The sequence below is a fragment of the Schistocerca nitens genome, chromosome 10 (assembly GCF_023898315.1).
Source record: "Schistocerca nitens isolate TAMUIC-IGC-003100 chromosome 10, iqSchNite1.1, whole genome shotgun sequence".
NCBI classification, from domain to species: Eukaryota; Metazoa; Arthropoda; class Insecta; order Orthoptera; family Acrididae; genus Schistocerca; species Schistocerca nitens.
The window spans coordinates 15736227-15808315 of NC_064623.1; the positions used below are offsets into that span (position 1 = coordinate 15736227).

The following is a 72089-nucleotide window of genomic DNA, read 5'->3' on the forward strand; positions in this document are numbered from 1 at the left end:
GACACAGCGGCGCCACCGCCAGAAACGGAGGGCGACTGCTTCACACAACGCGCTGCGGCGCACTCTTCAAAACAGCAATTTTTTTTTTTTTTACCACGGCTCAAACTGCAACATGTGTAACAGTAGACGAAAACATTCTTCGTTTTTTCCAACTTAACAGATTTGCACATACTTTCCGACAATTGGTTACTGTGCTCACTATGGGGTGTGACCACCTCTGGCAGCAGTACAGGGCTGACAACGACAGAATATGCTGTGAATATCGTCATCAATGTCACTTTGAGGCAATAACGCCTTTTCTCCTGCGGAGCTGCTCACAAGTCTTGGACAGTGGTTGGACGATGCTGACGTGATCCAGCACATCTCCTTAGCGCATCCCAGACATGCTCTATGAGATCGAAATAGGGAGAGCGAGCAGGCGTGCAGTATCTCCATTTCCAATAAAACATCAACAGCCAGTGCTCCACGAGGTCCAGCATTATCGTCCAGCAGTACGAAGTCTGGGCGACCAGCACCTCGCAACAACCGTACATCAGGTCCCAAGACCTCGTCGCGATACCTGACATCAGATAAACCTTTCCGATCCCTCCGTACAGTTTCACGAAGAGATGTTCGTGTGATCAACATAATCCCCGCCCTCATCCTTAGCGATCCTACTCGATATCGGTCTCTTTCCACAATGTTTAGGTCTAGAAATCGTGTTCCACATTCCCTGAAGATGCGGATCCGTCGAAAACCACTCTCCAGACCAAATCTGGTCTCATCTGTGAAAACAACATTGGCCCACTGTTCGACAGTCCATGTAGAATGTTGACGACTCCACTATAGACGTTCTCTTCTGTGAAGACGCGTCACAGGTAGACATACAGCAGGTCTCCCACAATAAGGCCGCTCTGCCCGTGCCTTCACTACACTACACTGCCTCATCTACATCTACATCTACATACATACTCCGCAATCCACCATACGGTACGTGGCGGAGGGTAGCTCGTACCACAATTAGCATCTTCTCTCCTTGTTCCACTCCCCAAACAGAACGAGGGAAAAATTACCGCCTACATGCCTCTGTACGAGCCCTAATCTCTCTTATCTTATCTTTGTGGTCTTTCCGCGAAATATAAGTTGGCGGCAGTAAAACTGAACTGCAGTCAGCCTCAAATGCTGGTTCTCTAAATTTCCTCAGTAGCGATTCACGAAAACAACGCTTCCTTTCCTCTAGAGACTCCCACCCGTGTTCCTGAAGCATTTCCGTAACACTCGCGTGATGATCAAACCTACCAGTAACAAATCTAGCAGGCTGCCTCCGAATTGCTTCTATGTCCTCCCTCAATCCGATAGGGATCCCAAACGCTCGAGCAGTACTCAAGAATAGGTCGCATTAGTGTTTTATAAGCGGTCTCCTTTACAGATGAACCACATCTTCCCAAAATTCTAACAATGAACCGAAGACGACTATCCGCCTTCCCCACAACTGCCATTACATGCTTGTCCCACTTCATATCGCTCTGCAATGTTACGCCCAAATATTTAATCGGCGCGACTGTGTCAAGCGCTACACTACTAATGGAGTATTCAAACATTACGGGATTCTTTTTCCTACTCATCTGCATTAATTTATATTTATCTATATCTAGAGTTAGCTGCCATTCTTTACACCAATCACAAATCCTGTCCAAGTCATCTTGTATCCTCCTACAGTCACTCAACGACGACACCTTCCCGTACACCACAGCATCATCAGAAAAACAGCCGCACATTGCTATCCACCCTATCCAAAAGATTATTTATGTAGATAGAAAACAACAGCGGACCTACCACACTTCCCTGGGGCACTCCAGATGAACACTCACCATCGAGGACAACGTACTGGGTTCTATTACTTAAGAAGTCTTCGAGCCATCACGTATTTGGGAACCGATCCAATATGCTCGTAGCTTAGTTAGGAGTCTGCAGTGGGGCACCAATTCAAACGCTTTCGGGAAGTCAAGGAATATGGCATCTGTCTGATACCCTTCATCTATGGTTCGCAAGATATCATGTGAAAAAAGGGCGAGTTGCGTTTCGCAGGAGCGATGCTTTCTAAAGCCGTGCTGATGCATGGACAGTAACTTCTCTGTCTCAAGGAAATTCATTATATTCGAACTGAGAATATGTTCGAGAATCCTGCAACAAACCCATGTTAAGGATATTGGTCTGTAATTTTGAGGATCCGTCCTTCTGCCCTTCTTATATACGGGCGTCACCTGCGCTTTTTTCTAGTCGCTCGGGACTTTACGTTGGGCAAGGGATTCGCGATAACTGCAAGCTAAGTAAGGAGCCAATGCAGTAGAGTACTCTCTGTAAAACCGAATTGGGATGCCATCAGGACCTGGCGATTTATTTATTTTCAACCCATTCAGCTGCTTCAAAACCCCAGGGATGTCTATCGCTATGTCCTCCATACGAGAATCTGTACGAGACTGAAACGGCGGTATGTTTGTACGATCCTCCTGCGTGAAAGATTTCTCAAATGCTAAATTTAAAATTTCAGCTTTCGTTTTGCTGTCTTCCGCTGCCAGGCCAGACTGATCAGTGAATGACTGGATGGAAAGCCTTCGACCTGCTTACCGATTTTACGTAAGACCAGAATTTCCTTGGGTTTTCAGCAAGATCTTTTGCTAAGGTATGACGGTGGTAGTGGTTGTATGCTTCGTGCATCGCTCTTTTTACAGCAGCACGAATCTCTACTAACTTTTGCCTGTCCTCATTCTCCCGATGTTTCTTGTACCGCGAGTGCAACTGCCTTTGCTTCCTGAGCATTCTCCGAAATGCGCTGTTAAACCACGGTGGGTCTTTTCCGTCCGTAACCCACTTTCTCGGCACATACTTCTCCAATGCGTGATTTACAATGTGTTTAAAATTTGCCCATAATTCTTCCACACAACACGATACAGCACGTCCAGTGTACGCTGCAAAGTCAGATGCCAGTTGCCGTGCAGTAGTTAGGCGGCACCGTCGTGCCCTTACAACCAAATAACAGTTCTTTCTTTCTGATGTCACACGTGGTTGGCCCTGTTCTGGTCTTCATGATACAGCTACGGTCCCTACAAACTGTAGCCACATCCGACAAACAACAGAACGATTCACGTTAAGCCATGGGGCCCACATGAGTTTGAGACTGTCCTGCTTCCATTCTTCCTATGGCCACTGTAGAGTCTCGCAGGCGTCTTCTCTGTGCCATACTGCACGACTGGCTGTGTACACAGCGACTGTGGACGTGGGACTACCCGAGAAACACCACTCCGTTTCATAGGTGCCCTGACGTCACCGTTGGTGTGGTTGTCCGTGCAGAAAGGGATCGTGCGGACATCCGATGACAGTTTGTATGATTACATCGTGAATTAGACACAGAACGGGGAAATAGCGGTTGTTGTTGTTGTGGTCTTCAGTCCTGAGACGGGTTTGTTGCAGCTCTCCATGCTACTCTGTCCTGTGCAAGCTTCTTCATCTCCCAGTACCTATTACATTCTACATCCTTCTGAATCTGCTTAGTGTATTCATCTCTTGGTCTCCCCCTACGGTTTTCACCTTCCACGCTGCCCTCCAATACTAAATTGGTGATCCCTTGATGCCTAGGAACATGTCCTACCAACCGATCCCTTCTTCTAGTCAAGTTGTGCCACAACCTCCTCTTCTCCCCAATTCTATTCAATACCTCCTCATTAGTTATGTGATCTACCTATCTAATCTTCAGCATTCTTCTGTAGCACCACATTTCGAAAGCTTCTCTTCTTGTCTAAACTATTTATCGTCCATGTTTCACTTCCATAATGGCTACACTCCATACAAATACTTTCAGAAACAACTTCCTGACACTTAAATCAATACTCGATGTTAACAAATTTTTCTTCTTCAGAAACGCTTTCCTTGTCATTGCCAGTCTACATTTCATATCCCCTCTATATCGACTATCATCAGTTATTTTGCTCCCCAAATAGCAAAAATCCTTTACTACTTTAAGTGTCTCATTTCCTAATCTAATTCCCTCAGCATCACCCGACTTAATTCGACTACATTCCATGATTCTCGTTTTGCTTTTGTTTATGTTCATCTTACACCCTACTTTCAGGACACTGTCCATTCCGTTCAGCTGCTCTTCCAAGTCCTTTGCTGTCTCTGACAGAATTACAATGTCATCGGCGAACCTCAAAGATTTTATTTCTTCTCCACGGATTTTAATACCTACTCGGAACTTTTCTTTTGTTTCCTTTGTTGCTTGCTCAATATACAGATTGAATAACATCGGGGATAGGCTACAACCCTGTCTTACTCCATTCCCAACCACTGCTTCCCTTTCATACCCCTCGACTCGTATGACTGCCATCTGCTTTCTGTACAAATTGAAAATAGCCTTTCGCCGCTGCCACCTTCAGAATTTGAAAGAGAGTATTCCAGTCAATATTGTCAAACGCTTTCTCTAAGTCTACAAATGCTAGAAACGTAGGTTTGCCTTTCCTTAATCTTTCTTCTAAGGTAAGTCGTAGGGTCAGTATTGCCTCACGTGTTCCAACATTTCTACGGAATCCAAACTGGTCTTCCCCGAGGTCGGCTTCTATCAGTTTTTCCATTCGTCTGTAAAGAATTCGTGTTAGTATTTTGCAGCTGTGACTTATTAAACTGATAGTTCAGTAATTTTCACATCTGTCAACACCTGCTTTCTTTGGGATTGGAATTATTATATTCTTCTTGAAGTCTGAGGGTATTTCGCCTGTCTCATACATCTTGCTCACCAGACGGTAGAGTTTTGTCAGGACTGGCTCTCCCAAGGCCATCAGTAGTTCTAATGGAATGTTGTCTACTCCTGGGGCCTTGTTTCGGCTCAGGTCTCTCAGCGCTTTGTCAAACTCTTCACGCAGTATCATATCTCCCATTTCTTCTTCATCTACATCCGGAACCCACTTCGATACCATTCTCTCTCTGTCTCTCTCTCTCTCTCTCTCTCTTTTTGAGTCGTCACTCTCCTTGCTGGTTTGTTGCTGCCCACAACGAAATCTTCTCCTGTGCCCACATCTCCATCTGATGGTAGCATCAGCAACCCATACCCTGACTCATTTGCTCGATATATTCCAGTCTCTGTCCTCCACAACACATTTTATCCTCTACAGCTCCCTCTAGAACCTTGGAAGTTATTCTCTGATGTCTTAACAGGTCTCGTGTCATGCTGTCCCTTCTCTTTGTCAGTGTTTTCCTCATGTTCCTTTGCTCCCCGATTCTGCGCATGGCCTCGACCTCCTCATACCTTACCTTATAAGTCCACCTAATTTTCAACATTCGTCTGTAGCATCACATCTCAAACGTTTCTATTCTCTTCTGTTCTGGTTTTCCCACAGTCCATATTTCATTGCCATACAATTCTGCTCTCCAACCGTACATTCTCAGAAATTTCTTCCTCAAATCAAGGCCTATGTTTGATACTAGTAGACTTCTCTTGTCCAGGAATGCCCCTTCTTGCCAGTTCTAGTTTGGTTTTTACATCCGCCTTCCTCCGCCTGTCATGGGTTATTTCGCTGTTTAGGTGGCAGAATTCCTTAACTTAATCTACTTCGTGATCACCAATCCTGATCTTAAGTTTCTCATTGTTCTCATTTCTGGTGCTTCTCATTACTTTCGTCTTTCTTCTGTTTAACCTCATTACATATTCTGTAATCATTATACTGTTCATTCTATTCAGCAGATCGTGTAATTCTTGTCAACCTTCACTCAGGATAGAAATGTCTTCAGCGAATCTTATCGCTGTTATCCTTTCACCTTGAATTTCAATCCCACTCCTGAATGTTTCCTTTACCTCCATCATTTCATCTTCGATGTATATGTCTTACACCCTTCTTAATCGGAGCACTTTGTTCTTGGTCTTATGCTCCTGTTATTTCCTCTTGGCACTTCTACGTGTTGTATATTACCCGTGTCTCCCTTCAGCTTACCCCTATTTTGCTGCCAATGTCGAACAACATGCACATTTTACATAGACGAACGCTTCCTCCTGGTCTACAAAACGTATGGACGTGTCTTGATGTTTCTTTAGTCTTTCTTCCAGTATCTACCGCAACGTCAGAATTGCCACTCTGGTGTCTTTACCTCTCCTAAAGCCAAACTGATCCTCATCTGACACATCCTCAATTTTCTTTTCCATTCTTCTGTATGTTATTCTTGTCAACAGCTTGGATGGACTAGCTGTTAAGCCTATTGTGCGACAATTCTTGCACTTGTCGGCTCTTGCAATCTTCGGAATTGTGTGGATGATATTTCTCCAAAAGTCTGATGGTATGTCGCCAAACTCATACATTCTACACACCAACGAGAATACTCTGTTTGTTGCCATATCCTGCAATTATTTTAGAAATTCAAATGGAATTTTGTTTATTCCTTCCGTCTTAAATGGTTCAAATGGCTCTGAGCAGTATGGGACTTAACTTCTGAGGTCATCAGTCCCCTAGAACTTAGAACTGCTTAAACCTAACTAACCTAACGACATCACACATCCATGCCCGAGGCAGGATTCGAACCTGCGACCGTAGCGGTCGCGCGGTTCCAGACTGTAGCGCCTAGAACCACTCGGTCACTCTGTCCGGCCCTTCCGTCTTATTCCATCTTTCAGTACTCCAAAGCTTTCTTAAGCTCTGATTCTTATACTGGATCTCCTATCTCTTCTAAATCTACTCGTGCCTCTTCTTCTATCACATCAGAAAAAATCTTCCCCCGCAGAGAGACTTTCAATGTACTCCTTCCAGCTACGTGCTCTCTCCTCTGCATTTAACTGTGGAGTTCCCTTTGCACTGTTAATGTTACCACCCTTGCTTTTAATTTCTTCGAAGGTGGTTTTGACTTTTCTATATCGAGTCAGTCCTTACGACAGTTTTTTTTAATACATTGTGGGAGTGAACAGTGATCAATGTGTTACAAATATTTACTATCAAAAACAGTCTTGAACACAATTTATTTATTACGGTGACCGGTTTCGACCACTACTGTGGTCATCTTCAGACCAGTGAGTGAGAACCTGGTGGCAGCGATTTACCACCAGAAGGAGGTTCTTACTCATTGGTCTGAAGATGACGACAGTAGTGGTCGAAACCGGTCACCGTAATAAATAAATTGTGTTCAAGACTGTTTTTGATAGTAAAAAAAAAGCATTTTTTCTTCGATTTCTTCATAATTATGTACAGGAGATTTTCTGCCTCCCTCTCTCGTGCTCGCGCGAACTCAATGTTGTCTTATTCGGAGAACAGGGGAGGAAAAAAGAAAAGTTCCAGACTCCAGAGACCAGCGTAGTGCCGAGAGGCCTGTCAAAATTCCAGCACCGCCGGCGCGTTATCGATCTGACACTTTATGGAGAGCATCGCGGGGCGCAACCAATGGCGACGGGCTGCCATGGCCGGGATGCTGTTGCCATGGCAGCATCGATCGACTGTTGCCAGAGGCCGCTGTGGAGGGGCGCCGCTGACCACTCGCGGCCGCCCATTCCGCCAGCGGAATAAAAGAGGTTATGCGATCGCTGGGAGAATGGCCGGGCGCTGAACTGGGGCGCGCTCTGCACAGCAGCGCGGGGACACGGGTCCAGGTCTGTCACGTCACGTCTGCCCACCACTGTTTTCGCCACTCCAACCATTTACGAATACGCCGTGTAGCGGCCAGAGTCTTCACAACCTGTTCATCGTCGTTGCCAACGTCTTACCCGTATAAGAAGATGTGAGCAGGAGTGTTTTTGTTACTGTTTTATATGCGTCTACCAAGGAGAAGGACAGGTAATACCGAAAAGTGGATTCTGTCCGACAGGAGCTATTCCTGAAGTACACTGACTGGAACATAAACGAAAGTTGGTAGGAGTGTTTCTGCATCTGAACGGTGATGTCTCGTCAAATTTCGCACCAGTCGCACAAGAGTGCTATAAACACACACTGTGACGGTCTTGAACCTTTGAGATTTGACACGGTGAGTTGACGTTAGTCGAGAATGCCTTTAAGGCGACAAAGACGCCACTGTCAACACGCCAAAGACTTCGAACGAGGTCGTGCAACAGGGCTACGAGAAGCTGGATATTCCTTCTGTACTGAACATGACTGCTGGCAACTGCGGTCACCAAAATGTACAGTCGCGAGAAGACCAGCCGCTTGGTGCCATCGAGAGGAAACAACACCGTGCTCGGCATGTGGCTCCGGCGCATCATACTGCCTCTGCAGTACCAGTCAGCACCACAGTGACACACAGGTATCTTTTACAAATCGGTTACTTCGAGGATAGCTTCGAGCAAGATACTGTCCCGTGCATTCCACTGATCCTAAACACCGCCAATTGTGACTTGAGTAATGTCAAGCGAGGCATGTGTATAGTATCCGCAACAGCACTTTTTTATGGAGTGGGGTTGTTTGCCTCACGCCCGATCCCCGACTTGGAGGACCTGGATTTTTTTTAGGGTTTCCTGTGGTGTGCGTACTGTAAGACCTTCGGTACACACACCATCAGATTATTTGACTTGTCGCTCTATGCGAGTGTCAGCAATATGCCTCGTGGTCTTATCGTGGCGTGTTTATCTTCTGCCATTAGGTCAGATGATAGAAATGCCACTTGCATGCTTAGAGTAGCAGATTGACGGTGACCAATTTTAAACAGAACTTCATTAATTTTCTCACACATTTATTAAAATAATGACAAGCATAAAATTACTTAACTTGATTCCGGATGTTATTTACAACTGACAATCTGAAGTTGCTTTGGTCTTGGTACGTTAATCTTATTCTCACATATCTGTGATACTTGACAAAAGTGTCTATACATTTATCTTCATGGCTATGTACAGGAATATGATAATCTTATTAGGCGCAGACTGAAACTTGACTACAGACTAATGCAGACTGGTACAGACTGGTGCAGACAAATGCAGACTGATTGATCGGAGGTCTGTACACTCGTTATAATACCTCGTGCGTTCATGTATCACTGCGTGAGTGTTATCCGCGAGGAGAAGAGGTTCTACATTAGCAGCAATCTCATTGGCTGCGTTACATATTAATACGCGGATCGGCGGAAGCAGAATTTGGTCCGTCTCTAAGGCAGCGCCATCTCGTAGTGCGGAGACGGACGAGCGCTGCGCCTGCGCCTGCACGCTCTAGTGGGAAAGTTGTGTACGCGCTGACTGCGCGGAACTATGTACACAACATTCCCCTAGGAGTGTTGGCTTCCCTACGCCTATAGAGCCCCCCCCCCCTGCCCTACGTTACGACCATATTAAGACCTATAGTAATATATGGATCAGAAGGCTCGGTACTGACATTAAAAGAGGAGAACTTGTTACTGAGATGGAAAAGAAAGATACTGAGAAGGATTTTTGGAGCAGTGAGAGAGGAAGATGGCTGGAGAGTAAGGACAAATGTAGAACTACAAACACTTTTTTGGACAGATGGACATTGTAGTTAAAATTAAGCAGGGAAGAATAAGATGGGCAAGACATGTACAGAGAATGCCAGAAACTCGGAGTGTCAAAGTTTAAATGGGAAAACCTGACAGGAGAAGGAGAAGAGGCAGACCCAGGAAAAGGTGGCTGAACGATATGGAAGAAGATCTAAAGGCGATGGGAATAAGAAAGTGAAGAAAAAAGGCGATGGATAGAGAAGAATGGAGGCAGGTTATAGAGGAGGCCAAGGTTCTTCAAGGACTGTAGAGCCATCCAAGAAGAAGAAGAAGAAATGGTGTCAAGTGAGAGTTCATTGAAGATCTGTTGTGTTACCTGATGAAAGTTGGAGCTGCCCTGGTGCCAATGATGGCAGTGTTTTGGTTAGTGGTGCGTTAAGCCTCTCTGCAGGCTACACGCACTGGAGGTACACGAGGAACCATAGTCTGCGGTTGGATTTCGTATGACTGCAGCAGTGCTCTCGCGGTTATTCCACGCACACTGACTGCAAATTTGTACGTCACTCTGGTGATTCATGAACAGGGGATGTTCTCCAACAGGATAACGCTCTCCCACATACCTTTGTTGTAACACAGAGTGTCGACGAGTTGCCTAGGTCTGCGCGATCACAAAATCTCTCTATAATCGAACACATGTGGGACATTATAGGTTGACAACCCCAGCGTGATCCACAAGTAGCATGAACCGTCCCCGTGCTAATCGACCAAGTACAACAGTCATGAAACTCCAACCCCCAAACTGACATTCGGCACCTGCACAACGCAAAGCACGTATGTTCGCATGCTTACAGTCGACACTCTGACGATAACAGGAGTTATTAATGTAGCAGCATTTCACATTTCCAATGGCTTATAACGCTTACACTAACCTGTGATCTTGCAATGGTAATCATGTAAATGTACACTACTGGCCATTAAAATTGCTACACCAAGAAGAAATGCAGATGATAAACGGCTATTCATTGGACAAATATATTATACTAGAACTAACATATAATTACATTTTCACGCAATTTGGGTGCATAGATCCTGAGAACTCAGTACCCAGAACAACCACCTCTGGCCTTGATACGCCTGGGCACTGAGTCAAACAGAGCTTGGATGGCGTGTGCAGGTACAGCTGCCCATGCAGCTTCAACACGATACCACAGTTCATCAAGAGTAGTGACTGGCATATTGCGACGAGCCAGTTGCTCGGCCACCATTGACCAGATGTTTTCAATTGGTGAGAGATCTGGAGAATGTGCTGGCCAGGGCAGCAGTCGAACATTTTCTGTATCCAGAAAGGCCCGTACAGGACCTTCAACGTGCGGTCGTGCGCTATCCTGCTGAAATGTAGGGTTTCGCAGGGATCAAATGAATGGTAGAGTCACGGGTCGTAACACACTGTACAAAGTGCCGTCAATGCGAACAAGAGGTGACCGAGACGTGTAACCAATGGCACCCCATACCATCACGACGGGTTATACGCCAGTATGGCGATGACGAATACACGCTTCCAATGTGCGTTCACCGCGATGTCACCTAACGCGGATGCGACCATCGTGATGCTGTAAACAGAACCTGGATTCATCCGAAAAAATGACGTTTTGCCATTCGTGCACCCAAGTTCTTCGTTGAGTACACCATCGCAGGCGCTCCTGTCTGTGATAACAGCGTCAAGTGTAACCGCAGCCATGGTCTGCGAGCTGATAGTCCATGCTGCTGCAAACGTCGTCGAAGTGTTAGTGCAGATGGTTGTTGTCTTGCTCACGTCCCCATCTGTTGACTCAGGGATCGAGACGTGGCTGCTCGATCCTTTACAGGCCATGCGGATAAGATGCCTGTCATCTCGACTGCTAGTGATACAAGGCCGTAGGGATCCAGCACGGCGTTCCGTATTACCCTCCTGAACCCAACGATTCCTTATTCTGCTAACAGTCATTGGACCTCGACCAACGCGAGCAGCAATGTCGCGACACGATAAACCGCAATCGCGATAGGCTACAATCGGACATTTATCAAAGTCGGAAACGTGATGGTACGCATTTCTCCTCCTTACACGACGCATCACAACAACGTTTCACCAGGCAACGCCGGTCAACTGCTGTTGATTATGAGAAATCGGTTGGGAACTTTCCTCATGTCAGCACGTTGTAGGTGTCGCCACCGGGGCCAATCTCGTGTGAATGCTCTGAAAAGGTAATCATTTGCATATCACAGCAGCCTCTTCCTGTCGGTTAAATTTCGCGTCTGTAGCACGTCATCTTCGTGGTGTAGGAATTTTAATGGCCAGTAGTGTATTAACTAGAGAAATTGTATACCCGAAATTTCATTGCACTAATTATTTTTTGGTGTTGCGATTTTTTTTCGCGGGTGTATAGCGTTTGGCCACGATATTCAGCGTCAGTGTAGAGTGATCTATGGAGGAACAAGAGCGCGTGGTGTGGTGTGGAACCCTAGCACATGAAGTCATCGGTCCGTATTATGTCACATGTATTCTGCCAGGTGCGATGACTCGAGCTCTATCGTCGACCTCGAAAACTCCAGTCTAGGTACTTAAGCCGTCGGCACGCGGACCGTGCTGTCGAACGTCAACGCTGAGCGTGTTAAGATGAACGTGCTGATAAAATGACGCGACTTGTGCACACGGTACGTGGGCCCCAACGTGGTACACGCGATCACAACGCACTCCAGCGGCAGTTGCGGGATGTTTCTAGTTCATAAATCACACTGTTTACTAAACGGGAGGGGCATAAAATTCCCACGTTAGCTCTGTTGAAACTCACATTTCCTTGATGGTCCACGAAAAGGAAAGTACCATCTCCAATCAGAAAGGACACAGGCTTATAAAAGTTCCATTACAAACAGTGTGATACAAATCTGGAATACTTCTCCACCTAAGATAAGCATTATTTCATCATTTGCATATTTTAGTAAAACCCCAAGGTCAGTCTTACTTGATCACTGTTCCTACCCAGCAGCAGAATCTTTGCAACATGTGAATTACGAAGCGTAAAAGAAAAAGGAGAAAAATATCTTTATACAAGTAGCGCAAGCTGTCCTGTAGATAAGCCAATCGAACAAAGTCACTCATCAAAAAAAGGTGAACTTATATTTACATAACATCAAATATTATAGTACATACTTATATCAAATTAATAATAAAGTATCAGCACCTAATAAAAACGCGAATGTCAGGAAAAAAACTTTATACCATCGAGACGCGAACCATGGTCCTAACAGGCAAATTGGTGAACATCGCTGACGCTACGCACTACGCTAAACCAACAACATCCTACTTTCAGCCAATCATAGCATCTTACCACTTGCTGAAAACCTTAATCGTAGATATGTTACTAACTGAAATTTAATTATAACAAATTGTGGGTCAACAGAAAGGTCCGATCTTACTCGTCGGCTTTGACCCGTGACGTAAGCGTGTTGTGGTGTGTGACGTCATTACGGCGCGGAAAACCTAATACATGGTTTGATGTACTCTTGTTTAAAGAACATGTATACGTAATATGAAGCAATTTGATGAACATATTGATCTGTAGCGTAGCCCACTTGAGGTTAGGTTGGGAGTTTTTTTTTTTGGAATGCGGCCGCCTATGATTCAAAAATATTGATTTGACACTAATGAAGCCTGTGGGGGGATGGGGGGGCACTGCAGACTCCCCCCACCGCATAACGACATATTTAGTTTCTCCCCACCCAAAAACCCCCAATTTCCCACGCTTGTCCCGTTACAGTCATTAGGCTTTTTGTGAAACTTGTGTATTTCAGTGTTTACAATACGTATTCCATGTTTTTATATCCGCCATATTGGAATTGTTGTTTATGGTCGTTTCCGCGGTATTTGTGACGTCATGGGTCAAAGCCGACGGGTAAGATCGGACGCTTCTGTATTTCCCAAATTGTACCAAGAACGATGGGTTTTGGGTGGATCTTCAGTGAGTCGCTGCCTTCAAATGGCATACTCTAATAATACGCAAGTTACAATAATTCTTTTGCCACGAATATGATGTTTCTCATTATTTTATTGTAACGAATCACACAGTTAACAACTGGTTTCCCAGTGATGCTCAAATTGCTGGTGCTCAGAAACGGCATACGTAAGTATAGGCTTGAAATGAATGCCAATATGGCGCCTCACAACTCTTTACTGAAGGGAGACGTGCGTGTGACGTAGGTGGCGTTGTGCCATCTCATTGGTCAACGCTCAGACATGCTAGTCATTGTTCAGCACGTTCGGAAAGCCTCCCGAACGTACTATTCCACGGTATGACGTCGGAAACTCGGCACGCTCCACGCTCAACGTTCTGATGCACGGTCCGTGTGCCGACGGCTTGAATGATGTTGATGCAGCGCGCTGGTCACCTAGCCCATTCTGCATGTGGTGTTGTGCAAGAAGTGAACGATACATTCCGTGGAAGATGTTTACGATCCTGTGGTCGCCCGATTTAACACCAGCAGATTTATTTTCGTAGGGATATCTAAGGAATCGTGTTTATATCACCGAACCCATAATCCCAGATGACTCCAAACAGAGCGTCGAAGAAGTTTGTCGCTTCGTGAGAGCAACTGTGCATCTCTTCACCCGTATTTTAGAAGCAGCACTAACTAGCATATCATGAAAATGGACACGCGTTCGTGCACCTCAGTTAAATGAACATTCCGCTACCCATCTTATCACAGCCAATTCCGTACAGCCATGTCCTCCGCTAAAACTCTGAACTTTCTAGGTCTCTAGCTAAAATTGATAGCTCCGTCATTTTAACTGATTTGATTGGATTAAATACGTCAGCTACGTGGAAGAAGAGAATTATTTTCTGTTTAAAAAATAAGGGACGGTAACTGCAAAATAAATAAACTATGTTGATTAATCCCGAGAAAGAGTAACGTTTCTTACGTTTATCTGTCTGAGCAAATATTTCTTCCATTTACTGTTTTGTAAGTTACCGAGAAAAATACCTTATCTCAAATAGATTCTACTGTATATTAAACATTGCAAACATTATTACCGATATTTCTACTCCATATTGTTATTATACGAAATATACATCATTAAAATAGCCAAAAAATTCACTTTTATGGCTCTGTACCCCGATCGGTAAAAACGGAATCCTTATAGAATCACTTTCTTTTTTGTCCATCGGTTTTTTTGTCCGTCTTTCTGTCCGACTGTTAACAGCCCGCTTTCTGAGGAACGGTAGAAGCACCAAGTCGAAATTTAGGGCACATAATCATTCTACGGTCTCTTGTTCGTTTAAAAAAATTACCCTTTTCAGCCAATGCAGTCAAAAGATACGGACATTTACAGATATGTTGCCGGCCGGGGTGGCCGAGCGGTTCTAGGCGCTACAGTCTGGAACCGCGCGACCGCTACGGTCGCAGGTTCGAATCCTGCCTCGGGCATGAATGTGTGTTAGTTACGTTTAAGTAGTTCTAAGTTGTAGGGGACTGATGACCTCAGAAGTTAAGTCCCATAGTGCTCAGAGCCATTTGAACCATTTGAACAGATATGTTACGTATTTTCATACTTCGACATTAACTCATCAGTTACAAAAATAGACACAGTTTCACGTCACGTTGTGTTTGTTTTGTAGTTTGCATGTTTCTCAAGGTAACTGCTGTAGCACACCAGTTATTAGTTTGACATTAACTGCAGATTTTTCTTACGACAACACTTTACTGATTTACGATGAAACTGTGTGTTCACTGCTGCCTCTTTTTTTTCTATTTGTTTGCATCAGTATTGCTGGCCTGCCGAAGTAAATGATGCAAACCTAACGATTGTTCATTTCCGCTGTGTGTCTATCATTATATGTGTGTGTTTGTGTGTTTAAGTGTTCGTTCCTGTGTATGAGCGCATGCGTTTTATTTACGTCGGAGACATGGTTATGCTAAGACATTAAGATTTCCTTGACAGATATTAGATCCACATTCATATTTCAGAAGCTTCCTCCCTGACCACTTACAGTCTCACCTACCTTCAAAATGTCTGAGCATAATAAGTAAAAAAGGAACAATTCATGCACACATAAACATAAATAAACACCTAAACACTCACTCACACACACACACACACACACACACACACACACACGCACACGCACAGAAAGAGAGAGAGAGAGAGAGGAAGGGAGGGAGGGATAGAGAGTCACAGAGAGAGAAAACAGAAATGAGCAAATCGTTAGGTTTGGATAATTTACTTCGTTAGGTCGGCAACACCGACGTAAACAAATAAAAAACGAGGCACCAAGTGATCACACAGTTTTATCATAAGTCACTTAATATGTTTCCTGTCTCCTCCAACTAAGCATCAAGTACGCAGTTATGTACAATCTCTGTTTCAGTCGCAACGTGAACCTCAGGAAATTAATTGTATTGTCATTAAGATCTCGTCTTCCACGCATAATCGTCCGCCCGCATCTCGTGGTCGTGCGGTAGCGTTCTCGCTTCCCACGCCCGGGTTCCCGGGTTCGATTCCCGGCGGGGTCAGGGATTTTCTCTGCCTCGTGATGGCTGGGTGTTGCGTGATGTCCTTAGGTTAGTTAGGTTTAAGTAGTTCTAAGTTCTAGGGGACTGATGACCTAAGATGTTAAGCCCCATAGTGCTCAGAGCCATTTGAACCATAATCGTCCTAGCTAGCCACACAAGCCGCTGCAGTACTTGGCCCGTGTGGAGACGCGGTGCAACCCAGACTTAGCAGACGTGAGAGAGAGAGAGAGATAAACAGAGAGACCGTGTGTGTGTGTGTGTGTGTGTGTGTCTGCAGAGGCGCTCGCGAACGTGTTCAAGCGACTCACACATGGCGGATGGTCTTAAGGAGTGAGCGACGAGGTGACGGTCGAAAAACCTCTAAAATTTTTTTATTGCCGAATTCGAATGTATATACATTGAAGAATTATTCCCCAAAATGTTTTGCGCTAGCTATAAAACGTGACACTCTGTGAGCGTTTGAAGCCGAGCGCGCATAACACAAAACGCCATTTCCACGAGTCTTCACCCCTATTTATACCGATTTGAGAAAACCTGATTTGCTGGAGCATTGTTTGGGGCGGTTTCACTCAAAATATGAACGAGAGTTTGAGTAATCTCATTTGGAGATGCGTTCCAAAAATAACATCCAGCTGAAGCGAAATTGTCAACACGGCTTCATATTTGCCCAGTAGGCCGTACTGCATTAATGCCTGTGGCAGACGCCCTTCGAATCTAAATCGGCGACGAAATACGACGACTCTATAAAGAGAGGGAGGGACGCCAGGGGCGCTGTGCTCAGCGGCGGCCTTGAAGACGAAAATGGGGGCTTTATCAGGTCAAAGTAGCAGAAAGCGGCCGCCAACTAGCCGGGGCGGTAGTTATTATGGAACAGGCATCGATGATATCCCGTAAGTTTCAACCTTTGTCCCTTTCTTTATATGGTAAATACTTTTCAAACTTTAACACATTGACTGCCGCGTGAGTTAAATATAACTCACAGGAAGTGTTCTCTTCGGACCACGTGTAGTAAATACAACTCACAGACATTTTTCCATTTAAAGTTCCGTGGTGCAGTTGTAACTCACAGGAGCGTGCTGTGACTCTGTGTTATAGTAGGTTAAGGCTCCAGTAACAAATCATGTACGTGAACTACGGTCGTCAAGAGCTCAAGAGTAGTTATTGACATTTGAATTCGTGACTTATATATAACTCTCATGGCTCAGTTGTATTGGACTTTTCTTCTTTTTACGATTTATTTATTATTTAGTTTGACATATTACTTACACAGTAGATTGCAAATCACATAGTTTTATTTACATTCTTCAACTGTAATTGCAACAACAATGAAACTGAAAACTTTGGTGTCATTCCACTTTGTTTCTCTAACACCTGTACGCACTGTTCAAAAATGGCTCTGAACACTATGGGACTTAACTACTGAGGTCATCAGTCCCCTACAACTTAGAACTACTTAAACCTAACTAACCTAAGGACATCACACACATCCATGCCCGAGGCAGGATTCGAACCTGCGACCGTAGCGGTCACGCGGTTCCCAACTGACGCGCTTAGAACCGCACGGCCACACCGGCCGGCTGTATGCACTGTGCTTTATGAAAAAACACTCTACGCGAAAATATGAGTCACAGGTCTTACATTTCGATGCAGTTTGTTTGCATTTCTTGACAGCTTGGTCTCGTTCAAATTCATTCATTTTTTTGTAGCACACTGTACACATACGTCTGGCTGTGCTCCCATGTACAAATTAGTTTGTTGAGTCAGATATTCTAAAATTTCATCAGTTACAAAATATTTGAAGACATCGTATGGTCTCTTGCCTTTGAGAGTTAGTGCAACAGAAGCATTTACACCAGAACTGGAATGAATAAATGTAAAGTTTTTCATATTTTTATACGTAACTGGCCCCCAGACAATCTCATTAGAATTTTTTCTAAGCGTGTCATCTTCATCCTCAGAACTTTCTGATGTTACACTTGCTTCAGTTGAACCTGAATCAACTGCAGTAGTTACGGCACTAACACGGTTAGAGGTGCATTGTTGCCTGGTTTTTTACAGCTGTGAAGTCTGGTTCTTTGACTGAATGTGGACATGAACCTCTTCTTCCTACCTTCACTGATGTGATTTTATCATCAGAACTTCCGGTTTCGCTTCTGGTCTCCTCTGGTAAAAATTCGTCTGAGCTATCACCAAATAAAGACACAGAATCTCCATCACTTATGTCCATAACTTCATCTAAAAGCTGCTGTACATGCCCTTGTTCATCTTCATAACTTCTTCCAGACATTTTCTTCTGCCTCAATATCACTTTGTTACGGAGCAAAGAATATTGAATACAGACTGTACCAACAATGCAGGAAAGCAATAATGGAACTGTACACAAATAATGCTGTGGAATGAAAAACTGACAGGAGTACAAACCTAAAATTATTAGTGACATAGCAAATGACACACCTAGTACCTTTACTGGAAGCTGGTTTGAATGGGGTTGGGGTTGTTTGGGGAAGGAGACCAGACAGCGAGGTCATCGGTCTCAACGGATTAGGGAAGGATGGGGAAGGAAGTCGGCCGTGCCCTTTCAAAGGAACCATCCCAACATTTGCCTGGAATGATTTAGGGAAATCACGGAACCGTCGTCCTCCCGAATGGGTACCTTTACTCTGCGGCCGTGTGAATCACATGTAACTCACACAAAATAGTTTCAATAAAGGTACTAAAATGCCATATTTTCACTTTATTTGCACTTAACAAGTTTACGTGGAGCAAACTAAAGCAGGACTATACCATGGCAGTCAATGTGCTAAACTCGTTTGTCTCAAACCCTCTTTTTCGGCATGGCTGCCGTTGCCCACGCTACAATTTTCATCTGATTTTAATGATTTCTGGTCTCCCTTAAAGCAAACTGAATTCTCTTCAGTTCGTCCTAGCCGATTTTTTTAATGTTGATACACTCCTGGAAATGGAAAAAAGAACACATTGACACCGGTGTGTCAGACCCACCATACTTGCTCCGGACACTGCGAGAGGGCTGTACAAGCAATGATCACACGCACGGCACAGCGGACACACCAGGAACCGCGGTGTTGGCCGTCGAATGGCGCTAGCTGCGCAGCATTTGTGCACCGCCGCCGTCAGTGTCAGCCGGTTTGCCGTGGCATACGGAGCTCCATCGCAGTCTTTAACACTGGTAGCATGCCGCGACAGCGTGGACGTGAACCGTATGTGCAGTTGACGGACTTTGAGCGAGGGCGTATAGTGGGCATGCGGGAGGCCGGGTGGACGTACCGCCGAATTGCTCAACACGGGGGCGTGAGGTCTCCACAGTACATCGATGTTGTCGCCAGTGGTCGGCGGAAGGTGCACGTGCCCGTCGACCTGGAACCGGACCGCAGCGACGCACGGATGCACGCCAAGACCGTAGGATCCTACGCAGTGCCGTAGGGGACCGCACCGCCACTTCCCAGCAAATTAGGGACACTGTTGCTCCTGGGGTATCGGCGAGGACCATTCGCAACCGTCTCCATGAAGCTGGGCTACGGTCCCGCACACCGTTAGGCCGTCTTCCGCTCACGCCCCAACATCGTGCAGCCCGCCTCCAGTGGTGTCGCGACAGGCGTGAATGGAGGGACGAATGGAGACGTGTCGTCTTCAGCGATGAGAGTCGCTTCTGCCTTGGTGTCAATGATGGTCGTATGCGTGTTTGGCGCCGTGCAGGTGAGCGCCACAATCAGGACTGCATATGACCGAGGCACACAGGGCCAACACCCGGCATCATGGTGTGGGGAGCGATCTCCTACACTGGCCGTACACCACTGGTGATCGTCGAGGGGACACTGAATAGTGCACGGTACATCCAAACCGTCATCGAACCCATCGTTCTACCATTCCTAGACCGGCAAGGGAACTTGCTGTTCCAACGGGACAATGCACGTCCGCATGTATCCCGTGCCACCCAACGTGCTCTAGAAGGTGTAAGTCAACTACCCTGGCCAGCAAGATCTCCGGATCTGTGCCCCATTGAGCATGTTTGGGACTGGATGAAGCGTCGTCTCACGCGGTCTGCACGTCCGGCACGAACGCTGGTCCAACTGAGGCGCCAGGTGGAAATGGCATGGCAAGCCGTTCCACAGGACTACATCCAGCATCTCTACGATCGTCTCCATGGGAGAATAGCAGCCTGCATTGCTGCGAAAGGTGGATATACACTGTACTAGTGCCGACATTGTGCATGCTCTGTTGCCTGTGTCTATGTGCCTGTGGTTCTGTCGGTGTGATCATGTGATGTATCTGACCCCAGGAATGTGTCAATAAAGTTTCCCCTTCCTGGGACAATGAATTCACGGTGTTCTTATTTCAATTTCCAGGAGTGTAGTTAGTATTTTTTCGGCCAAAAAAGAGGGTTACAAAAAATGGCAAATTTTTGACATATTTATTCATTAGGAAATGAGACACTTAAAGTAGTAAAGGAGTTTTGCTATTTGGGGAGCAAAATAACTGATGATGGTCGAAGTAGAGAGGATATAATATGTAGACTGTCAATGGCAAGGAAAGCGTTTCTGAAGAAGAGAAATTTGTTAACATCGAGTATAGATTTAAGGGTCAGGAAGTCGTTTCTGAAAGTATTTGTATGGAGTGTAGCCATTTATGGAAGTGAAACATGGACGATGAATAATTCCAATCCCAAAGAAAGCAGGTGTTGACAGATGTGAAAATTACCGAACTATCAGTTTAATAAGTCATAGCTGCAAAATACTAACGCGAATTCTTTACAGGCGAATGGAAAAACTGGTAGAAGCCGACCTCGGCGAAGATCAATTTGAATTTCGCAGAAATGTTGGAACACATGAGGCAATACTGACCATACGACTTATCTTAGAAAACAGATTAAGGAAAGGCAAACATTTCTAGCATTTATAGACTTAGAGAAAGCTTTTGACAATGTTGACTGGAATACTCTCTTTCAAATTCTGAAGGTGGCAAGGGTATAATACAGGGAGCGAAAGGCTATTTACAATTTGTACAGAAACCAGATGGCAGTTCTAAGAGTCGAGGGATAATGAAAGGGAAGCAGTGGTTGGGAAGGGAGTGAGACAGGGTTGTAGCCTCTCCCCAATGTTATTCAATCTGTATATTGAGCAAGCAGTAAAGGCAACAAAAGAAAAATTCGGGGTAGGTATTAAAATTCATGGAGAAGAAATAAAAACTTTGAGGTTCGCCGATGACATTGTAATTCTGTCAGGGACAGCAAAGGACTTGGAAGAGCAGTTGAACGGAATAGACAGTGTCTTGAAAGGAGGATATAATATCAACATCAACAAAAGCAAAACAAGGATAATGGAATGTAGTCGAATTAAGTCGGGTGATGCTGAGGGAATTAGATTAGGAAATGAGACACTTAAAGGACATGTTCTGAGGCATCAAGGGATCACCAATTTAGTACCGGAGGGCAGCGTAGAGGGTAAAAATCGTAGAGGGAGACCAAGAGATGAATACACTAAGCAGATTCAGAAGGATGTATGTTGCAATAAGTACTGGGAGATGAAGAAGCTTGCACAGGATAGAGTAGCATGGAGAGCTGCATCAAACCAGTCTCAGGACTGAAGACAACAACAACAACAATAGTTTCACTTTTTTTTTTTTTTGCAAATCCCTACGATGAACTAAAATTACATCTGTAAGGACCAGAGTGATGTGTTAATTTCATGTTCCAAATAAATACAACTGGAGTTACGGCGACAACCGTCGATCTACCTCCTTTCAGAGCTGCCTCGGGAAAATCCCTATTACACAGTGAAAATACTAATATTTTTCAATAAAAAAATACCAATTAAAACTTCAATGTATGCTTTTATCATTACAGCAAACCTCATTTGTCTATTGCAGTCCAGTAAGGAGGGTAAAAACCCTGAATGTGAGCAGTAATTTCGCCCGTCACCTTGTCGTTCCCCCTCAACGCCCGTCTCTCTCTCTCTCCCTTGTCGATCGTTCCAGCTCCAGGGAGACGGCTCTGTGCCGCCTGTCTCTGGCTGCCCCGTGTCTGAGCTCCACTCCAGGGCGGAGGGCTTAAGTCATCTGCTGCTCCTGTCCCCTCCAGCTGCGCCCCACCACGGACAGTCTTAAGCCGTCCGCACACATACGTTGCTTTCGAACGTCAACGTTGAGCGTCGAATGTGCTGCTGGCCGCTGAGGAACGATGCGACTTCGACATGGTGGCGCAGCTAAAAATAGCGCGCCTCCCTTCTGAATGCGAATGCAATATTCCGACTTCTGAAATAGAGTGAACGGACTACAACAATAGACAGTTTTACGCAGTAATCGATTGTTAGCATTCCTCTGTCGGCATTTCAGTTTATTTCATCAGTGAAGTTAGACGTTCCTCTTGCTCGCCTGCAAAATGACTTTCTCGACAGAAGAAACAACGGAAACTGTGGATACATATGTGAAAACAGGTTCGATTAAGGAAACTCGCAAAATTTTCGGGCCCAAGTATTCGGACAGAGAACTACCAACAAAGAGGGCAGTACGGAGTATGTATCAAATTTGGTGCACCTAAGAATCAGTGCAAAATGTAAAACGGCAAAGAATTCCTTCAGTTCGCACACCAGAAGTTATTGTAGACATTCCCCGAAGAAGTAATCAAAGCTCAGAGAAGTCTACTCGTAAATTGGCCCAACAGGCGCATGTAAGCAGGAGGAGTTGCTGGCAGAAATAGGTAATCTTAATTTGAAGTCATATCGAGTGACGATTGTGCAGCACTTACAGGAGGTGGCAGTCAGAAACGTGTAGATTACGGTACCTGTCTTTTTAATAACACCAACGATGGTTTGTTACACCCTTTCGACTACGTCATGAGTAATGAAGCATGGTTTCATCTTTCCGACCATATGAATTCACAGAATACGAGGTACTGGGCGACGGAGAACCCAAACATTGTGTGTCAGCAACTACTCCATGATGAAAAAATCGGCGTTTAGCACCTAAGTCACCACTGGAACGAGTCCATGATGTCTTCGCTGAGGAACGAACTGTCAGCAAGCATTTATGGCCACCAAGTTCGCCGGACCTAACAACATGAGATTTTTTCCTGTGCGGACACTTGAAGAGCAAGCTGTATGAAATAAATCCACACACAGTACAGAAGCTGAAAGACAACATCAGCCCTCAAGTTGCCGCCATCTATATGAGAACTTTACGCCGGGTGTATGTGAATAATATGCCTAGACGCGCACAGCTGTGTATCGATGTTGCAGCGGGTCACTTTCAGAATCTTGTACAAATGTATTTTTTGCTGTATCTTTCACTGTAAATAAATGGTAAGGTCATTTCAGCTCTTCATTTCTGTAATTTCACTGCATTGCTGTTGTACTTACATGGGCTTCTCTTATCTGCACCCATAGTATTACAACATTAATGTAATTTACTAACCCTTGTTACAAAATGTACACACAGAATTTGAAACTGACTACCCCTGTAATCTGCATTTGTGAAGCCATGTTAATTCTGTGTCAAAGTTCATATAGCAGGTGATCCATTATGTGTGTGGATGTGTGTGTGTGTGTGTGTTCTACATCTCCTGTTAACCCTTAGATTAATTTCAGCCCAACTTGGTACACATAATACTTATTGCCTGGAAAGAAGTATTAGGGGGGGGGCGGTGGGGAGGGGGGTGATAAGTACTACATATCTCCAATTGGATTGCAGGTGACATATAAGGTGGAGACAGAGATTAGAGGAAGAAGGACTCAGACAAGACAGATTCACAGAGAAAGGTAGGAGAAGGAGATGGACAGACATGGACAGAGAGGTGAGGGAGGATCAGATGGATGTAGAGAGACGTGACGAGGAGATGAACAGAGAAAGGTGGGGGAGGAGAGGGACAAAGTGAGGATGGAGTAGGAAGTAGAGGGGGAAGGGCAGATGGACAGAAAGATAGGGCGAGAAGGAGCTGCAGAAAGTGAGGGCGGAGGAGGACAGACAGAGAGGGGAGCAGAGGAGATAGGCAGATACAAGACAAACAGAGAGATGGGAGAAGAAGATGGAGAGAGAGGGGAGGAGGAAATAGAGAGAGAGGGAAGGAAGAGATGGACAGAGGTGCGCGGGGGGTGGGGCGGAAGATGAACAGAGTGGCGATGGAGGGGGGAAGAGGGGATGTAGCAGGTGGAGACGTAGGAGGCAGGTGGAAGTTGAAGAAGGCTAGTTGGCAGGTGGAAAAGGATGTCAGGGTGAAGAGGGAGAGGTGTGCGAGATGAAAGAGAGAGGATGTGAGGAAGCGGGGATGAGAGAAGAGGCATGCGGAAGAGGGACAGAGTGTGATGAAGCAGATGGAGGAGGAGAGAGAAGCAGAAGAGGAAACTAGGATATCATCATCATCATCATCATCCAAAACTTTTGATTCAGCGTTCAGTCTGGAGCATAGTCCCCCTTATAAAATTACTCCATGATCTCCTATTCAGTGCTAACATTGGTGCTTTTTCTGATGTTAAACCTATTACTTCAACATCATTCTTAACCGAATCCAGGTACCTTCTCCTTGGTCTACCCCGACTCCTCCTACCCTCTACTGCTGAACCCATGAGTCTCTTGGGTAACCTTGCTTCTCCCATGCGTGTAACATGACCCCACCATCTAAGCCTGTTCGCCCTGACTGCTACATCTATAGAGATCATTCCCAGTTTTTCTTTGATTTCCTCATTGTGAACACCCTCCTGCCATTGTTCCCATCTACTAGTACCTGCAATCATCCTAGCTACTTTCATATCCGTAACCTCAACCTTATTGATAACGCAACCTGGATCCACCCAGCTTTCGCTCCCATACAACAAAGTTGGTCGAAAGATTGAACGGTGCACAGATAACTTAGTCTTGGTACTGACTTCCTTCTTGCAGAAGAGAATAGATCGTAGCTGAGCGCTCACTGCATTAGCTTTGCTACACCTCACTTCCAGTTCTTTCACTATGTTGCCATCCTGTGAGAATATGCATCCTAAGTACTCGAAACCGTCCACCTGTTCTAAGTTTGTTCCTGCTGTTTGGCACTCAATCCGTTTATATCTCTTTCCCACTGACATTACTTTTGTTTTGGAGATGCTAATCTTCATACCATAGTCCTTACATTTCTGTTCTAGCTCTGAAATATTACTTTGCAAACTTTCAATAGAATCTGCCATCACAACTAAGTCATCCGGATAGGGAAGACATTAATTTTTCTGCAGATTATTTTGATGAAACCATAGCCAACAAGTACCATAATGGAGTTAGATGATACGGCACACTTTAAAAGAATGAAGTGCAATTTACCTCTTATTTGCGTTGTTCAGTGTGTCAACCAGGTCGGGAGAATGTGCACTACAGCTAGCAAATATTTTTTGTCGGCGTTTTTCGCAACCAAAACACATTTCGCACGGCTGAATACCGTTGATAAATTCAGTATACTCTCTGGAGTCGTATGGTATAAAACGACAGAGACTCAGCCGTATACGCGTGTAATGTAAGTGACCCACGTGCACGCATGCGAAGCGACGGGTAAAAAGCTAAAAGTTCGACTGAAATCCGCGGGGCGCTTGGTTCTGGAAGCACGCCGGCTTCGGGACGCAGTTTGACGACCACTGCCCTTCGCAGTAACGTTTGACGCGACTGACTGGGTTACGTGAAGTGTCCGCGCTGTGTGACTGGGTTCCTCGCAAATGCATCAAATGCTCTGTGCAATGCGAGACGTCTTGTGCCTTCTGTAGGGGCACAACTGCCCAACACCGTGTCAGCTGCTCACGAGACTCGATGAGGTGTACCCACCGAGCTCCGCTGCAGAGTTTCGTTGCCTTTCGAGACTTCTCTTGGGAACGGGTGGACGGGTCAAGTTAAAGTTTACGTCACATAATAACAGCTACGGTCCCTTGGCGGTATAATGAAAGTTAGCTTCTCTAAGTCATTGGAATCAAAAGATACGGCCATTTATGTCAAAGATTTTGATACAAACTCACTCATCGAAATCTATAGGGTACTTCTCCTCGACGCATAATCATGAAATTTGGCAAGAAACAACGTTTCGCAGTACAAGCAAAGGGGAAAAATGAGAAAATAGTTAATTATTAATTATATCACAGGAGAAAATATTTTTTTTTGTTATTTCTTGTCCGACTTTAAACTTGAAGACGGGCCATTGTGGCCGAGCGGTTCTAGGCGCTTCAGTCCGGGACCGCGCTGCTGCTAGGTCGCAGGTTCGAATCCTGCCTCGGGCGTGGATGTGTTGGTTGGTTGGTTTTTGGGGGAGGAGACCAGACAGCGAGGTCATCGGTCTCATCGGATTAGGGACGGATGGGGAAGGAAGTCAGCCGTGCCCTTTGAAAGGAACCATCCCGGCATTTGCCTGGAGCGATTTAGGGAAATCACGGAAAACCTAAATCAGGATGGCCGGACGCGGGATTGAACCGTCGTCCTCCCGAATGCGAGTCCAGTGTGCTAACCACTGCGCCACCTCGCTCGGTGTGGATGTGTGTGATGTCCTTAGGTTAGTTAGGTTTAAGTACTTCTAAGTCTAGGGGACTGATGACCTCAGATGTTAAGTCCCATAGTGCTCACAGCCATTTGAGCCTTTTTAAAATTTTTTTAAAACTTGAAATTAAATATTTTCGCAGGTCTTGGAATCCCTGAAAAGTGGCATTTGAAGCTGACTGTGGAACGAGTCTACTGCCGCCAAGGACCACGAAGATAAGATACCGGACAATAAGGCTCATACGGAGGCATATAGACTGTCGTTTTTCCCTCGGTCAATATGCGAGTGGAACAGGAAAGGAAATATATATGAAGACAGTAACTTGTTCTCGAAAGAACAGTTACCGTTGGTGACGGTGCAGTTTTTCCCTGGAATAAATGATGACTAACTAACAACCTCAGCTGCCGACAGGTGCTGTTGATATACCTCGATGTGGACAGCTGAAAATGCGAGCCCCGACCGGGACTCGAACCCGGGATCTCCTGCTTACATGGCAGACGCTCTATCCATCTCAGCCACCGAGGACACAGATGAATAGCGCGACAATACATATGTAGAATTGTGCACGGTTGGGAATCTGAGTCTCACGGGAAGCGTGCAAGGGATAAGTCCCTGCCGTCGTGCTATTCATCTGTGTCCTCGGTGGCTGGATAGAGCGTCTGCCATGTAAGCAGGAGATCCCGGGTTCGAGTCCCGGTCGGGGCTCGCATTTTCAGCTGTCCACATCGAGGTATATCAACAACACCTGTCGGCAGCTGCGGTTGTTAGTTAGTCATCATTTATTCCAGGAAAGGAAATGACTAGTATTGACACAAGGTACCCTCCGCCACGCGCCTTGCAATGGCTTGCGGAGTATCTATGTAGATGTAGATGTAGGTGTAGATCGACATATTGCCAGTATCATTGTCGATAGTAGGTTGAAAAGGGATCACTGTCTACACACCCAACTAAGTTTGTACCGAAACCTCACTTTGCGAGTCTTACTCGGATCTGGATAATTTTTTACTTATATAAACACGTGTGATCTGTGAGGTCGATAAGTACACTACTAGCCATTAAAATTGCTACACCAAGAAGAAATGCAGATGATAAACGGGTATTCATTGGAGAAATACACTCCTGGAAATGGAAAAAAGAACACATTCACGACCCACCATACTTGCTCCGGACACTGCGAGAGGGCTGTACAAGCAATGATCACACGCACGGCACAGCGGACACACCAGGAACCGCGGTGTTGGCCGTCGAATGGCGCTAGCTGCGCAGCATTTGTGCACCGCCGCCGTCAGTGTCAGCCAGTTTGCCGTGGCATACGGAGCTCCATCGCAGTCTTTAACACTGGTAGCATGCCGCGACAGCGTGGACGTGAACCGTACGTGCAGTTGACGGACTTTGAGCGATGGCGTATAGTGGGCATGCGGGAGGCCGGGTGGACGTACCGCCGAATTGCTCAACACGTGGGGCGTGAGGTCTCCACAGTACATCGATGTTGTCGCCAGTGGTCGGCGGAAGGTGCACGTGCCCGTCGACCTGGGACCGGACCGCAGCGACGCACGGATGCACGCCAAGACCGTAGGATCCTACGCAGTGCCGTAGGGGACCGCACCGCCACTTCCCAGCAAATTAGGGACACTGTTGCTCCTGGGGTATCGGCGAGGACCATTCGCAACCGTCTCCATGAAGCTGGGCTACGGTCCCGCACACCGTTAAGCCGTCTTCCGCTCACGCCCCAACATCGTGCAGCCCGCCTCCAGTGGTGTCGCGACAGGCGTGAATGGAGGGACGAATGGAGACGTGTCGTCTTCAGCGATGAGAGTCGCTTCTGCCTTGGTGACAATGATGGTCGTATGCGTGTTTGGCGCCGTGCAGGTGAGCGCCACAATCAGGACTGCATACGACACAGGGCCAACACCCGGCATCATGGTGTGGGGAGCGATCTCCTACACTGGCCGTACACCACTGGTGATCGTCGAGGCGACACTGAATAGTGCACGGTACATCCAAACCGTCATCGAACCCATCGTTCTACCATTCCTAGACCGGCAAGGGAACTTGCTGTTCCAACAGGACAATGCACGTCCGCATGTATCCCGTGCCACCCAACGTGCTCTAGATGGTGTAAGTCAACTACCCTGGCCAGCAAGATCTCCGGATCTGTTCCCCATTGAGCATGTTTGGGACTGGATGAAGCGTCGTCTCACGCGGTCTGCACGTCCAGCACGAACGCTGGTCCAACTGAGGCGCCAGGTGGAAATGGCATGGCAAGCCGTTCCACAGGACTACATCCAGCATCTCTACGATCGTCTCCATGGGAGAATAGCAGCCTGCATTGCTGCGAAAGGTGGATATACACTGTACTAGTGCCGACACTGTGCATGCTCTGTTGCCTGTGTCTATGTGCCTGTGGTTCTGTCAGTGTGATCATGTGATGTATCTGACCCCAGGAATGTGTCAATAAAGTTTCCCCTTCCTGGGACAATGAATTCACGGTGTTCTTATTTCAATTTCCAGGAGTGTATATTATACTAGAGCTGACATGTGATTACATTTTCACGCAGTTTGGGTGCATAGATCCTGAGAAATCAGTACCCAGAACAACCACCCCTGGCCGCAATAACGGCCTTGATACGGCTGGGCATTCAGTCAAACAGAGGTTGGATGGCGCATACAGGTACAGCTGCCCATGCTGTTGCAACACGATACCACATTTCATCAAGAGTAGTGACTGGCATATTGTGTCGAGCCAGTTGCTCGGTCACCATTGACCAGACGTTTTCAATTGCTGAGAGATCTGGAGAATGTGCTGGCCAGGGCAGCAGTCCAACATTTTCTGTATCCAGAAAGGCCCGTACAGGACCTGCAACATGCAGTCGTGCATTATCCTGCTGGAATGTAGGGTTTCGCAGGGATCGAATGAAGGGTAGAGCCAGGGGTCGTAACACTTCTGAAATGTAACGTCCACTGTTCAAAGTGCCGTCAATGCGAACAAGAGGTGACCGAGACGTGTAACCAATGGCACCCCATACCATCACGCCGGGCCATACGCCAGTATGGCGATGACGAATACATGCTTTCAACCTGCGTTTACCGCGATGCCGCCAAGCACGAATGCGACCATCATGGCGCTGTAAACAGAACCTGGATTCATCCGGAAAAACGACGTTTTGCCATTCGTGCACCCAGGTTCGTCGTCGAGTACACCATCGCAGCTGCTCCTGTCTGTGATGCAGAGTCAAGGGTAACCGCAGCTATGGTCTCCGAGCTGATAGTCCGTGCTGCTGCAAACGTCGTCGAACTGTTCGTGCAGATGGTTGTTGCCTTGCAAAACGTCCCCATCTGTTGACTCAGGGATCGAGAAGTGGCTGCACGATCCGCTACAGCCATGCGGATATGATGCCTGTCATCTCGACTGCTAGTGATACGAGGCCGTTGGGATCCACCACGGCGTTCCGTATTACCCTCCTGAACGCACCGATTCCATATTCTGCTAACAGTCATTGGATCTCGACCAACGCGAGCAGCAATGTCGCGATACGATAAACCGCAATCGCGATAGGCTACCATCCGACCTTTATCAAAGTCGGAAACGTGATGGTACGCATTTCTTCTCGCTACACGAAGCATCACAACAACGATTCACCAGGCAACGTCGGTCAACTGCTATTTGTGTGTGAGAAATCGGTTGGAAACTTTCCTCATGTCAGCACGTTGTAGGTGTCGCGACCGGCGCCGACCTTGTGTGAATGGTCTGAAAAGCTAATAATTTGCATTTCACAGCATCTTCTTCCTGTCGGTTAAATTTCTAGTCTGCAGCACGTCATCTTCGTGGTGTAGCAATTTTAATGGCCAGGAATGTATAACGTAAATGGTAGATATATTTTCATTTTCAACACAGTACCGAAAGGGAATTACATGCGATAAAAATAATAAGAAATTAGCACTTCAGAAATGACGAATCCACAACAGGCAAAAAAATAGCGAGAAAATTGGCAAAAAAATAAAACCAACATTGACGGAAATTAAAATTGAATTTGCCAAAGAATAACACCTTAATTCGCCAAAAATAACACCGAAACTGAACATCAAATAAAACGATTTTTCGTGTCACCTTGACAATAACGCATAAATATCGCTTGGCCAATGGCTACGTCACATTATGCTAGCAGTCAACATTTCATTGGTAGTAGAGTAGTAGAGTTCTGTCACCAAAATTTTGATTCTTGTACGAAATGGTTCAAATGGCTCTGAGCACTATGGGACCTAACTTCTAAGGTCATCATTCCTCTAGAACTTAGAACTACTTAAACCTAACTAACCTAAGGACATCAGGCAGGATTCGAACGTGCGACCGTAGCGGTCGCGCGGTTACGGACTGTAGCGCCTAGAACCACTCGGCCAGATTCTTGTACGTTTCTAGGCAACCGACACGTAAGCAGTAGTTGTAACCTACTGGTAATGGTTAGGCAGGGGAAACCCGTATAGCCAATAAACAGTTTTGTGACCACTGACGGAAACTTCGTAGTGACCAAGGTCTGGCGCTCCAGATTCTGCACGGGCACAGTTCCTGCTGGACTACCTGCAGTCTCGTCTCGAGTGGAGTTCGCCTGGCCGCTTCGAGAGTCGCCCATTAGCGCCCCCGAAAAGATAATTGCCCCAGATGGAAAGGGCCCACCGCAATTGGGCAACGCGTCGGCGGCCCCTTCCTGGACTGACGTAACGCGCGCTGGAGGAAAGCTAACGAGCGTGGTTCCGGTGCGCTCGGCCGTGCCATCCGCGCCGTGGACTCTCCAGACAGAGGCTCCAGTGTGTGGGAGGGAGAGAGCTGCGGGCGGCCGCCGGGTGCTTGGCACCAACCGGGCTATAAAGGGGCTCTCCGGCGCTGGAGGAACACACTCCAGCACGGGCCATACTCCGCACGCTCCGCAGACCAGCTCGGCCGCTCGACCAACCCAACACCCAACCATGAACGGTCTCTTCGCACTGGTGAGTACACTTGCGTATTGCGTCCTCCTGTAGATCGAAGCACCAAATCATCTGTTGGTTGCGAGGCGGGCAGACACCAATACACCCCTCCGTGGGTCTTCTCTGGTGTCGATATTATCCAGCAATACTGGCCCGTGTTTTGATCAGAACCGAAGTGGAATCTTCCTGTACGTCCGTCAGGGACCTGAAGATGACGTAGTAAATCGCCGAAACTGGTAGTTTGGAAACTAGACGGCTGAAAGGTGTTTTAATTTGACGTCCTGTATCGAACGGCCGAGTCCCGCAACCATCTCTGAAGAGTCGGACATACAGGGTCTCATACATTGGGTTCTACAAGGTGGTTCAGCCGCCCTCGCATCTGGGTGTTATGCAACCTGCAACGCCTTCAAACAATATGCGCAAGATTTTCATATTCCCTTGCTCGCAACGCCCAAACTATTTTACTCCCACAGAATAAAATGAACGGGACCTTTTTTTGTAGCGAATTTTGTACTGGGAAACGTTTTCACTGGAAGCCACGGTTTTCAAGTCATTCGAGAGAAACGCTTTTGAAGGTCACTTTGTACGATTTCCTTCAACAATTCGAACACGACGGCCTCTAATGAAAACGCATGCTGGTATAAAATTTAACTATATAAAATGTCCCACAAAAAGGACCCAGTTATTTTTTCTGTAGGACTAATAGACAGGGCGTAGAGAGCGAGAAAATATGAAAATCTTTCGTGTTGTATTTGAAGGTGTTGCAGGGTGCATTAAAACCCAGTGGAGGAGGCAAGAGAATCCTCCACTATAAGTCTGCATCTAAACCCATGTACCGTAAATCACTGCGAAGTGCATGGCAGGGAGTACTTTTCATTGCACCGCATAACGCAATTTATCCTCATTCCATTCGCGTGCTGATCACGGGAAGTCCTGAGGGCGTCATTTCAGAAGTTCTGCACACTGTAAGATTGAAGACAATAATTATTTTCAGAATACCTGTACAGGCATTGAATGTAATCTCCATTGTTGCTTATGACAGCTTCCCAAAGTTATGACAACTTCCGTATTTCCGAATAGGGCAGCGTTACTGTTGAACTGTCTGATTACTCGCGTCACCTCACTAGAAAAAAAATGGTTCAAATGGCTCTGAGCACTATGGGACTTAACATCTATAGTCATCAGTCCCCTAGAACTTAGAACTACTTAAACCTAACTAACCTAAAGACATCACACAACACCCAGTCATCACGAGGCAGAGAAAATCCCTGACCCCGCCGGGTATCGAACCCGGGAACGCGGGCGCGGGAAGCGAGAACGCTACCGCACACCTCACTAGAAGTTTCATCAATTGTGTCAAAACGTTTTCCACTTAGTTGTTCCTTCAATTCCGGAAACAAATCAAAGTCTAGTGGACTTATATCAAGAATGTATGGCGTTTCTCTCACTGGTAGGGGAATAAGTGGTCTTGCATTAAGCTGCAAAATGAGGATGTCAGGTGCAAGCATGTGAGGCCCTCTTTGGCGAATTTTCGGGCTCAAAACATTTTGGAGAAACAGCTCGTAGCACGCACTTGCTACAGACGTCCCCTAGGGCACTGTATCAGCTAATCGCGTTCTCGCTTCCCGAGCACGGGGTCTCGGTTTCGATTCCCGGCGGGGTCAGCGATTTTCACCTGCCTCGAGATGATTGGGTGTTTGCGTTGTCCTCATCATTTCATCATCATTCCTGACAGTGGCGAGTTTGGACTGAGCAAAAGTTGGGTATTTGTACGGGCGCTGATAACTGCGCAGTTGAGCCCCCCACAAACCAAACATCATCATCATCATCATCATCATCATGATCATCATCATCATCTACATGTACATCTACATCCACACTCCGCAAGCCACCTGACGGTGTGTAGCGGAGGGTACCTTGAGTACCTCTATCGGTTCTCCCTTCTATTCCAGTCTCGTGTTGTTTGTGGAAAGAAAGATTGTCGGTATGCCTCTGCGTGGGCTCTAATCTCTCTGATTTTATCCTCACGGTCTCTTCGCGAGATATACGTAGGAGGCAGCAATATACTGCTTGACTCCTCGACGAAGGTATGTTCTCGAAACTTCAACAAAAGCCCGTACCGAGCTACTGAGCGTCTCTCCTGCAGAATCTTCCACTGGAGTTTATCTACCATCTTCGTAACGCTTTCGCGATTACTAGATGATCCTGTAACGAAGCGCGCTGCTCTCCGTTGGATCCTCTCTATCTCTTCTATCAACCCTATCTGGTACGGATCCCACACTGCTGACCAGTATTCAAGCAGTGGGGGAACAAGCGTACTGTAACCTACTCCCTTTGTTTTCGGACTGCATTTCCTTAGGATTCTTCCAATGAATCTCAGTGTGGCATCTGCTTTACCGACGATCAACTTTATATGATCACTCCATTTTAAATCACTCCTAATGCGTACTCCCAGATAATTTATGGAATCAACTGCTTCCAGTTGCTGACCTGCTATATTGTAGCTAAATGATAAGGGATCTTTCTTTCTTCGTATTCGCAGCACATTACACTTGTCTACATTGAGATTCACTTGCCATTCCCCGCACCACGCGTCAATTCGCTGCAGATCCTCCTGCATTTCAGTACAATTTTCCATTGTTACAACCTCTCGATACACCATAGCATCATCTGCAAAAAGCCTCAGTGAACTTCCGATGTCATCCACAAGGTCATTTATGTATATACCCGAAATCACTCTTACTTTGGAAGACTTCTCTCCATTGAGAATGACATGCTGCGTTCTCTTATCTAGGAACTCTTCAATCCAATTGGACTGTTAGTCCATATGCTCTTAGTTTGTTCATTATACGACTGTGGGGAACTGTATCGAACGCCTTGCGGAACTCAAGAAACACGGCATCTACCTGGGAACCCCCGTGTCTATGGCCCTCTGAGTCTCGTGGACGAATAGCGCGAGCTCGGTTTCACACGATCGCCTTTTTCGAAACCCATGCTCATTCCTACAGAGTAGATTTCTAGTCTCCAGAAAAGTCTATCAGCTAAGACTCCATTCATACACACAGAAAGATCATCATCAGTTTCACCTTCGATTGTTCGCGTGGAGAGTTGATACTTTTTCATTGTGCTGACTGAGTCTTCAGTTATGGCCCAAAAAGTTCGTACCCAGGTTTCAAGCGAAGCAAACCTTTCCAGAAACTGTCCTCCTTCTGTTTCATAACGTTGAAGCTGTTCTTCTGCGATTCTCCTGCGACCTGCTTCTTGCTCTTCACTGGGACTGTGTGGAACCCATTTGGCAGAAATTTTTCTCATTTTTAACATTTCAGTTATGATTCTCTAACCTGAAGTGACACACATCCTGCCCTTTTATGGAATTTCCTTACGCGTGTTTCGTCGATCCTGTCCCGAACTGTCATTAACAATAACCTGAGAGGCGTAGCCCGTTGCAGGCGATGGCTTTCCACTTCCTGGGTTGTCTACAGTGCTTACCCGACCTTCACGGATACAAGCAGACCACCGTGATACTGTGCTACGATCCGCTACACTGTTCGCACGCAACTCTCTCTAAGCATTCTAAATTTCCCTTGGGTTCTTTCCACGCAGCGATTCGATTTTGATGTAGGAAATCTGGTCAGTACGTGGAATACGGTTTCAGCTTTATGCTGGTTGATTTACTTGCCGCTTCCTCTGGGTTTTAATGCATACTGCAACACCTTCAAATACCACACGAAAAATTTTCACATTTTCTCGCTCTCTTCGTGCTACCTATTAGCCGTACAGAAAAAATAAATGGGACCTTTTTGTAAGAAATTTTATGCACTTAAATTTTATACCGGGATGCGTTTTGATTAGAGGCCGTAGTTGTGAAATTGAGCCGGCCGGGGTGGCCGAGCGGTTTTAGGCGCTACAGCCTGGAACCGCGCGACCGCTACGGTCACAGGTTCGAATCCTGCCTCGGGCATGGATGTGTGTGCTGTCCTTAGGTTGGTTACGTTTACGTAGTTCTAAGTTCTACAGGACTGACGACCTTAGAAGTTCCATAGTGCTCAGAGCCATTTGATTTTTGTGAAATTGAATTACTCACGACATAGCCAGGGGAACCAGCAAACACATGTACGACCATCACGCCTGAAGTCTCAATGACAATCAACACGATTTTCAACCTGACCAGGCCACCACAACGATCGTGCATGCACAGTATGCAGGACTTTTGAAATGATCCTCGAGAAAATGCCTTTTCTCCCGCTGCAGTTAGTCTAATCTTGCTTCTGCAGACCCTGTTGAATACATTCGCCACTGAAAACATTAGTCACCCTCCTAAAGTAAGGCTTTTTAGCGCTGTTAGCAAGTGGTCCTGCGACTCCCCGTTGCTGAGGTAACACATCGCAGTGGAACGGTGTGTGTATGTCCCGATCGGCTGTACGAAATGAATGCAGTAAGATTGGTTGATGAGGAGACGTGACACAGTGTTTAAGGACGTCTCCATGATCACATCGTGAGGGAAACAGCCTGATCTGTTGATGTGTCAACGTGGACCATCCATTGCGTATACAAGCAATTGTGGGCCACCATGCAATGTGTGTACAAGGTGTGTCTCCTAAGAGCCGCCAGGCGCATTTTCCCTGGTATTTCGCCGGCTTCTTTTTTTTTTTTACTGTGTGTCCCTGGAGTCAGCCGAAACAACGTCTCCCATGCGACGCCAAATGCCTGCAGAAAGCTTGGGTTTTATTGATTGGCGACTCCATGGAGTGTTCTGTGCACCACGACCAAGTATTGGATAGAATTGGAAGGAGAATCAGCATTGGTCGTATTTTTTTTTTTTGTTTAATTATCCGCAAAATCTATTTTCGGTCACTTAGCGACCGTCCTCAGTGCTAGAAGTTAAAAATTTTACATACCGATCAGAGAGTATAAAACAGAAAATCACAACTACACCTGCATAACAGTTGGTAGGGACATACCTGTAATATACAATTTAAATTTGTAGGCACTGGTGTCAACAAGCTTAGAGCGATCACAGAAACTGAATTCGCTGTTTACATGCACCTGTTCAGCAGACCTCGGTGTGACAGGGCTCTATGTGACATGTGTCACGTGAAGACTTAATGTTACTGGATTTGCAAGATATTAACACAAAATAACTCTTGTGCATTTGCAAATCATGAAGTAATTCAAATTTAAAATGTACGTAAAACACATAACAGACGAAGGGGGAAGGAAACATCTAAAATACATTGGAGTATTGTTTTTAAAAAACCAACTTACAAAACATAAAACAGATCGCAGGAGAGCTTCTGTAAAGTTTGGAAGGAAGGAGGCGAGGTACTGGCAGAAGTAAAGCTGTGCGGACGGGGCGTGAGTCGTGTTTGGGTAGCTCAGTTGGTAGAGCACTTGCCAGCGAAAGGCAAAGGTCCAGAGTTCGAGTCTCGGTCCGGCACACAGTTTTAATCTGCCAGGAAGTTTCAGATCGATAATAAGTTGTCAGAGTGCAGGACAAGTAAAAGAGAAAAAGACAAGGTTCAAATGGCTCTGAGCACTATGGGACTTAACATCTGTGGTCACAGTTCCCTAGAGCTTAGAACTATTTAAACCTAACTAACCTAAGAACATCACACACATCCATGCCCGAGGCAGGATTCGAATCTGCGACCGTAGCAGTCGCGCGGTTCCGGACTGAGCGCCTAGAACTGCTAGACCACCGCGGCCGGCAAAAGACAAGGAAAAAGAATAATATATGAATAATATGAAATGAGGTATAACACAGTTTTTTAAAAAACATGATACCCACCATCTGGCATGGGAAGTTAGATGTACAACGTTCGTAATTTACGTTAAGACTAAGGAGTCGAATATATAAAAAAATAGTAATAGTACGAAAATGCCATTACGTAATAATTAAAATGCCGTGAAACACAGTATTCATTACAAAAAATTTTGTAGGTGTGGATAAACACGTCTCGGTCACCTCTTGTTCGCATTGACGGCACTTTGAACAGTGGACGTTACATTTCAGATGTGTTACGACCCGTGGCTCCACCCTTCATTCGATCCCTGCGAAACCCTACATTTCAGCAGGATAATGCACGACCGCATGCTGCAGGTCCTGTACGGGCCTTTCTGGATACAGAAAATGTTCGACCTGCTGCCCTGGCCAGCACATTCTCCAGATCTCTCACCAATTGAAAACGTCTGGTCAATGGTGGCCGAGCAACTGGCTCGTCACAATACGCCAGTCACTAATCTTGATGAACTGTGGTGTCGTGTTGAAGCTGCATGGGCAGCTGTACCTGTACGCGCCATCCAAGCTCTGTTTGACTGAATGCCCAGGCGTATCGAGCCCGTTATTACGGCCAGAGGTGCTTGTTCTGGGTACTGGTTTCTCAGGAACTATGCACCCAAATTGCGTGAGAATGTAAACACATGTCAGTTCTAATGGTTCAAAAGGTTCTGAGCACTATGGGACTCAACTGCTGAGGTCATTAGTCCCCTAGAACTTAGAACTACTTAAACCTAACTAACCTAAGGACATCACAAATATCCATGCCCGAGGCAGGATTCGAACCTGCGACCGTAGCGGTCTTGCGGTTCCAGACTGCAGCGCCTTTAACCGCACGGCCACTTCGGCCGGCATATTTCAGTTGTAGTATAACATATTTGTCCAATGAATAGCCGTTTATCATCTGCATTTCTTCTTGCTGTAGCAATTTGAATGGCCAGTAGTGTATTTGTGGATGTCATCTAACTGTGTTTCTGGGCAGTTACGTATCACGAGAAAGTTACTTCCCTCTTTGCGTTTTGCACGCAAGTGTACTTAAGTGTTCGCGGTCATTGCGAGCTTTCCGTTCCTTGCGGACGTTGCCACTTTATGTTTCGCTGACCACGCCGACAGAGCGGAAAACGAAAGCGGAACAGAGCGGTCGGCCGCAAGAGGCCTCCCCCCCCCCCCCCCCACACCACCCTTGCCGGTCTCGCACACGCACGTCACACAAGCACGGCAGGGCGGTAATTGAGTAGGCGCGACGTACCGGGCACCCGCCGACTGCCGTCCCGCCTCGCAATAAAGCCCGCGCAGCCGCGCGCGGCGCTTCTAGAGAAAGCCGCCCAACAATGCCGCCGAATGTGCCAATTCCCTCCTCCCACACTTTCTCTGTCCGCGGCTTCCCTGGCCGTCTGACATTTGCCTGACAGTTTCCGCGCTCCGAGCACATTCGCCACTCTTGGTCTAGTGCCGAACAAGTGAACCAGACAGGAAGCCTTAAAAAAACAATACCTCGCCAGCTGGTATTTTTGCGTGCTCTTTCCAAGACGTCTGAACATGTAGGTCACGTTACTCTCTTAGAAAAACTAAAATTTTATGGAACTGATAGCTTCACGCACAGCGTGTCTGAACCATACTTAACAAAATGGTTCAAATGGCTCTGAGCACTATGGGACTTAACAGCTGTGGTCATCAGTCCCCTAGAACGTAGAACTACTTAAACCTAACTAACCTAAGGACATCACACACATCCACGCCCGAGGCAGGATTCGAACCTGCGACCGTAGCAGTCGCGCGGTTCCTAACTGAGCGCCTAGAACCGCTCGGCCACCGCGGTCGGCCATACTTAGCAAACAGAACGCAAAAGGGTTGTGCTAAATAATTCAGACAGACAGTGTCAGTAAGGTAGAAAATTTTAGTGACAGAGGAGAAAAAGGGAGTCCCACACGGTTCAGTTTTGGGGCCACGCCTGTTTGCTATGATATGACTTCTCAGTTAACAGTTTGGATTCCTTAGAAATATTGGAACACGTGAGGCAATACTGACCTTACGACTTATCTTAGAATAAGAAAAGGCAAACCTACATTTATAGCATTTATAGATTTAGAGAAAGCTTTTGACAATGTTGACTAGAATACTCTCTTTCAAATTCTCAAGGTGGCAGGGGCAAAATACAGGGAGCGAAAAGCTATTTACAATTTGTACAGAAACCAGATGGCAGTTATGAGTCGCGCGGCATGAAAGGGAAGCAGTGGCTGGGAAGGGAGTGAGACAGGGTTGTAGCCTCTCCCTGATGTTATTCAATCTGTATATTGAGCAAGCAGTAAAGGAAACAAAAGAAAAATTTGGTGTAGGTATTAAAATCCATGGAGAAGAAATAAAAACTTTGAGATTCGCCGATGACATTGTAATTCTGTCAGAGACAGCATAGGACTTGGAAGAGCAGTTGAACGGAATGGATAGCGTCTTGAAAGGAGGATATAAGATGAACATCAACAAAAGCAAAACGAGGATAAAGGAATGTAGTCGAATTAAGTCGGGTGATGCTGAGGGAATTAGATTAGGAAATGAGACACTTAAAGTAATAAAGGACTTTTGCTATTTGGGGAGCAAAATAACTGATGATGGTCGAAGTGGAGAGGATATAAAATGTAGACTGGCAATGGCAAGGAATGCGTTTCTGAAGAAGAGTAATTTGTTACCATCGAGTATAGATTTAAGTGTCAGGAGGTCGTTTCTGAAAGTATTTGTGTGGAGTGTAGCCATGTATGGAAGTGAAACATGGACGATAAATAGTTTAGACAAGAAGAGAATAGAAGCTTTCGAAATCTGGTGCTACAGAAGAATGCTGAAGATTAGATGGTAGATTACATAACTAATAAGGAGGTATTGAATAGAATTGGGGAGAAGAGGAGTTTGTGGCACAACTTGACAAGAAGAAGGGATCGGTTGGTAGGACATGTACTGAGGCATCAAGGGATCACCAATTTAGTATTGGAGGGCAGCGTGAAGGGTAAAAATCGTAGAGGGAGACCAAGAGATGAATACACTAAGCAGATTCAGAAGGATCTAGGTTGCAGTAGGTACTGGGAGATGAAGAAGCTTGCACAGGATAGAGTAGCATGGAGAGCTGCATCAAACCAGTATCGGGACTGAAGACCAAAAGAACAGCAACTGTTAACATTGAACAAGCAAAATTCGAACTTTTTACAAACGATAATGGTATTACAATAAACGCCATTGAAGAGAAACTAACACAACAATTAATAAGGGGTTTCAAATTTTTTTTGTAAAGAATTTCTAAGTTCAGTAGCACGAAAAACTAGTCCAAAGTTGCAAATTTTACTGTTTTTATTCACTCGATTATTAGTTTCGGCCAGATATCTGTATGCGCCGTAATGGTTCGTTGCACATTTTTGACATGGTTTTCACATCTTCGGAAACACCATTTTTGACTATGCTACGGTGATCTGAAAATGTATATCGGCCCGAAACTAGTCATCGAATGAAAAAAAGAGTAAAATTTGCAACTTAGGACTGGTTTTTCGTTGTGCTGATTATCAGAAGTTTCTGACTCACAGCTACCCCAGTTGTTCTCTGAAAACGGACTCTCTCAGCAATTGATGTAGCACATGGGCAGGAGCTAGTAAGTAAGGTACAATGCTCCAAAATTTTTGGGTGAACATATTGATGAAAGTTTGAACTGGAAAAAGCGTATTACTGAGCTTCAAAAACAATTAAATTCAGATGCTTTTCCTTTTGGTATAATTGCCAGTCTTGGAAACAAATATATCAACTGCCTGACATATTTTACATATTTCCGCTCAATAATGTCTTATGGAATAATTTTCTGGGGTAAATCACCACTTAGAAAGAAAGTACTGACTGCACAAATACGAGCAGTAAGAATAATATTGGTATTTACACACGGACATCATGGATCTACCTGTTAAAGGAGTTAGGCATTTTAACTATGCTTTCACAATACATATATTCGCTTGTGAAATTCCTCATAAGTAATCCACCACTATTTGAGAAGAACAGTGATGTCAATGCCTACAACTCTAAAGGGACAAATTACCTTTATTACCACTTGTTAAACATTCTGCAGAATGTCTGATAGGTAGCGAAGCAAGTATTATATCTAATTTAAAGTCACTTCTCCAGGAAAACTCCTACTATTCCTCTGGCATATTTCTGCTCAAAAACTGGTATGTGCTAAAAAAAGTAGAATTGCATGAGTATGACAAAAATAGTAATGTATTCATTAATGTCAACACTAATAATGTATGCATATCCTATAAAATGCATTGTTTGAGATCATTTCGATAAAAAAAAGGATCTTTCAAATGACCAATGGAACATGTGAGTAGCTAACTAACTAACATCTACACCTACTTCTACTGCATAATAATGTAATTATTATTTATTACATTCTCCATGTTCAGATGACATTTATGCTGCAACTGTTGTTCAGTTAATGAAACCCCATACCAGCTGTTTGATTAGAACTGTATTAAGTCCAACCGCAACTGGTTTCATTCTTTATATTTGGCCATTATCAAAATGTAAATAGATCATGTGATAAGTATGTAGATGAGAGACAATGTTTATATGAGAAACATTCAATAAGTAAAGCAATACTTTCTTTCTAAAAGTATGTTGGTTTTATTCAGGATTGTAATACACCACATTATTCCCCAGTCCTTCGCTAGGAAACCCTACTTTTGAACATAATTTCCTTGCAATGCGACAGCCTTACGCCACATTACTGGGAGGGCTTTTACGCCCCCGTGGCACCACTCTAGTGGTCTACGCCGGAGCCTAAGTCTTGATGCATCAAATACCTGTCCATCATCCACATATTGGTTCTCATGGAGTGCATCCTTCATTGAACCAAACAGAAGGAAGTCGGAAGGTGCGAGATCTGGGCTGCAGGGTGAATAAGGAAGAATAGTCCAATGAAGTTTTGTGACACCCTCCTAGCTGTGCAAAAATGTGTGAGGCTTTGCCTCTAATGAGAGCGTCCGCATGTTCCAACAATGCAGGAGTCACAGCTGTGTGCGGCTGGCTGGCACACGGGAGACTGGTCAAGTTTGTGCCACCTTCTTGCGATGATGACAGGTGCCTCCCCTAATGACTCACTGTCCTTTTGTTCACTACCATATCTCCATAAACATTCTGCAAGCGCCTTTGAGTGTCTGCAATGCTCTGGTTTCTCACCAAAACGAACTCAGTGACAGCTCTCTGGTTGGAATGCACCTTTGTTACGCCATTTTCAAGGGTACATATAGCACCACCAATTACTGGAACTTCATGAAACTATATGGGCCGAAGCAGGAATATTCCAAGACGTCCCACAACTAATTCTGCAGCTTTCCAACTCAGATTGGCCGAGAAAAAAAGTTATGCATTGCTTATTGAATGCCCCTTGTACACTGACGAACGCTTTTTCCAGATCGACAAATCCTATGATAGTTTCTTGATTTCTCCCCATTCTCCCTTCTGTTATCAATGGCAACGTCTAACTGCCTCTCCAATGTGATTATGTTACTTCAGATGAAACTGATAGTTTGTGTTCAAATGTTCAAATGTATGTGAATTCCTGAAGGACCAAACTGCTGAGGTCATAGGTCCCTAAAACTACTCACTACTTAAAGTAACTTATGCTAAGAACAACACACACACACACACCCATGCCCAAGGGAGGACTCGAACCTCCGGCAGAAGGGAACCCGCAATCTGTGACATGGCGCCTCTAACCGCACTACCACTCCGCGCCCCAAAAACTGATAGTCATCCAATACATCCTCAGTTTTCTTTTCCATTGTTTTAGTTATTACTCTCGTCATGAACTTGTATGCGTGAGCCATTAAGCTGCCTTTGCAACAGTTCTCGCTCTTACCCTCCAATAATAATACATAATTGAAGATATTCCAGACGGGCAGCAGTGCTGACGGTGTTTTCGCTTTGTAGACCCTGGTCGCGACGCTGGTGGCGGCGTGCAGCGGCGGCCTGCTGAACCACGGCGGGCATTATGGCGGCGCCACGTCGTACCAGAACGTGCACATCGAAAGCCACGGCTCCGTGCCTGTGCCAGTGGCGTCTGGACACCACGCAGGTTTCGGCGGCGGACAGGGCATCGCTCTCGCTGACGGAGGTAACCTCGACACGCAGCTGCCATCGAGAATTAATTATACTACAGGGGATAGGCAAAATAATGTGACCAGTGGTAGTAATGGGATCGTTGAGTTTTGACGGTCTACAACGCAGGTAAGGCACCTGTTGCCCTGGGCTGTACATGTTCAGTATGGACTAGGCACCAGTGCAGGATCTTTACGAGTAGTGCACACTTCGTATTTGCGTTCAGAGGCCGAAGTCGACGTGCAATGAAAGACCTAACAGAGTTCCAAAGAGGCCGGATTGTGGAGGTCCGATTAGCTGGAGCGCCAGTAAACAAGACAGCCAACTTACTGAATGCTTCGAGACCAACTGTTTCAACAGTCATGACAGCCTGCACAAAATATGGGAAGACATCATCTTGTAAACGTCACGGTGGGCGCAAATCAAAACTAAATGACAGAGATCGTCATACGCTGCAGAGCTCAATAACCATCTTATCGACACTGTCCGCCAAAAACTCCATACACCCAATATTCATGGAGGAGCTGTTATACCAGAACCATTAGTGACGACAACCAACGCAAAGGCGCGTAAAACATGGTGTCAGGAGCATAAATCGTGGAGGGCTGATCAGTGGAAGTACGTCATACGGTCCGACGAGTAAACGCTTTCGTTATTTCCAACAACGGGCCAGGTTTACGTCTGGAGGACGCCAAAACAGGCCTACAATCCTGATTGCTTGATTCCAATGGTTAAGCACGGAGGTGGAAATGTGACGGTGTGGGCAGCCATATCACGGTATTCTGCTGGCCACATCGTTGCTCTCAAAGGCCGTGTTACAGCCAACGATTACGTGAACATTTTAGGTGATCAGGTGCACCCCATGATTCAAATGTTGTTCCCCAACAGCGATGCCATATTTCAGGACGATAATGCACCCATTCAAACAGCCAGGGCAGTACAATCGTGGTGTGAGGAGCATACGACAGAATTCCAACTTCTTCCCCACCAAGCACAGTCCCTGGACTTGAACATTATGGAACACTTGTGGGCACTATTGGAGCGCAGACTCCAGAGCAGATTTCCGCCTCCCTCGTCAATACAGGAGTTAGAAGAGGTTCTGTTCGAAGGGTGGCATAACATTTCACTGGAGATTGTAGAGTCATTATATGCCAGTATTCCAAGAAAAATCGCAGCTGTATTACGGGCAAATAGGGGTCCAACTCCTTATTAATAAACCATTCCAAAGTAAATACAGGTGTTCACATTATGTTGCCTACCCCTGTAAGTGAATAACAGCTTTCGCAGTAAATGTTATTGATGAGATATTCTCGGTTTATGAGCCGAGTCGTGGGGTCGTGCTGTCAAAGCATTTCGACGAGTTTGTCACTCTTCATCTTCAAAAAAACAAATAGTTCAAATGGCTCTGAGCACTATGGGACTTAACATCTGAGGTCATCAGTCCCCTAGAACTTAGAACTACTTAACCCTAATTACCTAAGTACACCACACACGTCCATGCCCGAGGCAGGATTCGAACCTACAAGAGTAGCGGTCGCGCGGTTCCAGACTGAAGCGCCTAGAATCGCTCGGCCACACCGGCCGGCTCTTCATCTTTAGGCGAAGTGTCAGGTACATGACCAGTTTGCTTCTTTTACACACAAAGTTTAACATCAAGAGTATTCTTTTTTCAGAGAAACGTCGATACAGGTACAGGCTCCTGGTGTATGCAACAGCACGTGCGAGTGTGCCATGCATTATATGAACCAGACACAGAGATGAATCTGTCAGTGCTGTTTGGTACGTGTCTGGAGCTTCCGCCACAGACAAATTGACAGTTCTAAAGTTTCAGAAAATGGCATCAGCAAAGTACATATGTGTTTGAACAGATAAGGTCCTGAGCCATGCCTTTGGGTTCTGTAAGTCAGTCATCAGACTATACTACATACTCTGTCTGAAGAAGCCTCAGAAGTCCGAATGATACTGGCCAACCGTCATGTCATCCTCAACCAAAGAGGCGTCACTGAATGTGGATTTGGAATGACATGTGGTGAGCACACTGCTCTCCAGACTGTTGTCAGTTTTCGTGACCAGACCCACAACTTCTCAGTTAGGCAGCTCCTCAATTGGCCTCAAAAGGGCTGAGGGCACCCCTCTTACCAACAGCCCTCGACAGACCCAGACGATTAGCCATACAAGTGATAGCCAAGCATGATAGTGCTGAAGTTGAGTGATCTGATTGGAGCCAGTCTTACCACCACATCGAGGCCATTGGCCTAGAGCTTCAAAGACACTATGGAAATACATAATGATCTTGTCAACTGGGCAGCTGTTTCCAACTGACCTCCACATGGAATGTGGCGTTAGCAAAAATTGGTCAGGAACTCTGTGATGTGACAGCGGGGGAGGCAGTAGGTGGAATAGTCAGGCAGCATCAGGATTCCGTGTGAGGATCGCACTCCACCCCACCAGGAGAACCAACACCCCACCCCCCCCCCCACCCTTGTCACCATATCTCCTACAGAGCCAGGCGATTGTCCTATCAATTCGGCGCTCGGCAGAGGATTCTACGTTCCAGCAGCTGTAAGGGAACGAAGAGAACATGAACCCAACACTTTGTCTGGTTTTATACATTTTACCTCCAGGACAGCAAAATGTTTAAGACTCCTCAAGAGTCTGTCGTCCAAGTGAAATACACTACCGTTCATGAAAATCCCAACACCAAGACAGATCATTAGAATGTTAGTATTCCACAGATTAGGACATGACATTATGCTGATGTCCATTATAATTATCCGGGCTGTTATGCCGTGGTCGGTTGACGAATTCTGTGTCGATTCCAAACGTTTCGTCTCCGACTGCGGGAGACATCTTCAAGGGGGTCCGTAGCTCAATGGAAGGTCCAACACACCCACTGGCTCGCTAGCGAGTGGGTGTGTTGGACCTTCCATTGACCTACGGACCCCCTTGAAGATGTCTCCCGTAGTCGGAGACAAAACGTTTGGAATCGACACAGAATTCGTCAACCGACCACGGCATAACAGCCCGGATAATTATAATGGACATGATATTTCCGGCCGTGAAAGTCTACATTTTCGTATTATGCTGATGAACATATTTACAGAATTGCACATGTGCTTTGACCATGAGAATTCACTATGGAGTGAAGCTGCAGTCGGAGCCTGTAGACGCCGTGGCATGAAATTAAAGAGGGACTGGATATGCTGCCGGGGAAACACACTGCTTCCCAGTTTGTAGGCTCGTCCACAGGTCACTGACAGTGGTTGTAGGAGGACCAGGATGAACAAGGTGCTGACTGAGCATACCCCAGACATTTTTGATGGGAGACTTGTCAGACGGACGTGCAGCTCAGGGAAGCAGTGGTAAACGTTGACCTTCGAAGATGGCTTGTACATTTCTCGTCACATATGCCACGCATTGTCCTGCTGAAATATGGCACGCAGTGGGACAGTGCATCAAGCTCTAAAACGCCCCTGATGTACCAGTTGATGTTCAGATACGTAGGAGACGAGTTCACGTACTGTTGCCAATGACACCACAAACCATCGCACTCGGCGTCTGTCAATTATGCCGCTCAGCAATTCAGTATGCCCTATCATGTTCGCCACGCTACTTTCAGACAAGCACGCGACCATAACTGTAGGACAAACTGAAGAGAGTGTCGTCCGAAAACAGTACCTTTCGCCACTCAGCACGCCAGTGATTCTGTTCGTCTGCCTATTGGAGTCTGAGGCGCTGGTGGTTTCTGGTCAGTGGAAGCCGACGCAATGCCAAGCGTGCTAATGGTCCAGTCCGCAGCGGACAATGTTGAGCTCTCGACGCAGACATGTGCACACTCGTTGCAGTGCTGCATCATCGAGTCAACACTGATACTAAAATGTAGACTTTCACGACCTGAAATGTCATGCCCATTACAATTATCCGGGCTGTTATGCCGTGGTCGGTTGGCGAATTCTTTGTCAAATCCCAACGTTTCGTCCCCGTCTGCGGGAGACATGTTCAAGGGGGTCTGCAGCAAGCCAGTGGGTGTGTTGGACCTTCCATCGAGCTACAGGCCCCCTTGAAGATGTCTCCCGAAGACGGGGACGAAACGTTGGAATTTGACAAAGAATTCACCAATCCACCACGGCATAACAGCCCGGATAATTATAATGGACGAGTCAACACTGCACAAATTGGCGAAAGTCCGTCACTGTGGACACAGAGGTCAAGTACACGTTCATTGCTGCGTACGACCCATTTCTATCCAGTGGTGTCACACTCGCTGAACTGTCGTAGCAGCATCCCCAGTTGAAGCCGCAGTGTCATGGTATGACAAACCCATTTCCCAGAGGCCACTTGTTCTGCCCCATCGGAACTCACTCACAGGATGATATTACACCTTTTGACGTCGACCAGGAAAACCGGGCACTTCTCGCACGTTTCCATTCCGTTCGATGGCTCTCCACTGACCAAGCCTGGCATAACACTGACATGTCCCGTCACACAAAAGAGGGCATTTCTGGCCTACATGCACACCATCTCTCTGTGATCTTAACCAGCCTTCATGGGTGAAGTGGCCTATACATCCTCCGATTTTGGAGTGATTCATACAATTTCTTCTAGGTGCTCCAGTTTTCCCAAACACTTGTAATGTAGCTGCCCAAAATGTCCATTATCTTAGTTTTATGTTACAGCCACCAATAATAGCGCTCACACATTTCGTTAAGCACACGACTCCATTCCTGTTTACGCTCGGCGATTTCTGCAGTGTCATGGAAAAACCGCATAATTACTAATGATTTCCTGTCCCTGACAAACGATACGTACATCTTCCCTCATTGGCTCTTCAATATGCGAATCAGTTACCAGTTATGACAATGGGCACATCTGCATTACACATTTCCTGTTTTACCAGTTGCTGCCATTGCTGTCAGCTGTTGGTGAAGTCAGTATTTACTTAGCACAGGTCAACGCACTTTATGACCTGCTCAAAGGTCCCAGAAATGAGTTACTGCATAGCATCAACTCTCTGCAGGGTGAAAAGTATTTAAACCGACAAACTCTGGGAGGTTGTAGGGGACATCAAAACAAATATTTTCCCCTAATGTCATTTTTTTTGTATGAGGAGTAGTTAAACCGGTAGAGGAAGATTTCTCTGGCGGCAAATTAATTAAACCAACAAACGCTTTTCCATTTTTTATGACCAAGAGACAACACATTAACACAATCCAATTTCAATTACAGTAGATTTTCAAATATGCCTCCAAACAAAGGTTACACCGTCGGATCATGTTCTGACACGGGCAAAAACCCCAGGAGTATCCTCAATTGTTCCTGCTGCTGCTACTATCCGGGCAACCAGACCCTCTTCTGATGCAACAGGAGTTCCGTAAACAAGGTTGCGCCTCTCTCCCCATACAAAAAAGTCCAGAGGGGACATATCTGGGGATCGAGTAGGCCATGGTACACCTCTGCCAATCCACATTTCTGGGAACCGTCGGTCCAGGAATCGACGCACACGACGACTGAAAAGTGCCGGCGCCCAGTCATGTTGGAACCACATGCGTTGTCTTGTAGGGAGCGGGTAGTTGATAAACCCGCTGTGCAGCTCGTCCGTTGTGGTGCGCTACGTAGTACGCACCAACCATATCATTGTACTCACTCCAGGTGTATCGTTCCATTAGTAAACAGAGACAATGCACTACTACACTGGTGGAATGCAGTTGCCTACAACTGAAGATCGTAATACGGCCTCTAACAACTGAAGAGCGTAATACAGCCTCCACCGGTTTAAATAATACTCATAGGAAAAAATGACAATAGGGAAAAATATTTGTTTAGATGTCCCCTACAACCTCCCAGAGTTTGTCGGTTTAAATACTTTTCGCCGGCTGAAGTGGCCGTGCGGTTAAAGGCGCTGCAGTCTGGAACCGCAAGACCGCTACGGTCGCAGGTTCGAATCCTGCCTCGGGCATGGATGTTTGTGATGTCCTTAGGTTAGTTAGGTTTAACTAGTTCTAAGTTCTAGGGGACTAATGACCTCAGCAGTTGAGTCCCATAGTGCTCAGAGCCATTTGAACCATTTTAAATACTTTTCATCCTGTAGATCGTGTGCCATCACATTCCTTGTGCAAACCTTTCGGTGATCTTGCAGATAAATATTTCGAGCAGTTTCTGTCAAAAACCAAGTTAAAGGAGACTATAGTCTTTGAAAGATATTTTTATTGCATTTTTCATCCTTTTAGACTCACTACATCTACATCTACATGATTACTCTGCAATTCTCACGTACGTTCCTGGCAGAAAGTTCATCAAGCCATCTTCAGACTATTTCTCTTCCATTCTACTCTCTAACAGCGCACGGGAGAAACGAATACTTAGACCTTTCCGTGCAAGCATTGATTTGTTTTATTTTATTACAGTGGTCATTCCTCCATGTATAGGTGGGTGTCAACAAAATGTTTTCGCACCCGGAGGAGAATGTTGAGGACTGAAATTTGGTGTAAATATCTAGCCACAACAAAAAACTCCAAATCGCATATCATATCGTGACAGTCTCTCCCCCCTGTTTCGCGATAGTAAAAACGAGCTACCGTTCTTTGAACTTAATCGACGCATTCCGTCAACCATATCTGGTAAGGTTCCCACATCGCAGAGCAATTCGCTGTCAGTCTCTTTAGTGGAACGGTTGCCTCTTTTAAGTGTTCTGCCAATAAAATGAAGACTTTGGCTTGCCTTCCTAGCAACATTATCTATGCGATCGTTTCAATGTATGTCGTTGGTAATTGTAATTCCTAGGTATTTAGCTGAACTGACAACCTTTAGCTCTATTTGATTTCTCGTGTAACGGAAATTTAACGGATTTCTTTTAGTACTCACGTGGATGGCCTCGCATTTTTCCTTATTTCAGGTCAATTGATAGTTTTCGCGTCATACAGATATCTCGTCTAAATAATTTCGCAATTGGTTTTGATCTTCTGATGACTTTACTAAGCGGTAAATGACAGCACCATCTGCAAACTGCATAAGACGGCTGCTCAGCTTGTCTCTTGAATCTTCTATATAGATTAGGAACAGCAGAGACCTGTAACACTTTCTTGCGGAACGCCAGATATCACTCCTGTTTTACTCGAATACTTTCCGTCAAGTACTACGAACTGTAACCTTTCTGATAAGAAATAACGAATGCTCTCGTGCATCTGAGACGATACTCCACAGGCACTCAAGTTGATTAGAAGTCTGTTGTAAGAAACGGTGTCAAAAGTCTTCTGGAAAGTCAGAAATATGGAATGAATTTGCGATCGCCTGTCGGCAGCACTCATTACTTCGTGAGAATAAAGCTCCAGCTGTATTTCACAAGAACGACATTTTCTGTGCTGACCGTGTGTAAACAGATCGTTCTCCTTGAGGTAATTGACAATATTGGACACAGTATATGTTCCGAAACTGTGCTGCAAAACGTCTTTAGTGATGTGAAACTGTTGTTCATCGGACTATTCTTACATCCTTTGAGTAGTGATGAAACCTGTGCGACTTCTGGATACGTGCGTTTGCATACGATTGTCAAATACGGAGCTTCTATACATCAGCATACACTGAAAGGAATCTAACTAGTACACAATCTGGAACGGAATAGTTACCCTTATTAGATGACTTACGTTGTTTTGCTACAGGAAGGGTATCCACTTATAAGTTTCTCCTGTTGGCAGAAATTCTTGATTAGAATTCTGGAATATTTACTTCGCATTTGGCGTAGCAATTACTGAAAACCCTATTTACTAACTTCGCTTTAGTGGCACTGCCTTCCGTAACATTTCCATTGCTATCGTGCAGTGAAGATATTGACTATGTCTCGCTGCTGAAAGAATTTTGAGACAGAGTTTTGTTGTGGAAAATATTGAAAGCATTCGATTGAAGTTCCCGCTAAATTTCGAGCTTCTGTAAAATTTCACATTCATGCAATCTTTTACATTTGGCATGACGTTTTCTGACTTGTTTTCTGTGTCATTAGGTCAGTTCCGTCTTTTATTAATTTATTTGGTGCAACTTTCTCCATTTCTATCGATGCTATTTCTTTGAATTTAAGCCGCATCTGGTCTACACTTTCATACGTGGATCGGAAGGAATGGGAACTGTCTCTTGGGAAGGCGCCAAGTGAATTTTTATCTGCTTTCTTAAACAGATATATTTTATGTTTATTTTTGGTGGGTTTGGATGTTACAGTATTCACTTTCGCTACAGCGACCTTCTGGTCACTAATCCCTCTATCCGTCATAGTCCACTCTATTTTTCTCGGGATTATTTGTTCAAAATAATTTTAGGAGAAAGCATTTAGTACGGTGTCGTAAGATGTGTTAAGCCGTCACCGACTGTAAACATATCGAGGGTAGATTGAAGTCACCAAAATGCATAATTTATGAGTGAAGTACGTACTGGAAATGAAACAAGTCTTCTTCGAACTGTTCAGCAGCTGTACCACCTGGGTCGGGAGGTCGATAAAAGGAGCCCATTATTAACGTATTCCCGTATAACCTCTGCACATACTAACTGGTTCAATGGTTCAATGGCTCTGAGCACTAAGTTCTTAGGTAAGACTTAAGTTCTGAGGTCATTAGTCCCCTAGAACTTAGAACTACTTAAACCTAACTAACCTAAGGACATCACACACACCCATGCCCGAGGCAGGATTCGAACCTGCGACCGTAGCGGTCGCGCGGTTCCACACTGTAGCGCCTAGAACCTCTCGGCCACCCCGGCCGGCTGCACATACTAACTCACACGAACTATCTGCTTCCGTTTCGCTACAAGACAGACTGTAACAGCAACACACACTAAAGTACTCGTTTGAATTAATGTTTGTATCCACGCACTAGTGTTAGCAACTTGCGTCTTATTTGGTAATGCGATAACATCAAGTTTTCTGCAAATGAGATGGCCTTAATCTCTGGCGTAAGGACCACTACTTCTGAAGAAGGTATTTTTACAAACATCGAAACTTAGGTCAAGGGCTAGTCAACCTTTGTTTGCAACTGTTTGGTTGATTTCTCAACCAGTAACTCAGGGACTTCGGGAATTTTTTCCATCAGATTAGAAAACCTTATTCAGACACCTCCCACGGCTTGCAATAGCTCTTACTGAGTTTTAGTGTCTAGGCAGAAGATTCAGTGCTCTGGTAACTGTGCCCGCATTACTGCATCATAAAGTTCGGCCCCTTCTTCTATCACACTTGAAGGCAGTTCCCTCTCATTGCAGAGGTGTTCGATGTAATTCTTCTTATCTATCTGCGCTTTTCATACAATCAACACAGATTACCCGTCTACACGCCATGCTCATACTGTTTTCTGTTCTGCATTTGCATTTAATCTTCATTTTGGCCAGATTTTCTTTATGATTATCTCTTCTCGACTTTCTTTATTTTGGTATTACAGTAGCCCGTTACACTTGGAACTTGTCGTCCACAGGTCACCACGGACTGGAGCTGGGAGGTGGTCTTCTCCAGCACGATGGAGGCCTGGGCTTGGCAGCCATCGGCGGCGGACACGACTTTGGAGGATACCTGGAAGGCGGCTTCGACGGCGGCTACGGAGGCGGTCTCCACCACTAACCCTTTCACACTCTAGCCCTCCATCACTAGACATCAACTACCCTCACCAACACATATTCCCAGCCCTCGACTGCCAGTTGCGCACTTCTGTGATCAACATCGTCACCACACGATTCATCTTCCATCCACATCCAAACTTCTATTCACGTTCATGATTCATCAACATGAGCGACACGGCCTTCTCTCATCACATGCCAGCACTAAACATTCATTTCGCCTTCAATTGTTCATTACATCCGACGTGTCTCGGCTGCACAGTGCCAAGAACGTACACCTCTCCCATCTCGTGTAGTCAGCAAACTCATGGTTAAGCCACTCGAACATCAACGTATTCACCAGCTGGCTTCAATTCCATAACTGGTGTGAGGATGCAGGAAAACAGTATTATCATTTTGTAATGAAGATTTGTAGAAAAAATAGTAATAAAAATCTTTTATGTCCAGAGTTGAATTGTTTATCTGTGAATTTCCACTGCGTCCCATAGCCCTATCACTTCTTATCCCATACACCACTTAAAGCACTATCAGGGATCCACAGGAGACTCACAAATTAAAACCAGTAAATAAACAGGTACTTACGTTGTTTAGTACTGCTGAAATCGCTCTTCATTGAGTAGAAAGGTAAATAACTAACTCCCATTTCCACAGTTTCGCAGGATACACTTCGAAACGTAACTTGTTTGGACTACTTAATTGACTGAGAATGTTGGCAACATTTGGTGTACTAACAACATTTCACAGAGAGCATAAAGGAACAATTGACAGGAGTGGGGGAAAGAAATACAGTAGAAGAAGAATGGGTAGCTTTGAGAGATAAAGTAGTGAAGGCAGCAGAGGATCAAGTAGGTAAAAAGGCGAGGGCTAGTAGAAATCCTTGGGTAACAGAAGAAATATTGAATTTAATTGATGAAAGGAGAAAATATAAAATGCAGGAAATGAAACAGGCAAAAAGGAATACAAACGTCTCAAAAATGAGATCCACAGGAGGTGCAAAATGGCTAAGCAGGGATGGCTAGAGGACAAATGTAAGGATGTAGAGGCTTATCTCACTAGGGCTAAGATAGATACTGCCTACAGCAAAATTAAAGAGACCTTTGGAGAAAGGAGAACCACTTGCATGAATATCAAGAGCTTTGATGTAAACACAGTTCTAAGCAAAGAAGGGAAAGCAGAAAGGTGGAAGGAGTATATAGAGGCTCTATACATGGGCGATGTACTAGAGGAGAGTATTATGGAAATGGAAGAGGATGTAGATGAAGATGAAATGGGAGATAAGATACTGCGTGAAGAGTTTGAGAGAGCACTGAAAGACCTGAGTCGAAACAAGGCCCCGGGAGTAGACAACATTCCATTAGAACTACTGACGGCCTTGGGAGAGCCAGTCCTGACAGAACTCTACCATTAGGTGAGCAAGATGTATAAGACAGGCGAAATACCCTCAGACTTCAAGAATAATATAATAATTTCAGTCCCAAAGAAAGCAGGTGTTGACAGATGTGAAAATTACCGAGCAATCAGTTTAACAAATCACGGATGCAAAATACTAACGCGAATTATTTACAGACGAATGGAAAAACTGGTAGAAGCCGACCTGGGGGAAGATCAGTTTGGATTGCGTAGAAATATTCGAACATGTGAGGCAATACTGACCTTACAACTTAACTTAGAAAACAGATTTAGGAAAGGCAAACCTACATTTCTAGCATTTGTAGACTTAGAGAAAGCTTTTGACAATGTTGACTGGAATACTCCCTTTCAAATTCTCAAGGTGGCATGTGTAAAATACAACGAACGAAAGGCTATTTACAATTTGTACAGTAACCAGATGGCAGTTATAAGAGTCGAGGGACATGAAAGGGAAGCGATGGTTGGGAAGGGAGTGAGACAGGGTTGTAGCCTCTCCCCGATGTTATTCAATCTGTATATTGAGCAAGCAGTAAAGGAAACAAAAGAAAAATTCGGAGTAGGTACTAAAATCCATGGAGAAGAAATAAAAACTTTGAGGTTCGCCGATGACATTGTAATTCTGTCAGAGACAGCAAAGGACTTGGAAGAGCAGTTGAACAGAATGGATAGTGTCTTGAAAGGAGGATATAAGATGAACATCAACAAAAGCAAAACGAGGATAACGGAATGTAGTCGAATCAAGTCGGGTGCTGCTGAGGGAATTAGATTAGGAAATGAGACACAAACTAGTAAAGGAGTTTTGTTATATGGGGAGCAAAATAACTGATGACGGTCGAAGTAGAGAGGATATAAAATGTAGACTGGCAATGGCAAGGAAAGCGTTTCTGAAGGAGAGAAATTTGTTAACATCGAGTATAGATTTAAGTGTCAGGAAGTCGTTTCTGAAAGTATTTGTGTGGAGTGTAGCCATGTATGGAAGTGAAACACGGACGATAAATAGTTTAGACAAGAAGAGAATAGAAGCTTTCGAAATGTGGTGCTACAGAAGAATGCTGAAGATTAGATGGGAAGATCACATAAGTAATGAGGAGGTACTGAATAGGATTGGGGAGAAGAGGAGTTTGTGGCACAACTTGACCAGAAGAATGGATCGGTTGGTAGGACATGTTCTGAGACATCGAGGGATCACCAATTTAGTACTGGACGACAGTGTTGAGGGTAAAAATCGTAGAGGGAGACCAAGAGGTGAATACACTAAGCAGATTCAGAAGGATGTAGGTTGCAGTAGGTACTGGGAGATGAAGAAGCTTGCACAGGATAGAGTAGCATGGAGAGCTGCATCAAACCAGTGTCAGGACTGAAGACCACAACAACAAACAACAATCACTCCTGTCACCTGAACTTCCACTGCGTCCCACAGCCCCATCACTTCTTATCCCACACACAACCTAAGGCACTGTCAGGGATTCACAGGAGACTCACAAATTAAAACCAGTAAATAAACAAGGACTTAAGTTGTTTAGTACTACTATAATTGCTCTTCATTGTGTAGAAAGGTAAATAACTAACTTCCATTTCCACGGTTTCGCAGGATACAGTTTGAATGGTAACTTGTTTGGACTATTTAATTGACTGATAATGTTGGCAAAATTTCGTGTACTAACAACATCTATTTTACTAAACAAGTTATAGAATGTATTCCCTAAACAACTTACAAAAGGGTAGAAGGCAAAACTGTACAGGTTGCACAGAACAAATATTTGGGGAGCATGGTAACTAATAAACGGACGAGTGAAAAAGAAATAACAACACCTGCAATGGAAACGGTAGGTTTAAAAAAATGAGTTAGCGGAAAGAGTGAAGGAACGAAGGTTTGCCTGGTTAAGAAAAAAAAAGCAGACTGGGTGGGACATACACCGCGAGCAAATGGAATTTCGACGGAAAGTAGCGATGATACAATGGAAGGACAGAAGAAAATACGAAGGTGAAGAATAAAACTTGTAGATGAAGTGAAAAGATGAAAATGCCAGACTACATCTACATTTGTACATCTACATGATTACTCTGCAGTTCACAGTTGAGTGCCTGGCAGAGTTTTCGAACTACTTCTCCACTAGAATGAGATTTTCACTCTGCAGCGGAGTGTGCGCTGATATGAAACTTCCTGGCAGATTAAAACTGTGTGCCCGACCGAGACTCGAACTCGGGACCTTTGCCTTTCGCGGGCAAGCGCTCTACCAACTGAGCTACTTCTCCACCGTCCCACACTCGATCAGCGCGCGGGAAAAGTGAACACTTAAAGCTGTCAGTGCGAACTTTGATTTCTCTTATTTTATGCTCATTTTATGATGATGATCATTTCTCCCTATGTAGGCGGGCGCCAACAAAATATTTTGACACTCTGTAGAGAAAGTTGCTGATTGACATTTTTTGACAAAGTCGTGCCACAACGAAAAACGCCTTTGTTTTAATGACTGCCATCCCAGTTCGTGTATCACAATCAGTGGCACTCTCTCGGCTATTTCATGATTATACAACACGAGCAGCCCTTCTCTAAATATCCAGAGGTCTTCCATCAATCTGATGCGGATCTGATGAAGCGGTCAGCGAGCAAAGGAATCACATCCGGACACCAATAGCGTCAGGAACCTGACGATAGGCCGAACATCTTATAACGCTGCTGATGATGGTAGTAATTCTTGCAGCTGCCCATTAAATCATTAAATATACACTTCGAACAACAGGGTATGGAGAAAACTGGTAGAGCAGCACATCCCTGAGATAGAAAATGCGTGCCGCCTATAGGGTCAGAGCCATTTGAACCATTTTTTACTGATCGAGGAAGTCCACATGTTGCTCGTACACCTGACCAGGAAAAGCACGTTCTACGGGCTTCGAAGAAGAGACAGGTATCAGTGCAAAATAAGTAGCTCAGGCATGTGGTACATGGCCAAATTCAGCATGGAGGATACCTCGCCAGTTACTTCTGTATTCACATCTTCAATGTGGTCAGATGCCGGTCAAATCCTCCCCCCCCCCCCCCCTCCTCACCCCAATTGGGAGAAATTATGGCGCTGGTTTGTTACACAAACTGGCACTCCATTGTTTGTTTAATCAGGTTTGTGTACAGACGAGACAACGTTTGGAAGAGATGGCATAACAAAGCTCCACAACCAACAAATGTGTGCCGACTGCAATGCTGATGCTACAGTACAGGCTAGCTAGACATCAGCACCAGTCTAATGTGTGGGCGGATTTCTAGGTGACTGTCTGGTAGGGCCATACGTCCTCTCATAAAGTCATACAGGTGCTGTCTACAGGGAATTTGTTCACAACAGCCTCCAGAACCTGCTAGAATATGTGTCCCTGCGAATGAGAAGAAACATCTGGAGAATATATTTCTTTCGTTTCCTATATGATCACAAAATTCTTACGTCCTTAGACTACCTGTTTCAGTCAGCGATGACCATCTTCAGGTATGCAGCAACACATGTGAAAAAATAAATGTAACTAGTGGACTGTCTCCATCTTAAAACAATACAATAGGCCTTAATGAGAAGGATTACTGACATACATGTGAAAAACACATGCTTAAAATATGAATGAGGATTCCTTTAAAAAAAAATATTCTGATATAGTGAAGTCATAGTGGCATACTCAAAAGATACTCATAAAATCAGTAAAGCACCATCGCACAGCTTTTAAATATGGTATGTACTAGGTTACAGTGTCGGCGGAATAATCTTGTTCACAGCGCTACTGTCCGTGACGAAACGCGCTACAGTAGCCACAGAATGTTTCTGTCGTAAGCTAGCTAGACGTTGCTACTGTAAACCTACACACATTAGTCATTTATGTGATGGTACAAAATGCTATAAAAAGAAGAATACAAAAGGTGAAACCTATGGTTGGCTTACAAGGTATATCAGCAGTTACAGTGATGAAATGCAATAAATTCAAAACACAATAAAAATTAAATTTCGACTGTTAAAAGGAAATAGTTAAGGGAAGATATGTATTTGTGAGACAATCTTGTGGTGATTTTAGATTTAAAAAAATAAAGACATAAATAAGAACAACCCTACAGAGGTAACGGATAATATAAAAATGATAGAATAAATGCGACAAGAAGTCAAACGGATGAAACAAGACAGTGAGCGCTCTCTGTTGGCGTAATCGCCATAATGCCGCATGGGCGACAAGTGGTCGGAGGTACTCAACCGCCAGAGGGCACCACGTTGGAGCTCCATGACCAAGGAATTTATTGCTAGCGCACTCGAGCAGATGTAATTTCGATGGATTGCTCACGCGCTGCCTGCGATATGTAAGCTGTAAGAGAATCTCAGACCAGAGAGTAGTGTTGTCAGCAGTAGGAACTGTGTGGCAGTAGGAGTAAGTAGTAGCGAGCAGTCGTGTGTGTCGAGTTGGCTGGACCGGTCGTGTGGAGCGATGGCGGTGCCTCAGCGATGTAGTATAAGGTAAAAGCAGCCTCGCGCATATGTAGCATTGTTATATCAAGTCCCATGTAAAATGTTTAAAAAAAATCTCTTAATAATAATCTTTCTTATAAAAAATTAACTTTGACGATCATTCATCTCAATTTAAAGAATTTACTAATTTCTCCAACCCATGGTCATCCCAATTACTGTAAAGAAAAATCAGTTGTTTACTTTTATACATGACAAATCTATCGGCCAGCATTGCACAGGGCTGTGCCAGAAAAATTTCTTATAGGAGCACGTATATTTATATGCGTTATCCGGCATCTTCATTGAGGTAAGATTTTTCTGTTTATTCAGTATGATCTTGCAGGGCCATGACGCAGCACTGCTGACGTCCAAATTTACCAGTTTAGATTCACAGTCAGTTAATTATTGAAAGGTTATACAGGGTGTTACAAAAAGGTACGGCCAAACTTCCAGGAAACATTCCTCACACACAAATAAAGAAAATATGTTATGTGGACATGTGTCCGGAAACGCTTAATTTCCATGTTAGAGCTCAGTTTCGTCAGTATGTACTGTACTTCCTCGATTCACCGCCAGTTGGCCCAGTTGAAGGAAGGTAATGTTGACTTCGGTGCTTGTGTTGACATGCGACTGATTGCTCTACAGTACTAGCATCAAGCACATCAGTACGTAGCATCAACAGGTTAGTGTTCATCATGAACGTGGTTTTGCAGTCAGTGCAATGTTCACAAATGCGGAGTTGGCAGATGCCCATTTGATGTATGGATTAGCACGGGGCAATAGCCGTGGCGCGGTACGTTTGTATCGAGACAGATTTCCAGAACGAAGGTGTCCCAACAGGAAGACGTTCGGAGCAATTGATCGGCGTCTTAGGGAGCACGGAACATTCCAGCTTATGACTCGCGACTGGGGAGGACCTAAAACGACGAGGACATCTGCAATGGACGAGGCAATTCTTCGTTCAGCTGACGATAACCCTAATGTCAGCGTCAGAGAAGTTACTGCTGTACAAGGTAACGTTGACCACGTCACTGTATGGAGAGTGCTACGGGAGAACCAGTTGTTTCCGTACCGTGTACAGCGTGTGCAGGCACTATCAGCAGCTGATTGGCCTCCACGGGTACACTTCTGCGAATGGTTCATCAAGCAATGTGTCAATCCTCATTTCAGTGCAAATGTTCTCTTTACGGATGAGGCTTCATTCCAACGTGATCAAATTGTAAATTTTCACAATCAACATGTGTGGGCTGACGACAATCCGCACGCAATTGTGCAATCACGCCATCAACACAGATTTTCTGTGAACGTTTGGGCAGGCATTGTTGGTGATGTCTCGATTGTGCCCCATGTTCTTCCACCTACGCTCAATGGGGCACGTTGTCATGATTTCATACGGGATACTCTACCTGTGCTGCTAGAACATGTGCCTTTACAAGTACGACACAACATGTGGTTCCTGCACGATGGAGCTCCTGCACATTTCAGTCGAACTGTTGGTACGCTTCTCAACAACAGATTCGGCGACCGATGGATTGGTTGAGGCGGACCGCCGGCCGTAGTGGCCGTGCGGTTAAAGGCGCTGCAGTCTGGAACCGCAAGGCCGCTACGGTCGCAGGTTCGAATCCTGCCTCGGGCATGGATGTTTGTGATGTCCTTAGGTTAGTTAGGTTTAACTAGTTCTAAGTTCTAGGGGACCAATTCCATGGCCTCCACGCTCTCCTGACCTCAACCCTCTTGACTTTCATTTATGGGGGCATTTGAAAGCTCTTGTCTACGCAACCCCGGTACCAAATGTAGAGACTCTTCGTGCCCGTATTGTGGACGGCTGTGATACAATATACCATTCTCCAGGGCTACATCAGCGCATCAGGGATTCCATGCGACGGCGGGTGGATGCATGTATCCTCGCTAACGGAGGACATTTTGAACATTTCCTGTAACAAAGTGAAGTCACGCTGGTACGTTCTGTTGCTGTGTGTTTCCATTCCATGATTAATGTGATTTGAAGAGACGTGATAAAATGAGCTCTAACATGGAAAGTAAGCGTTTCCGGACACATGTCCACATAACATATTTTCTTTCTTTGTGTGTGAGGAATGTTTCCTGAAAGTTTGGCCGTACCTTTTTGTAACACCCTGTATATATGTGTTATCCGGCGAATTCATTGAGGTAAGATTTTTCAGTTTATTCAGTATGATCTTTCAGGGCCGTGACGCAGCACTGCTGACGTCCAAATTTACCAGTTTAGATTCACAGTCAGTTAATTACTGAAAGGTTATATATGAGTCACATTTTTTATTAGGAGGCTAGTCACATTTTATTATTCAAAGGTTACGGAAGTAAACTGTTGGTAGGTTACGCTAAATGTCAATTATATACACATATTCTTATCTGTTGGGAGGTATTTTTTTACTGTGGGGAGGTTACACTAAATCTGAATGATACATAATATTATTTATCTGTTGGGAGGTTACATGTGAATGCTATACATAATTATTTTTATTTTCTTTATTGTGGGGAGGTTACAACCTCGTACCCTGCGATACACTGTTCGAAGGAAAGAATAATGGAACACCGTACCACTCAGTTAATAAGATTACCTAGTTAATGAAATGTTACGTAAACTGAGAAGGGACACATCAACACGAAGATAATGAGCTCAACGTAACAAAGCAAAGGCAAGTATGTAATCTACTCTGTACTAGGGAAAGACAAACATCAGGTATACCTAAGAAAGGCGTCGAGCGACAAGAGTAGGGAATTTTCAACTATTTCTATTTCAAGCCCCTCTCCCCCCCCCCCCCCTCAACAAACCGACAGCATGACCCCCATTGCGCCTCCCCCCCCCCCCTAAACCACCCATAAACTATCTTAAGGCCCCCAACAAACCGACAGAATGGCTCCATTGCAGCCCCTCCCGGGGAACACGCATACCCCCCCCCCCATACTATGACCAGCCTGTGACAAATAGAACTCCGCAAACATTACATTAAAGAGTGTTCGAATTGTCCGATATAACATTTATCAAAGTCAATATTCCACAGCCATCATACGTGTCATACGCACTTGTCAATTTATTTTATTTTTACTCGAAGTATTACGGTGTTGTTAAGCTGAAAGCCACATCTAAGATCAGACTTTCTGAAACATTTCTCTATTTGGTGGAACATTTTGCTATGAAATTTTATTAGAATGATTTTCATTTTCTCTTTATTAGTTGTATTTTCTGGTTGAGTGTGCGATTGCTTGCAGTTCATTTCCCGCTTCTGTAGCATGTTGTAACAGTTTATGACATCATTTACATAAAAACCGTTGGCTATTTCAATTTGCTTTAAAATACATAGTCCTTTACGTATTTCACTTACGGCCTAAGGTAGACGAAAGATGAGGTGAATCAGTGAGACAGAGCATAACATGAACTGGCACTATTTGAACACGCAGGTTTTCTGAAAATCGAAAGTTTAATTTTGTTCCCATATTTCTTAATAATAAGGTCAAGGTAGTTAATGGAGTTTTCTTCTTCTACTTCCGTAGCAAAATTTATTTTTGCGTGCCTACTGGCTATTGCTCGGGAAAAATGCTTTAATCTCACTGATGTCACCCTCTATCAGTCAACACATCGTTTTTAATATGTAGTTTTATCTTTCAGCTGTCGAAAATTAGCAATGAATTTGCATTCTAAATCGTTCACAAAAGTATCTGCTAGAGCACCAGCCAAGCTATTACCCACCCCAAGACCATTGATAATATGTTTTGTCATTGGACTAAACTAAACTCCGCCCGAACAGGCCGTGAAGGCCCGGGGCACCGACCGGCCGCCGTGTCATCCTCAGCCCACAGCCGTCACTGATGCGGATGTGGAGGGGTATGTGGTCAGCACACCGCTCTCTCAGTTTACGAGACCGGAGCCGCTACTTCTCAGTCAAGTAGCTCCTCAGTTTGCCTCACAAGGGCTGAGTGCACCCCGCTTGCCGACAGCGCTCGGCAGACCGGATGGTCACCCATCCAAGTGCTAGCCCAGTCCGACAGCGCTTAACTTCGGTGATCTGACGGGAACCGGTGTTACCATTGCGGCAAGGCCGTTCGCATTTTGTCATTCAGGATAAAAAAATATAATCAAAAAATCCAATTCTGCAGTACTGATCGTGTTGTGGTTTAGCAGACTAATTTCAATAGTTCCTTTATTGGGACATTACTGTAGAGGTTTCTTTACATCCAAGGAAGCTGACTTCGCATTATTTGATATACGCATATCCCTGATTGCGTTTGCAAGCTCAGAACGGTTTGTAACCCCAAAGTAAGTACCGAACGTGGAAACTGCTTTAAGTTTATTGTTAAGAAACAAATTTACTTTACAAACAGCGAAGTCATCGGGATAAGAAAGGATGGGGAAGGAGGTCGGCCGTGTCCTTTCATAGTGACCATCCCGGCAATTGCCTGCAGCGATTTAGTGAAATCACTGAAAATCTACATTAGGTTGACCAGGCGGGGAATTGAACCGCAGTCCTCCCTAATGCGCGTCCAGTGTGCCAACAACTGCGCCTCAGTGCTCGGTCCTCTTATGCACGGGGTGATTATAATTACAGTTAGACTTTGAAACCGCTGTAGAAATAACACCACTGGTCACAATGACGTCACATTGCAACTGAATATTACCGGAGAAGGGGGAAAGCGTATGGCAGAAGAAAAATAAATAGTTACAAAATGTAACAATACATGGAGCTGAAAGCATCATAATTTAGTAGTGGTCGACGACAAATGAATGATACAACAATGCCTAAGTTGTACGTTTGGTGATAAACAAACCGTACCACTCAGTGTGCGTGGATGTACAGGTGTGATACTGTTAGCTACGTAAGCCCATCCACCACGGCAAGGTCGTACCTCTTCGGATGGGTAAAATCGGTTTTTAACTGTCCTGAGGCAAAAAACTGCATAAAAAGCATGAATCAAAATCAAGTCGTGTTATTATTTTCCGTGTGACTGGCGCAAAACATGTTCAATGTGCTGTTCACCGTTTTCTGCGACAAGTTGATATCGAGAAACAGCATGCTCCACAACTGAGCGAAGTGTTTCCGGGGTCGCTTTCAGAATGTGTTGCGCAATGCGTGCCTTCAATGCAGCTACGTTTGCAATCGGAACACTGAACACAACATCTTCAGACAGCCCCACAGCCAGAAGTCACACGGATTAAGATCGGGTGACCGGGACGGCCAGGCTGTAGGGAAATGGCGGCTGATAATTCTAGCATTTCCGAAATGGTGCTTCAGCAGCTGCTTAACTGTATTTGCAATGTGCGGAGGTGCGCCATCTTGCATAAAAATGATCCCATCCACACATCTACTCTGTTGGAGAGCTGGAATGACGTGGTTGCCCAAAAGACACTCACAGCGCTTACCAGTGATGGTACAGGTAACAGGATCGGAAGCGCCTGTCTTTTCGAAAAAATATGGCCCTATGATAAATCATGCCGTACATCTGCGCCACACAGTGATCTTTCCAGGATGAAGTGGTACTGGTTGATTTGCGTGTGGATTTTCCATTGCCCATATTCGACAGTTCTGTGTACTGACACATCCAGTCAGATGGAAGTGGGCTTCGTCTGTCCATAAAATCTTAAACGGCCAATCATTGTCCACTTCCATGCGAGCAAGAAATTCTAAAGCAAAGGTCTCTCTTGCTGGCAGGTCAACAGGAAACAACTCGTGCACATGGGTAATTTTGAACGGATAGCAAAGAAGGACGTTTTGTGGGATTTTACGCACCGTGCTCACGCGTATGTCCAATGTTCGGGCAATTCTCCGTGCACTACACGTTTCCTCACCACCACTCGTCTCCTCCTGTATTCCTGTGGCCCCTGCTTCCACTGACGTCGATTCAATTCGCTTCTTCCCTGTACCAGGTTGCACACCAAAAAACCTGTCTTTTCGAATTTCCGAATCGTTTTCTCCGGACACACGGCAGTCACCGGACCAACATCTTTTTTCAAACCCCTCAGTGTCCGGATCTCTTGCAGAGCGACGTGTGCAGTCACCATTCTTGTAATACAGCTTTACAAGCAGAGCGCGATCCTGCAGTGAGACAGTCATGGCGAACATCGCAGATGCGAAAGGAGGAAAAGCCAGGTACCCGCAGTGTTTATACCAACTTCATTGGGTCGTGCGCATGACAGGTGTTTTCATTTACGTATTCTGACGCGTACAGCGCCATCTATTGATCAATTTTCACACTATTTATTTTCTCCTGCCATACGTTTTTCCCCTTCTCCGATAACATTCCGTTGCAATTTGACGTCATTCTGGCCAGTGGTGTTATTTCTACAGCGTTTTGAAAGTCTAACTGTAATTATAACCACCCAGTGTACCTGATCTTTGTCTTTGGCCAGTACAGAGTAGATTACATACTAGTTTTTGCTTTCTTACATTGAGTGTATTACTCTCATGTTGACTTGTCGCTTCTCTGTTTTATAACACATTTCATTAACTAGGTGGCCTTAACCTGGCCGGACATGGGGGTTGCAGGTTGCACCCCTCTACCATCCTCCACCTCTACAAATCCTTATTCCGTTGCATCCACTGTTATGCCAGTCCCGCCTGGATATCTGCCCCCCCCACCCCCAAAATTCTATAAGTCCCTCAAGATCCTTGAGCGTCATGCACTCCGCCCCGCATTCCGTGTATGTCTCCCGTCTCCCACACGGATCCTCTATGACCTCATTCCTTTCCCCCATCTGCTCCTATTCATCGAACATATCCACATACTCTACACCTCCCGCCGCCTTGATCCCCCTCACCCCCTGGTTGCTCCTCTCCTCTCCCATCCCCACCCCCTGCCACGTCTTCACTCTTGTGTCCCCCCTACCCTCCATCTCTACACCCTTCATCTCCTTTCCCAAGGTGGCTTCCGTCAACTCCCCCTCCCACATGATGCCCTCTCTCCTTCCATTTATCCCTCCTATCAACTCTGATCCTCACCCCCCCCTCCTTTCCTCTGTCCTTTTCCTGGGCTCCCTCTCCGCCCCCTTCCATCCTCATTTTCCCCCACCTACCCTCTCTCTGCCCCCCTTCTCTCACCCAAGTCCTTTTGCGTTTCCCTCCTCTGCCTTTTCCCATTCCCTCTCGCGTGTGCCCTGCCCCTCCCCCCCCCCCACTTATGAGTCCTCTCCCTCCTTTGGTTCCCCCCCTTTCGTTTTTCCTCTCCTCCCTCCTTGTTTTCCCCCTCATGGGTATGGTGTGTCATCTTTGTGCCAACATTTTAGTGCAGTGTTTACAGTGAGTGTTCAGTGTTGTGTGGCTTTTTCGAAGTTTTGCAAACGGACGTCATACTGTCGCTGGGTGTGATTTTTATATCTCTTGCGAACTGCAACCAGACTGTCGCCATGTTTTTTAGTTGTCTGTCTACTATTTTACCTGTCTGCTTCCTGTGTATTTTATTAGCATTGCCAACCCTTTGCTTTATGTTTTAACTTTCCACAATTTTCCGCCGTTTTACAATTTAATTCACCGTTTTATCGTCTGCTTTTATTGTTTCTTATCTTCTTCTTGCGTTTTAAAAAGTCTGTAGGCTGCAGAGCAGCGTAATAAGCTGCTGCCAGCCCGCCCCCTTCGGGGGAAATCGAAATTCAATAAAGCAAAAAAAAAGGTGGCCTTATTAATTGACTGTTACGGTGTCCTATCATTCTATCCTTGAAACGGCGTGTCACACAGTACGAGGGGCCCCCTGGCGGTTGCGTACTTTTGACCATTTCTCATTCTGACGGACACGCCTACCGAGGTCGTTGATTGCTTCATACAGTCTGCTGTTCCTTCCACGTGTCTTCCTTCCTTACTTATCTTATCATTTTTATATTGTGAGTTAGCTCTGTAGGCTTGTTCTTATTTACGTCATTTTTTTTAAATCTAAAATCGCCACAAGATCGTCTCACAATTATACTTCGACACTGAAACGTCCCCTTTTATCTATTTTACAGGACTGTGCTTAACCTGATACACAATATTTTTTAGCGCAACGCAATCTGACTTTCAAAATTCCCTACAAAAGAATGGCCCTGACTAACAGTAAACTATACCTTTTACAAATCACTTACCTCACAAAAATCTTCGCTACTCAAGCGACTGCAATACAGCGAACGCCACTACTGCCAGCTAAATAAAAGATTCAAACTACTGAAGGCACTAACTACTGATAGGGATAGTTAGCAAATGAAAGATATTAATAGAGAACAAACAATGTATTTACCTTGATATCATCATATATAAATATAGCAGTTCATGACAAATTTCAAAACTCCGCCATCTCTCTCCCCACATCCACCACTGCTGGCGGCTCACCTCCAACTGCCAACGCTACGCGCTGTTCACAGCCAGCTGCCTAACACTACAATGGCGAGTATTACAACAATGCAAACTGGCCACAGGCTGCACACAGCACAGCCAGTGATTTTCATACAGAGGTGGCGTTACCAATAAAAAAACCTAAACAGCCTACTTACATAGCCCCCATGCTACCCACAAAAAATTTTACAAATTGGGTTGGGCAGTGGGCAATACATATTTGTTAAAATTTTTTTCACAATTACAATAACAAAGAAATCAAATGCACACACTTATTGATACAATGTTGGTCAAAAGCTAAACTTTCTCACAGTCCATAAAGACAGTCCTAATCGTTCATCGTAAAACTGCCGTTTCTTTTCTCAAAGTCTGAGCAGTAAAAGACAATGCACACAGATGTAGTGGATTTCCATGCAGTCTTGAAGAAGTAGTGTTGTCCTTCCAACGGAAAGACAGTGCTGACTCGACATGCAGACAGGTAATGGGCCACAACCGAGTAAACCCACAGCGGAGTCAATCGACGTTTTGAAGAATATCGTTTGGTAGGTCATCACAGAGCAGACCCACTGTAGTCCTGGTAGAGATTACAGTATTGGTGGGCCACCAGAGGTGCAGACCCACTGTAGTCCTTGTAGAAATAATGGTACTGGTGGGTCATCAAAGATGTAGACCCACTGTAGTCCTTGTAGAGATGGCCAGCAGCCATCTGTTGTGACTGTGCAGGTACACAATCACCATCGAAGAGTCTTGCGGAGAATAGAGCAAGTCCATAAACCACAACTTGTGCACTCACAAAGCTTTTGGAATTGTCCTTAGAACCAGCAATGCTGTTATCCAGTCCCTTGCTGAATTATTAACACACGTACAAACACTAACAGTCCCTACTTCTCACATATTGTCCATATACTATGACCAACAGAAACGTGTGCAGTGAAATGTAACTTACAAGTTACTTAATTTGATGAACTGGTGTCAATTACAATTTTATAACATAAGAATACAATTACAAAGGTACAAAATACATCATTAAAGAACATAACAATACAGATAACATTTGTAGTAATATGGGCTTTAGAAAAGAATAAAAATATGTACATCAGTGTTACAGAAATAATGACATAAGTAAATACATAAAAGATCAGAATAACTTTTGAAACATCAACTTCACACATGAGCATTAAAACAAAATTGAATAAATAATGTCTAAACATCTTTACAAGGTAAATAACATATTATTAATGCCAATTATGTTTGAGGATAACAGTATTCCTCATCATAGTGAATGTAGCTGAGTATTAGAAGAAAAAAATTCTATGAAACTACACAAAGACAGGAAGAAAACAAATACACAAGGGTACACAAACACATAGTGGGATAACACAATGGAAAGGACAGGGTTCGTTTTCAGTGTAACTTTTGGTACTGCAGTCCAACCCAAAACTTCATTCCATAGATCTTTCGTCTTATTACAACCTTTGCTTCCACCAAAAAAAATCCTATTCAAGCATGCTTTCTGTATATATATATGTTCACATATTTCTTACCTCATTATTTATTTTCCATTATCTTAGTTCATCATTTATTTCCAAGAAAATCCTACCTAAACCTGTTGTCCCTAAACCCTACTTTTTTTGGTTCATATCCTCTTTCAAAATACTGTTTTGGCCAAACCATTTTCTTATAGATTTTCAATGTATTTCTTCCAATTCATCACAACTTGTTCTCTTATATAGTCTACCCCCCTCTTAAGCTAACTTAAATCTACTGAGCTCAGATGCTAAACTAAGGGACGAGGCAATGCAGCAGAACAAATCAAGTAACACAAACATCAATGACAAAAATTTCAAGCTGGCAAAGCAAGCTACAGTAAATCTAAATTACCAAGCAATTCAACATTACAACTAATATGAGGCAATGCGCAGCAAACAAGAAAAATAAATCAGTAGTAAAACTGGCTGAACAGCGTAATACACAGTCAAATTCAGTAACATTATACCTGGCAAACAGCAGCAACTTATACCTAAACATGACATAGCTCAAGCAGAAAAAATATTACAGTAAAAATGGCCATGTTTAAAACTTACGTCACATCTTAACACTAGAGTGATGCATCACGAGAACTTACACTAGCAGATAAGTTACCAAATCGTAAAGAAATTGTTTATGCAATTCCTGTGAAGGGAAATGTCTTTTTATACTCCCTCATTTTTTGGAAATATATCACAAAACTATTATTTACTGGATCTGGAGACAGAAAATATTTATATTAGTACATCTATAAAATTTTATTTTAACCAGTGCTGCAGTGCAGCTAGAAACTAGATGTTAAACAAAATGAGTAAATAAATACATAAAGCAAGCCATATGGCATTTCTCTCAATTCTCGTAGATAGACACTTGTCCTAATCAGGTGTGCAGATGTAAGAATGTTTCCAAGTTATTATTAGCGTGTCGTATTTACGATGCTTTCTACAAACGAATGTCAATAGCGAGGATAATGGCCTCCCTTTTTTTTTTCTCTACCTGTGCTTCCGGAAAGGCACACCCTAATGGCTTGTTCTCCAGGTGTCTGACACAGCTGTGTGCCCACGACGCACGTGCAGGTGGTCACTTAACTTTCTTACGGAAATATTTACGACAGCAGTTTCCGCTACAGTGACAGTCTCATATAAAAATTTCACAGGTCGAGAATTTACGTTGCAAATGTGTAGAAACAAAATCCTATGAATATAACAGTGTCCAAGAAATTTTCGCCGTCATTGTGATACATTCACGCATTTACACACATTTCATAACTCTTAAAGTACGATTCTTGGTTTCCAACATCCTTTTTCACAAGTCAAGAGTCCCTAACTTCTATCCATTATTCATATACATATAAACACGTAATCACATTCCTTATATAGCATCAGCTTATTGATCATAAACATACCTCAACAGCATAATACACATCATCGTCGTAAAAATAACATCATAACACCTCAGTCAAATCTCAAAAACGTCGTAGCTTCCTCCAATAATTTCAAAACCTAAAAAAATTCTCTGCTCATGTCAAAAGTGTCATCTACCTCAAACGTACTTTAAAATCATGCTCCCTTACCAAATATATCATTCAAAGCTCTCATAGTATCACAATGGTTCTGAAAAAATATGAACAGTTCACAAAGTACAAACAACATACAATTTCGTAAGTGTGAAGTTATCCAACTGTGTAATTGCGTAAACATCTGTCACTGACGTAGTAAAAAGAATGTTTATTTCTCTGTCAAATAATCAGATAGCTGTGTAATTTATGTGTTGGAGAAATATGGTACCGATGTGTAAAGTTGTATAAGCAAATACCATATTAGCTAGGGTTCCTTGTGGTTGCCACACACATGGTACACAAAGTAAGCGTGTACCCCCCTGAGGATTAATGTAATTATAACCTCAGGTGTTACAGATTACAGCAACGGAATGAAATGTATCACGGAAAACCTTCTTTGCAATTCAAAAATCTTGAAAAATAAATGGCTTAAGTACAAAATTAATCTCTCAAATGCGTGTCCTGTAGCGCTAAATGTGCGTCTTGCTGTAAGATAATCTCTGTGGAAGTGTCGTAGTTATCGTCCTCCGAAAGCTAAGTTCTGCAGAAGTCAATGTACTTACCTCATGATAAACAAAAGTGAAATGCTTTGCGTATAGATATCGTAGTTATTACGCTTATTGTTGTGATGAAGAAAGTACTGTACTGTAACGTATTGTTGTGCCACGAAAAAGGCTGTCTCATTGTTGCTATACCACAAGAGTTACTACTAAAACATGTTTTACTTTCCAGAAGAATTCAGAAAAACTGTGCAGATGTAAAACAGATACACCGCAAAAGCAACAAGGTGAATTGTGTCACACATTAGTAGCGTCGTGATAAAATCGTGTAGCTGTCAAATAAACTAACCACTGTGTCATCTGGTATCTCTCAGAAAGCACTTTAATTTCAGAATGTATTTTCAAATAAACCAAAATGTTGCATTAAAATCTCATTAACAGTACTGGTAAATGTTCTAAGTATGTGAGCCTTATAGTCGTTACGTAATCGTGCAGCTAACAAGCAAGCATGTAGAAATACAACACTGTGTCGTCTGTTCACTATAGCAATACATTCGTAATTTCTGTTTAAAAATGTTCCCTAGGTTCTAGACTGGATGTTTAACTTCAAACATTGTTGCATGTTAACAGTTTCTTAAGTCTGACAAAGCATACTAGAAATGTGAAGTGAAAAGTTTTATGGCAAAGACAAAGTTTAAAAGCAGATTATCTTTCAATAAACGGTTTTACGTGTGAAATGTATTACAGTCCTTTAGCCTTTCTAGTGGGAAGAGGTTCAGCTTCAAAGTAATTATCATGTTGTATACGTCGGTAAAGAATACTGGAATTTTTCTCAAGGTTAGCGTCTATGTTATTTTTCCCTGAGCCAGCTGGCGCACGCGGCTGCCTGCTGTGCGGGTCATTGTCTGTCTCTTTGTTGGCGCGCGTCGTTATTGGGATTAGGAGACCTAGCTTCTACAAATTCACGTTGCCCAGAGGGCCCAGCCCTGTTTAAATCCCGCCAGTTCTGGTGAAATTCAGGTCTGTCGGTATGTCGGTAGTTGACATAGTTTCTTGTTTGTCGGTCATGTGGTGGAGGATTTCTCCCTGAATCGTAACTGTGCGCCGAACTGTTGCGTCTGAAGTTATTCTGCCTCCCTTTTTCTTTTTTTTTTTTTTTTTGAACAGCTTATAGTCAAAATCATCGTGTCAGCGAGTAGCATATCGGTCATTGTTACGTCGTGTCGGCGGTTCAATCTCAAAATTCGGTGCACCTTGCCAATTTCTTTCATAATTTCTGAAATGCGCTGTGTTATTATTTTGTGGCTGTTCCGCATTTCTATGTCCCTCTTCCCGTGTTGGAGCGCGAGTGTCCTCTGAAATACGTAATTCTTGTATTACCTGTGCCAACTGATCTTGTACTTCCCGGATTTCTCTTTGGTGTTGCG

General features: G+C 44.7%; 1 protein-coding gene and 1 pseudogene across 1 annotated transcript; one reads left to right on the forward strand and one right to left on the reverse strand.

The window, feature by feature from the left end:
* The first annotated feature begins 13507 nt into the window (after nt 1–13507).
* On the forward strand, nt 13508–53313 carry LOC126209805 (PE-PGRS family protein PE_PGRS5-like). Its single transcript, XM_049938941.1, has 4 exons — nt 13508–13541; nt 30942–31402; nt 43116–43299; nt 52727–53313. Exons 1-4 carry the CDS (start codon nt 13508–13510, stop codon nt 52867–52869), a joined length of 822 nt encoding a protein of 273 aa, XP_049794898.1. The 3' UTR covers nt 52870–53313.
* A 9400-nt stretch (nt 53314–62713) lies between these two features.
* LOC126210974 (5S ribosomal RNA) lies at nt 62714–62831 on the reverse strand (annotated as a pseudogene).
* Nucleotides 62832–72089: the final 9258 nt, after the last annotated feature.

Bases quoted from the DNA above. Each gene is read 5' to 3' on its own strand.
- LOC126209805 (XM_049938941.1), top strand. From the start codon at position 13,508: ATGCTCAAATTGCTGGTGCTCAGAAACGGCATAC. The intron at 13,542-30,941 runs GTAAGTATAGGC...GAAACTTCGTAG, and splicing joins GGTGCTCAGAAACGGCATAC to TGACCAAGGTCTGGCGCTCC. The intron at 31,403-43,115 runs GTGAGTACACTT...TTCGCTTTGTAG, and splicing joins TGAACGGTCTCTTCGCACTG to ACCCTGGTCGCGACGCTGGT.